Here is a 70,794-nt window from a genome sequence, read left to right on the forward strand (position 1 = left end):
GTCACAACCATAGAATATAAAACTCATAATTATGAGAAAAGTAGCTGGAGTTAGATATATGCCTAACACACACATACATATATATATATATATATATAAAGTCACTCAAAATGAACATTTTTACTTGATATGCAGGAGATCAAACTCTTTCTGAAAATCAAAAAACACAAAGTAGAGTTTTTTTTCAACTCAACTGTGAAGTCATTTGAAAGATTATTTTGTCCTGACATCAGTTGTTCATTAATATACTCAGTTTTTAATTAATTTAGTTTCAAGGACACTGTATGTATTTAAGAGTGAGACAGAAAGAGCCAGAGAGAGAGAGCGAGAGAGAGAGAGGAAGGAAGGAAGGAAGGAAGGAAGGAAGGAAGGAAGGAAGGAAGGAAGGAAGGAAGGAAGGAAGGAATACTTTTTTTTGCTTTCCAAATTGCCGGAGCTTCCTCAGCTTTTAAAAGCTCAAAGCGTTTCGCCATGTACGAGCATGAATAACACAAAAAGCAGTCTGAATCGGAGGGATAAAATAGTGGCATAAAGGGAAGTCAGTGATGTGTTGGCTTTCTTCGAGCCTCTAAGAGGTCTATCTGACATGTTGCTTCTTCTGGGCCTTGATCTCAAAAAAGAGCCGTTCCCTGTCAGCGGTTACAAGGGTGCACAGATCTTCACCCACAGCGATGCACTGTGTGATGTCCGCATGTCAGCAAGTTCATCAAAAGTGTCCCAAGCTGCAGTGAACATAACCCAGTTTGTACGCTTGAAACACTCCCCGAGAGGAGCAGCATGACGCGGTCAGACAGTCCCAGCCAGACGGTAAGCATCAGTCTTTGACATGAAACTCAAGCGTTGTGTTTTGTCCACAGGGGGCATGTCTTCTGTTGCTTGTCGTTAGGCAGCTCAAAAGCCAGATTGGTGTGGTTAATGTTCCCAAAGATGATAACAGCTCTTAGCGTGGGAACCTTCCATTGAGGAGAGGAGCTGAGCCAGCTCACAAAAGAAGGCAGTGGCTTCCAGCAGGACGTAAACATCGGTCACAACAATGGAAATGAACTGTTCACGGAGGGAGAATGGACTGTGTGAGTTTCCAGTGAGGCGAACACAACTGTTAATGGTTGCTACAGTTTGTGGAGATGTGGCACCAGCAGTGCATAACCGTGACGCAAATAACCTCGCCTTTAAATTGAAAGGGTATTTCTGACATCATGAAAAATAGTGTGGGTCCGGAAAGGTTCATTTCAAGCTCCGGTACAGATTAGTGTTTTGGGTTTAAATAGTTTGCAAGAGTTCATTTTATACCTGAATAGTTGGACGACATTGCTGTTTTGGCTCACTCTCACAGAAAACTAAAAGCCAACTGTTCAGCAACTGCTGTCACCACCAAACAGCAGACAGACAGTTAGTGACACGCCGGTAAACTTAGTGGAGCACTTAGCAGCTAAAGAACCAGATATTTCCCACGGGAGTTGGTAGAAACCAAAAGCACAGCTAGGAGAAAGTGATTATTGCACTATTGGAAATTTATAATTATGTTGCTCCATAATTTCTGAAAGTGTGCAGTTTTTCTATAACTTAAAAATGTATGAAATGTCAGAGTTATTTTATGCTGTGTATATATATACTGTATATGTATATATTTCTTTCTTTCTTTTTTTTACACACAAATGTGTTTGGGGTTTTTTTTGCATATAATGTCAATATTCTACATATCTTGTGCATCAACTTTGGGCACTAGAATGTAAAATAGAGTTTTGTGAGTTTTGAACGAGGTTTGGCTCCACAGCGTGAGTTTGTAACGTCGGGTCCACTGGGAGGTCAGCCAGGTTCAAGAGGTCAGAGTTACAGAGAACGTCGGTTGCAGAAGCTAGAAAGATCAAATGTTTAACCTCAGTGTCGATTTCTAGAGTTCTGGGCAACTCGGAGGAAAGTCTAAATCGAATCGAATTCATATCGGAATTTATGTACAAGGTCTTGAATCATAAAAAATGTATGAATATATTTACATATTTACATGATTTTGCGTCTTGTGATCTTTAGTTAGTAGTCTAAATTCATCTGTGCACCAGAACTCCTGCGGTGGACTAGGGGCGATTTGATATGAATTTGTTTTAATGTTTTTTTTTCCGTTTTCAGTTCAAATATGATGCAATGTCTGGTTTAAATCAAGGGTGACTCAGACTCATTTGTTCTCACCACCCTGCTAAATGAGTGCAACCAGCCAAAATCCATATCGCTCAAAGAAGACCAAGAGTAAAAGAGGTATCCCATTGCAGGAAATAATAGCACTGGTGTAAAAGCATGTCGCTGACAGAGAGTTTCCATATGAATTAGTCGGTTACATGTTCCCAATGTCCCGTGAAGTTGGATGGGGGAGGGGCATGTAACATTAGATTTATTGTGTCTGCACCCGCTCAACTCAGCACCTGTCCCTAAAGGCAAATTAATCCAAGACCCAAAACATATCACTCCCCCCCCCCCCCTCTGCGCACAGACATGACACATCTGTCTCAGCCTTTATCCACGGCCTGACATGTTTCTGGGACGTGTCTCACGCCACCTTGATATAAAGGTTACTGCAGCACTCTGCCTGACTGACAGAGACAACAACTGAGTTGTTTTCTTTCTTTTTAAAGAATCTGTCTTCCACTCTTCTCTCCTCATATAACCTCAATCTACACATTTGGTTCATGGTAAAGAATAGACAACAGACATGAGCTCCAAAGGAAGGAGACTTAAGATCGCCTCACAATCAGTATTGAACAGCCTACTTTCCTGCCTCTTGAGGGGATTTATGTATTTTTCAGTTTTCTCAAGTACTGTACTCAACTACAGTACTAACTATACCTCAATATAGTACTTATTTGAATGAAGGACTTTTACTTGAAATGGATTATTTTTACACAGTTGAATTGGTACTTATGTAAAGGATCTGAATATTTTTACTTCATCATGAATCCCACTAAGGCCATGAATACAATCTGGTGCAGACCAGTGCGTGACCGTGTCCCTGTGAAGGCAGTGTGGTGCAGTGCTCAGGTGGTCGCTGACCTGATGAGACATGGCTGTTGGCTGTTCTCAGTCCGACTCAACAACATCACCAACAGCCAATCACAGGGTCCTGCACCGGGCCCTGAAGATCAAAACCACAGGGACGGGCCACGTGTGTCAAGCCGCTGTTTCACGCTTACTTACACAAATGTAACAGATGTACAGAAAATGTTTTTGCTTTAAGGGAGAAATATAGCTGTTTTTGCTTCGAAATATATTTCCTATTGCCTTGAATCTTCGGCTGATATGATTTTCAAGAATAGTTATCTCCCTTAGTCACACCAGTGGAGGCAATATACTCCACCTGTAGCTCTGACTTACAGCTGCAAAGAGAAACAAGAGAAGAAAACAACAAAAAAGTAACAGCATCCAGGCTTCTTTTAGTGAGGATGAGTACACATGTTTTGGTTTGGAGCAGATATCGACCCCGTTTATTTGAACTCAGAACATTCAATCTCTGCCTTTGAAGAGCAGTATTTGTTTTTATTATTGACACACGTTGAGAATCAAAAAGGTGATCTAAAAAGAAACTTTTGTGTGAATCCCCCCCCCCCCCCCCCCCCCAGCAAACCAAAACAACATACTAGGTTAGATAATTATGCATTGTATGTATTTTTCAAACAGCTTTTGACACACACACACACACACACACACACACACACACACACACACACACACACACACACACACACACACACACACACACACACACACACACACACACACACACACACACACACTCACTCAAGCACATTGTTGGCATATTTCCCCTTTCAATTACACAACTGTCTCAAAATTCTGTCTCAGCAGCTCCGTCATGCACTCTACTTCCCCATACCTGAAGGATATATGTGTGTGTGTGTGTGTGGGGGGGGGGATGCTTAAGTGAAGTAATTTAACAACAAAAAAAAAAAATGACATCAGAAATCTGTGTGTGCGTGAGAGAGGGAGAGAGATGAAAACAAAGAAGAGAGGAAGGGCTGAGTGAAAGGCATGGACTATATAAGGCCCGTCTCTGCCCCTCTTTCAACCTGCTCAGTGAGCCATGTGCTCGGCCTTGTAAACTGCTGTGCTACTTGATTACTTTGTCAGTCTTCTAAAGTGGCTTTTTCTCTGTGGAGAAATAGGGAGACATGTCCGACAGAGAGGAGGAAGTGCAGGGAGGCGAGAGGAGACGCTGCATCCAAATGAAGGGGAATTATATTTTGCTGTTTTATGAGAGAATATTGGAGAATCATCAGACGTGTCACGTTTTTCAAACCAAACAACCGCAACCTCAGTATCATGCAGCTTTTCCAACTCTACCTCTGCTGTGTACATATTAAAAAAAAAATATTCTGTCATCCTCATGTTCCCTTCAGGAGACCTGAGGGAGGAGACACAATTATACTTTCTTATTCCAAATTCCAATTTCAGTTCTTTGGATAATTAGTGATTTAATAATGAATTACAATATATTATTTTTACATTTTATTTGTTAAAATAAGGTGCCTTTAATGGAGAGAAGAAGGATGTGGATGGTCAACTTCATTGTCAGGTTTGTAGGATATCAGCACATTATTTTAGCCCAGCACTTTCAAGGGACACACATTATCAAAATTAAACTGAATTTGCTTGAATGATTTGCTCGACACGTTTAAAAGTATTTTTTTTTTTTATATTTTTCAAATTCATATTCATAATGGGTATTTTTTCCACCAGTTAGACAGCGCCACCCCTTGACAATATTAGGTACTCACTTCTTCATACACATCCAAATGTCTGCTCACTGCATGCCTTCTTCTCACTAAAATGTTAACACCTGAATATTGGCACAACAAAGCTGCAAAGTAGATCACCTGCTGTAGAAAAATAACTACAAAGTTATAATTAAACTATTGGCAATTGTGAAGGGTAAGCATTATACATAGTTGTTGCACCACTGATAGAAATGTGATATGAGGATTTATATTCTTAATAACAATGATACTCTGTAAGGTTATGTTCTACAGTCACTGAAGGAGTGCGTCTTAATTACTGGAATGAATAGGACGAACAATACTTATAGAACAAGCCGTCTCTGTGATCAAAGGGCAGTTTGCAGTTGTCATGTGGGTTTTAGTGACAGCTCAGTGGGTGAACACCTGTTGTTCTGCTGTTTCAAGGGCGCATGCTGGTCCCGTGAGCCTTTGAAAGGGTTGGATTTAGAATTTCTTTCACTTACAACTTTTGAACTTTTGCATCAGCTGAAGATTGGTCAGATCTGCCTTTGTGTCATTGAGTTTAAGGTTAAAAACTCCAATGTGCACCTCACTCCATTTTCATTTGATGAGAGTTAATGTTACTTTATCTGATATGTGATGTAAATCATTATGTTGTACCAAGGCAAAAAGTGAGATTTTGAATATACATAAAGAAGCTGTGCTTGTACTTCCTGAAGCCGGCGATTCTGCTGATTATTGACGGAGAAGAACATGATGAGCCATGTCAGCTCTGCACCAGTGAAGCTTGGCCGAGCTTAGAGGCCAGTGACAAGGGCTGGGCAGGCAATCAAATAAGGAACACTATTGGCACAAGAAAGAGTCGTAATATTGCTGTTCCTTCAAAACTCACTACTGAATTAGATATTGATTAAATTAGGAACTGTGTCTATGAGAGCAAATGCAGATTATACTGACAGAACAGAAGCGGGGTTCAGCAGAGCATAAGAGAGTCTTTCTAAAGACGTCAATACAGATAGAGCCCTTTGACAGACGTTAATGTATTGCAGGCTCGCATTATCAGCAAGTTTTTGTTGTACATTCAGAAGGTGGGATAGTTATATAATACTTGAAACAGCATGGTGTATTGGTTGGGGTGGCTGCGGTTCAATAGGAAGGGCGACTCAACCTTTAATGACAAGGTTGGCAGTTCAATCCCCGGCTCCCGACTGTCTGCATGTTAAAGTGTCCTTGAGCGAGACACTGAACCTGAAGTTCCTCCCCAGGCGCTTCACATCAGCCCCATTGGTGAAATGTAGAGATCAAATTTCATGTATGTACCTGTATGTGATTATCAAAATAAAGTTTGTGTGTATATTCTGTTTTGTTTCCGAAGAAATTATTTTAGGAACTGATTAAATGTTATGGCAATGCTTGTAAAATTGATGTCAGTGGATGTCTAAATTACATGTGTCGTAGCATAAATGTCATCGTTCAAATTTAAAGTTCTTATGTAATAGTTTGTACCTCAATGACAATCTCAAAGGCAGACACGTTAGTGGTCCAACTATTCAGCAGCACAAGATCAACAGAGAGTGGAGTGAAAATAGACTGCCGGTTAGGATTTGTGTTACTGTAAATAGTTACGGGGACATTATAGGGGTCTTCAACAAGCATGTGAAAACTGGAAGTCATGCATGAGGAATATACCTACTGAAATCCATATCTTCAGAACAGTTAAAGCTCTCAACTTGGCTCATGGTTTACTGTTGTGTGTGCGCATGGTTTCTATTTGATTGTGTTGATGTTTTTATGTGTACAAATGTATTCTTATATGTATGTTGATTATGCTGATTGTTCTTGTATCTATATTCTTGTATTTTGTCTTTAAATGTACAGTAAAGCACTTTGAGTTTTCATGTATGAAATGTGCTATATATATAAAATTGACATTGGTTACCCTGTAGTAAAATAATAATAATTTGATTGGACAATGAAAATCCTGTTGCTTTGATCTAACTTCCGTTCACATAAGTAATTGTGACCCTGATCTTTTAGGTTCCTCAGAAAGTCAGGGATAACCCTGCTCTGAAGCAGAGTTAAGCACTGGGCTCAGAGTGAGGATATCCCACAATTGAAGTTTTGGGGAGGTGGAAGCCAAAGGCTAAATATAGAGTGAAAAGTCTTTATGATGTTGTGATGTCTTTATCCAGTTTGTGATTGCAGCTGACGAAAACAAAGCAGAACTATTCTTGGTCTAAATGGATACAATCTACTAGATTCAATGACCAGTAATTACTTGCGATATTGCAGCATTTGTCCGAGTGACACAAAACTGTCAGGGAGAGATGAAACTATGATTCATGCACATGTTAGTAAGATGAGGTTTGAGAACTTCACATTCATTTCATGTTATAAAATGTTATTTATGAAGCGGCTGAAGAGATGTAAACTGGTGCATGCCTTAAGGACTTGAATATGCACAACATAATACATATTATATTCTAGTCAGTTATTTTTGTTGTTTTTAGGTGTTGTTGTTTCCATAAAAATCTGAATAACTATGCTGCCTTGATTTTGTACTTCATTCTAGCCTTTGCTTGCTAATGTGTAATGGTTAGGCCTATGAAATAGGCCTATTATGAAAAATAGACAGCTGACGTTTAGTATTATCAGGTTTACAAATGCAGTGCAGTATTTACAGGTAAGCAAAAAAATATGTAATTTTTTTTTGTTGTTTTAAGATGAATAAAACGGTTTAAAAGGTATGGTCAGAATTACAAATTATGTTTTTTTCGCATGTCAAATTACTGACAGTGGTGCTTTTATTTTGGAAGCATTGGGAGAGCAGAAGTGATGTCATTCCTAGTGGGCGGGACTTCCTCGTGCAACTTCCACCAATAGCAGACTTGCTTGGTAAAATATGAAAATGGCGGCTCTCTGTAGTGAGTTTGGGGACCTGGTACAAATCAAGAAACAGCTAATATCGGTGATATCGCTCTGTAAAGAAAGAGGACTTTTACACAGCGGCAAGTGGTGAGACGGACTGTTGCTAACTTGTGATGAACTGCCTGTTATTCTGCTCCGTTAACTTATTAACTTTGCGCTAACGCTAATGTTAGCTAACGTTATGTTAGCAGTGCTGTTTACAAGTCTCATTATAACAAGTTAGCTGAAGCGGATTAATACTAATTATTAGCTAATTATACAACACTATTAATGCCACATTCTAGTTGAGAGCGTCGTTAATGATTACTTGCGTTGAAACAATGAATAGCGCTGTTTTCCAAGTGTCAACTCCAACGTTAACGTTAGCTGCATGATGTGTAACGTTAATGTTATTGCTTATTGTCTGTGTTTACATTTTAGGGCTTCAGAATTGGCTTTTGCCTTGGACCGTCTTCCCAAGGATGAATTACCCCCGTCACCTCCTTTTACTGAGGTTTGTGCACCGCCAGGGCCGAGGATGTTGTGGGTTTAGTTAGTTTTCATTTTATCATTTTAACTACCTAGCGTCCAGTTTCCCCTTAAAGCAGCTTTAGGGTTAAACATCATTATACGTCATGCTGTCTTATCAGTATCACACGTGTACAATCTATTATTTGTCCACTTGTTCCAGCTCTTTATTCAAACCAAAGTATCCATGCTGAGCGACTACATAATCATTCCATCTAATGGAAATATACTAGATTTTCTTTGTGCACTATATTATACACATTTCCTAAAAATTCAACCTAAAGCCCGCCAACCCCATTCGTTCTTACCAATTTAAGTGTTTAGGGAGCAGCGAGTGGGTTTCAGGCTTCACTAAGATGAGCAAAGTCACTTCAGCAGAAAGGACTGACGGCAATCACACACTGGTTTCATCATGACAGTGTATGCAGCCTTTCAGTCATTGCAACCTCAAAGTCCCACAAGTCATGTCTTGGCATTTACAAATATTAAGCAGTGGTGCTGTTTGGACAAACTGTCATTGATTTATGTCCAAATTTGCCCCATGCACATGTTTTGAGGGAGTGGCGCCCCCTTTTAAGCGGTTTCAAAATACATTTTATATATATACAATATGTTTCCACAACATCATGAAACATCCCGCTAGATTTGTATTCATTGGACAAACCTATCCTGCTTTATCGTCTGTTTTGTGTTGTGCCGTGTTAACTTTTGCCATTATGTAGTGCTGCCTAGTGGTCAATTTATATGAACATTTTAGGATATGTTTCAGATACCTGCAAGTTTTGTGATGATAGGCCCAACGGATGTTGAATAATATATCAACAAGCTTTTGATAAGTGTGATCCAATATTTATCCACAGAACATTTGGTAGCAATCAGACGTTTGGTTTAAGGAAGATGTCAAAATTACAGAAGATCTAGTCAGTTGAATTGATATGGTGCTGCGTCTTATGTTTCAAGTGTATTCAACTTGTGGTGTGAGGGGGGTGGCCTTTCCAAAATTGCTTTTATGGGTATAAATTAGAGCAGCAGTCTGAGCCCCATATTTCTTGGAAAGCACTTGCACATCATTTCCAGTTATTTAGCCAAGTTTCATGTTTCCTTTGTTCTTGAACCCTAAATATGTAGTTTAATTTTTCTAAAGGCGAGCCTAATGTATTCCCTAAAACAGCTGTTAGCTGTAGTTGTTTGCAGATGTCACTCAAACAGCAGTAAATAGTGAATTGATTGGAGACTTCAACTATTTTCATTCACAATGTGGGATATCATCAAAATAAACTACAGTGCACCTGTTCATCGTAATAAAGGAACATGTAGAATGGTGTGACCGACTATTGGTGTTTTTTTTGGACAACAGTGACGGTCTGTGGTGCAGAGGAATAAGCTAAATCCGGTTTTGATCTTTTCAGGGGATTTGTATACAACAAGAAAAATAAAGACAAACGAGCAAACACACACTTTTGAGCGTTGAAAAGTTAAAGTCAACTGTAATACACAAGGAGGAAGTAAATGAGATGTGCAGTGTAGCTGCAGCGCTTCATTCTTATGTTTGGTTTGATATTTAATGTTAATCGCTTCTGTCCATCTGTCTGCTAGGGAGAAGTTCTACTGCCCCCTGGTGACAAACCTGTTAGTCATGTGTTCAGAAGTCGCCCCTGCAGTTACCACCATATGTGTGAAAGTGCTTTTGTTTTTAAATGAGATTAATCCTTTTATTTCCTGAATGAATTTGACTTTTCTCTTTTTCATTTTCTTTCACAAATACAGGAAGACGCACAAGACCTGGATGCACTTACACTGGCCAAATCCTACTTTGACCTGAAAGAGTACGACCGCTCTGCTTACTTTCTGAAAGGCTGCTGCAGTCGGAAGGCTTATTTCCTTTATATGTATTCTCGCTATCTGGTAAGAGTCTGTACATTCCTGGCATGCCCACATCCTCCGAGTCTTGATTTAACTTCATGACGAGACTGCTTTCACTATGATTGTGATGCTTGAGAACCATTTTGAAAGTGTTTCCTTCTACGTCTTAAGTCAGGTGAGAAGAAGAAGGACGATGAGACTGTGGACAGCCTGGGTGAGGACTCGTCTGTTTGTAAATTTAAAACAGAACTATGAGTACTTTTATTACCCTTAACACAAAACCTTTTTTTGTGTTTCTCTGTGGTACTAGGTCCTCTGGAGAAGGGTCAGGTGCGCAATGAGGCCCTGCGAGAACTGAGGGTTGAGCTCAGTAAGAAGCACAATGTGGGAGAGTTGGACGGGTTCACCTTGTACCTGTAAGAACCTTTCCTCCCGTGCGTACATGCTTTCCTCAGATCATGCAGAGGAATACAATGGACTGCATACGTGTGTGTGTTTGTGGGTATACAGGTATGGGGTGGTTCTACGGAAGCTTGATCTGCTGAAGGAGGCGGTGGAGGTGTTTGTTGAGGCAATTCACTCACTTCCCCTCCACTGGGGAGCATGGCTGGAGCTGAGTAACCTCGTCACCAACATTGAAATGGTAACTACCTTTGTGTTTACATGTACACAAATTGTAGATAACATGAATTATATGTGCCCAGGTCCACAGCAATCCTCACAACACCCTCCTGACCATTAAACTATACTTTACAAAGACACTTAAAAAAGGCAATTATATGGACGGAAATTATTAAATCTACCTCGATCTCTTGTTTTTTGTCCCCCAGCTGAAGTCACTGTCTCTCCCAGACTGCTGGATTAAGGACTTCTTCATGGCCCACATGTACACCGAGCTGCAGATGATCAAAGAAGCGCTGCAGAAATACCAGAACCTCATTGAGGCCGGCTTCTCTAAGAGCACCTACATCATCTCACAGATTGCTGTCGCCTACCACAACATCCGAGGTTTGTTTCCCACCTTTTCATCAAGACGGTCACCTCTCAGAAGATTGCGATGAGTCTGACGGGCTCTGTTCATTTCAGATATTGACCAGGCCTTGTCTCTCTTCAACGACTTGAGGGAGCAGGATCCGTATCGCATTGACAACATGGACACATTCTCCAACCTCCTCTATGTGAAAGTGAGTTCACCGCTCTATATTATCTTGGGTGTTTTTTATTTGACCCCTGTAAGCCACGTTTTCAGCGTAGGATCTACGCGTTTTTATTTGTTTTTCTGTTCCTTCCACAGAGCATGAAGCCAGAGTTGAGTTACTTGGCCCACAACCTGGTGGAGATCGACAAGTACAGAGTGGAGACGTGTTGTGTTATTGGTAAGCAAGAGACAATCTGATCAACACTAATGGTTTCATTTTTCCAGTGATGGGAGAATTGGTTGATGAATGCTCATAATATATTGTAACTTGTCATATATCGGCTGTAATTCTGTCTGGTTACAGCTTCACAGCTGCATTGATTTGCTCTTTTTACTTTATGTTTGAGATTCGTCCGCCTGTCAGACATGATTTTAAAGTCATTATTCCAAATTACAGCAATTTCTGTAATACGTTATGTCTCCTCCGCAGGTAACTATTATAGTTTACGCTCTCAGCATGAGAAGGCGGCTCTGTACTTCCAGCGGGCCCTCAAACTGAACCCTCGGTGCCTCGGCGCCTGGACCCTCATGGGCCACGAATACATGGAAATGAAGAACACGTCAGCTGCCATCCAGGCCTACAGGTCAGACTGAAGATGTAGTAGAATAGATCTTTATTTTTAATGTGTTCAGAACAATGAACGTTTGGCAGTTCTTAAGCAGTGCGTAACATTAGGAGTAAACCTGAGACGCCGTGGCGACGACTAGTATCATCTCAGTCTCGTAGTGTTTGAGAAGTTGAGGTCCAGGTTGTTGCGGGAACACCACTCAGCCTGTTTCATTATTAGTCAAACTATGGTGGTGTTGGAGAGGTGCAGACCTGGTCCACGGTGGTGTTCTCAGTTGATAAAAAGCTTACGTTTTTGTAGGTCCCTTTTTTAATGTGTAAATTGCCAGACCTTTCACAGCAGTGTGAAGGATTCATGACAACTGTATTGTCGTTGTGTCCATGTATGTTCTTCCTCTCAGGCATGCCATTGAAGTGAACAAGCGGGACTACCGTGCCTGGTATGGCCTCGGTCAGACATATGAGATCCTCAAGATGCCCTTTTACTGTTTGTACTATTATCGAAAGGCTCACCAGCTCAGGTATGGAGTTTGACAACAACAATTATGTTTTATGCACGTGTTACTCAGAATTAAAATATTTGAAAGAAGTTTTTTAAAAAGCATGCTCATAGACCAAATGCTCAATATTAATGTCGTCATACTTTGATGTATTTGTTCAGACCCAATGACTCGCGTATGTTGGTCGCGCTGGGGGAAAGCTACGAAAAACTGTCGCAGCAAGTGGAAGCCAAGAAGGTACGCATGTTACACCCGTCAGTGATCCCTGGTTTGTGTAATGACTTCACTCAGCTTTCTGGCTTGTTTTTGACACATAGTATTTTTGTCTAGTGTTACTGGAGAGCATACTCCGTTGGAGATGTAGAGAAAATGGCTCTACTGAAGTTGGCAAAGTAAGTGTCTTTTACGGTATCCTGACGAAATACAAGTGAAGAGAATATGGTCTTAAAAACTGAGTAGTTTACGTCGCATATTCTTAAACATTAAAGCACAAGTTAAAGATCCGATCAGCCGTTTTTCCCCCGTGGTCGTATCTCAACATGTTTATTCTATCACCCAGAAATAGGAGCTAAATGTGAATCTGCTTATTCCTTCGGCAGGCTCCACGAACAGCTGACTGAGTCGGATGATGCTGCCCAGTGTTACATGCTTTACATACAAGACATTTTCTATTGTGGGGTAAGCATATCAGAATACATAATGCAGATTTATGACGCTCCTGTCCACACACACTTGTGTAGTTTTGATGTGGGGGGCTGTAATCTTATCCTCTTAGTCACAATTAATGACGTATAACAATAAATAAATGAGATGTTTAATAATCCCACCACATGCTTGTATTGTATCCTTGTTGTCACAGGAACAACTGGAGCATGCGGAGGTGAGCACAGCCCTGCGGTACCTGGGTCAGTACTATTTCAAGAACAAGCTCTATGATGAGGCGTCCCTCTGTGCCCAGCGCTGTTGCGACTACAATGATGTAAGTGTGCCTGCACAATGGGGAGCCCTGCGTTCTCGTTCCTGTAGTAGAGTGCAAGTTGAAGTAACACACTAAACTGGTGTCTGTGGTCACTCTGCTCTCAGGCCCGCGAGGAGGGAAAGGCTCTGTTGAGACAGATTTCACAGGTCAGAGATCAGACCGAGACGCCGTCGGCAGATCTGTTCGCTCCGCTCTCAAACAACAACACTCCCGTCAGGAGGGTGTCACCGCTGAACCTCATCTCCTTCACGCCCTGACACGCCGCCCTCCTATTCACTGGCTTTAAAATGGGCAATTTCTGTATCCCAACTATTTGGTGGGTAGTGTTGGAAGGATTTACTTGTTGATGCATAGATTTGTTAATGACATTAAAATAATGTTTGTTTGTAACATTTTTAATCCTGATCATTTTTTGTCCCGGATAAGACGAGTTCTATGCTGCAAATTTAAAACCAATCAAAGCTCTTTCAATGAACGCTTGGGACGGTGAGCCTGAGGTACACAACTCCCAGAACCTAGTAAGGTTTTTTGAGTCTTTTTTTTAAGACGCATGTCGCTTTTGTATAATCTAAAGCTAACTCAATGTAAAAAAAAAAGCACAAAACAAAGGGACATCTTTTTTACTGTGTGTGTGTACACACACAGTAAAAAAGACGGCATCATATTTTGACTTGTCATGTGTTATCACTGCTGTACCTGTAAATAGTTTAAATAAAGCATACCTGTTAGGACAGTCTGTTCTGTTATTTATCTCCTGAAAATGGAAATATTTCTGCTATACTGCTTAGACTACACAAAACAATGGTTATATGGATGATTTTGTTGTTAAACAGTTAATTTCACACATGCACTATTAACATATCTATGAGCCACTGCTGCAGGAAGATCAGTAAAGCTAGCTTCAGCTTTACTGATCAAGAGCACTTCAATCCCCCAAGTTGTGTATTGCAACCCTATTTAAAGCATGTTTGAACAATTCTACTGGCACAACGGCAGCGGCCGGTTCTCAGTCACTTGGTGCAGAAACCTGGTGTGATGGGGGCAGGACAGCCTGGGTCTCTGCTTTCCGCCTCAAGTCAGCATCGGGCCATAACGTATGACAATTGTCTGAAAGTGCCACAGAAGTGTTTCATTAAAAAGTCATAAAAATGGTACCGTAAAGTATGGCATGAGTGTCACGACATACTATGACTTTTCAACATCCTATACCATGACAGTCTACAGTATTACTTATTTCTTAATTAAATTTCTTCATGGCTTACTATTCTGTAACATTTCTACAGCAAACTAAACTGACTTATGGTTGTGTCATGGAACATAAAACATGTTTAATATCCTGCAGTATTGTAAATAAAATGAGTTTTGCTTTAGTGCTAACATCACCATAGACTTTATTGTAGAAACATAACATAGGCCGATTACGTACATGCACTGTTCTTAACATCGTCTACATCCATTAGCCACTAGGATCAAGAGCACCCAATGTCCTTACTTTGTAGTGTACTGAAACCTTATTTAAAGCATGTTTAAACCGTTTTACTGGCATGAACATAACTGTAGTTGGCATGACAAGTGAGTTAACTGCAGTTCAAAATGTGAATATATAAAATATACTGTGAAAAAAATACAACTTTTTTTTGCATAATATCAAAGAGGACACACTCCAGCTGATGCTTCAAAGAGCTCAGTACTTCCCCCTGAGACTACGAGGGGTGGGGGCAGGGCTGCGAGGTGGAGACTGCTGGCGAGACCGCAAGATCCGTGCGTACGGTGTAACGTTTGCTTCTTCGGCAGCACGAGTATTGTATTTACGCGCTGGGGTACATGTCGGGAACAAAGACTGGAAAAGGGGCCTTTTTTGCGGCGGCCGGTTCTCAGTGTCACTTGGTGCAGCGACCCCATAGCCCCTCTTCTTGCAGGAACCTGGCGTGATGGAGGCAGCACAGCCCGAGGAGGGCAGGACGGCCTGGGGCGGGGCCATGGTCTCTGCTTTCCGCCTCAAGTCAGCCTTTACAAGCATTAGGCCATTCTGGAGGTCCAATAGGATTTGGTCCTAAGAAGAAGTCAGTAAATAGGGTTAGACAAGACCACAGAGGGGGAAGTGAAGGATGAGGTTGGGCGGTTAAGAGAGAGAGATAGTAAAGTGAGCCCTTGAACATGCTTTTGCACAGTAATCACCTGGTGCAGAGGTTAGAAACCTAGATTTAGTTTAAAAGCTGGCTGTGCATTAAGATTGTTAGAGAAGAGAGTAGAGGGAGAGAAAAACAAAGTGTTTTAAATTGAGAATTTTCAGCTTGACATTTGTCTAAGCCAAATAAAAATAATAAATGAAACCTGTATTTGATTAAAGTCTGCAGTAACTGAACACTAACAAAATAATGATTGACCCCAGAGCTGCATTATTAAAGTGAGCTTTCTATAGTCTACCATGACATTTATGTTTTGCAGACTTTATGGTTTTGGACTTCTTTCTCTTCTCAGAATACACAGTCGAGCACCCGTACACACGATTTAACAGAATAAGCTCAGTTTATAGAAAAACACAAATGACACAACATTGTACTATACATATCTGTGGTTCTACCTGTTTGGCCAGTGTCTCGTCCGCAGCCGTTAGAGCCTGTCGCAGCCGTTCCCCTCCCGTGTTGCGACAGCAGGCTCGTTCACCGGACTGCAGGTCGGCCCCGAGCCTCTGCAAATCCAGACGCAACTGACGCAGGTTCTGTTGGGAAAAAAAGACTCAGGATTTTAGTTTTTCCTGAGGATAAAGAGACTCACATGCGGCTAAATCAATGGTGCATTGCATACGGCACAGCGGTAACTGACCCGTTGACCGTCCTCCAGCTTGCGGTCAGCAGCATTGGTGACAGTGCAGGATGAACCTGGGACTTCCAGCTGCATCTTCAGCTTTGCCAGCTCTGCACAGGCAAGCAGAACAAGACGGTCAAAACCACCAACAACGTCCAAACACCAACAGGGCAGTGTTTCAGTCACCTTGTGTCCTGGCGAGCAGCTCAGCGCGACACTGCTCCAGCTCAACGTGCAGTCTGCCATATTCTGCCTGATCAGTGAGGCGCTGAGAGCGCCGAGGCCCCTCGGAGTCTCCATGTGGCGCCGACACGTGGACCGGTTCAGCTGCCTTGGTTTTATCAAGGGCCGCAGACAAAGCTTCAATCTCCTGATCACGCTCCTAAAAGAAAGCGTGAAAAGAAAAAAATATCTCAGCACGGACACGACAACAGAATTATTAAAATAACTACATTGCAGATACACGTTGCATTTGGAATGCCTGAAATAAAGGCAACTTAAGGCTGAAGATTGAGCGCTCACCTCCAGCTCCTGGCTGTAGAATTTCCTCAAATGTTTTTGGACGTTGGCTAACTTGTCTTCGTACCTCGCTTCGATTAGAGACCTCTCTGCCTCCAAGGTCTCACTGCGGGGCAAGAAGACAACACAACTTGTTATCTGCATGAATTTCAAAGAGCAGCATTTCAGCTTCCTGTTGTGGGCAATGTCTTTGATGAATAAATACAAGGAATTGAAATGATGGATGCAAATAAAGCACAAGAGAATGACTTGAGTGACTAACCCAATGCATTATTTATAATGAGTAATATCATTAGAGCTAGTTCCCGATAACACACACTCTTTATGTCATTATCTTTTACATGCACTGTGTTCTATGTTAAAAACAGTTGATCTGAAGAAAGCAGACACGCACCTGAAGCCGTCTTGCATCCCAGAAATGACCTCCATCATCTCAGAGACCACCTGCTCTCTCACATTTGCCTCAAGAACATCTTTCTCTTCCCGCTGGCGCTGCACTTCTCTCTTCAGGACATCGATGGCCTGCAGCAAAGACTAAATAAAGCACAGTCAGCGATTAGGAACATTGGACAAGTGGCTGTTTTCAATAATGTGGGTTAAATTTTTTTTTCTTTTTTAAAAGACAACTGTTTTAGTTGATCTTTAAGACATAATGTAGACAAAACAACTGTTGAAAGCCTTGGTGGCAACTTTTTGTGATTGCTTAATAGATTTAGTGATAGAAAGTCTGGTAAAGTAAAGAAAATTGGGTATGGAAGTAGTTGTGTAATAAATATGTAACTATCACATATGATGTCAGGGGCGCTTACCTCAGTATTCAACATGGTGATATCTCCGTCTTCAACATCACTCTCATCCCCTTCGTCTTCCATCACTGTGCTTTCGTTACCATTTGCTGCCGGCTCACGCAGAAGGGACAGGATGTAGGCCACTCGGGTCTTTGTGGACGGGCCGTGGACCAGCTGAAATGATAAGAGGGATCTTTTATTTCTCATTTTCATTTTCTTTTATTTGGTCTTAATCAGTCACAGACGTTGTACAATACAAGATGTGTGTTTTTTTTTTTTACTTGAGTAGCAATAGCGGAGAATTTGAGGGCTTGGAGTGTCTCGTCATAGATGGAGGAACATGGGTTGATGTTGACCACCATGCTGGAAGTTCCTCTGCCACAGAAGAAACCCTGCAGCACCCGGGTCATCTTACTGTCCCTGAAGGGCACCACTTGAGGGGGTCGCGACCTGGGGATGTCAGAGTTGTCACTTTACTCGAGGAGTTATGTACATTTTCATAATTTACTACACCACTAGTAACACATCAAAAAGAGCATTCACCGGTGGTGTACCTTCTTTCCAAGTTATGGTTAAACACGTACTTGTTGTTCTGGTTGTGCCTCAGAGCAGCAATGCAGCGTCCCAGTGTCAAAAGGGACGTGTTGATGTTGTTGGCCTCCTTCATCCGCTCACCGTTACGCTGCTCTTTGCAGCGTTCAGACCCAGCCAGATCACACACCGTCAGTCTAAAGAGGAGAGAGCGCAAGACGCAGCACCGTTTTATTGCTTTTGCAAACTCACAAGCCACTCCAAGCCTCAAACAAAAATACCAAAAATCAACCAAATCACAAATTTGAAGTCTGTAACTAAAGGTGAACTTACTCGCTGATGTGCGTGGCCTGGGCCGAGTCCGTCTCTGGGCGGACGTGCAGGACACGGATGGAGAAAATGCTGTGGCTGAGTAGGTGACACGTTTATTATTAGAACTGCAATGAGCCAGACACATTTGTCAAAAATATGGCAAAAGTTGAACATGCTCCTACCTACGGCTGGAGTTTTGGTTGAGGTGAGTGGTGGCAAAGCTCTGGTTACGACGTCCAGCCCTCAGAATCCGCCAAGCTTCCTCGGCACTGCGGACCTGGATCCAGGCCAGGTCTGAGATAACAAGTGGAAAAAGCAGAAAAATGTAAACTAGAAACGGCAGCAAAAACAAAACCTGTTTTATGTCCTACTGTACAGATTTAGTATAAATGACTACATCAAAAAAAATCAAACATGCCATTTAAGTATTTTATCATCTATGGCAGCGTTTTTTTATATGGTGGTGTTTCAGTTGCACCCAAAGAAGAAGTCCACAGTTTTTATGTAAAAATGTAACATCCATCAGAGGAGAGAAGCTGCATTGAGCTTCAAACTGTATATATCATATTAATTAAACAGTTTCACATTTTAGAAACAGTATTCCATGTGAAGGAGTGAGCGTTACCTTTCACATAAGGGTTGCCATGTCTGTCGTCACTAAGCCGCAGCGTGGCCCTCTTTCTGGGCTGCAGGGACGGCGCAGCATCCAGTAGGTCGTACAGGAACTCATTGTAGATCTCGTAGAAGGCCACCCAGATAGAAAACTGCACCCCGTCCGCCAGATCATCTGCTCCACTGTGTGAAAGGCTGTCGGGCTCCAGACAAACACTGTCGCTGTCTGCAACATCAATGTGTGATGGTCTTTGTTAAAAGAAAAGGCTTTTACAAATGGCAGTAATGATTTGAATGAGAGATGTCAACGGAGAACATTTTTACGTCAATGGCGCACTACAAATGAAATCCAGTTAGGCACGAGTAATACAGCAATCTTGTTGACACTTTTGCGTCGTCTCGTACCATGCCGTCATCTGTAGTTGTTCAACAATACCATACAAAGATTTCCTACACTATCCCCCCCCTCATAACTGCAACTGGTATTGGTGTTACGCTGTTAAACATACCTCCACTCCCAGTAAAAGTACTTGCATTTGCTCAAGAGCATATTTGAAAAATGTGTGACAGACTTTAAAATGTCTCAAATGTGTCTTCATTTGGGACATACTGATGTCCTCCTCACCTTCAAGCTGGGTGGCAATGTTACTTGTAGAGGAGAGTCCTCCAATGCCGCTGTCCCAGACTGTAGTGTTACCACCTCGACGAGAAGTCAGACTCCCATCCTGTAACGAACAAAAAAGGACGTCAGCTCATATCTTTGTGCAAGAAGACATTCTAATAATCAAAAAAAAAAAAAAAAAAAGTTTATACTTAAGACTTTGTATTAAAAGATCAAATCTCTTCCTGTGTCTGATGTGCAACGGTTGCTGAAAGTTGTAAAATGGGAGTTCTTTTCCTTTACTATGACATAACTATTTTGACACTACTTCCTTGGTTGTTCATGTCATTTGCTTTCCAGAGAGGTACGTGGATATATTTGGAGATAGAAAGCTTTTTATATCTGGAGCACATAGTGTGAGTCATGTGATTCTAGCTCTTGAAACAGGTTGGTTGACATTGAACTGGACTGAATTCTAGGATTTCAGGATGAGTAAGATATTGAAAATGACAATTTTTAACATGCTGTATACTTGGCATCGATAAGACACAATGTAGCAAGAAGATGACATTATCAACTTCATACAACCTTTAGAATTTGCTCTTCTGTTTACCTCTCTGAGCAGAGAGTTTCTGCGGATTTCCTCCACCCTGACCTCACCGGAGTCGAGCTGTCTCACATCCTGATACATGACAGGCTTCAGGTCCAAGGCACCATAGAGGCGACCCTGCAGTTTCCTGAACAGAGATGCCAAAGCCCGGGGCAAGAGGCCCGCCTCTCGACCGCTGCCTGCAGGTCAAGGTTTGAGACTTGAGATTCTAGGCATTTAACTGGCCACATGCGCATTGAGAATGCTTGCATCTCCAATCATTCCACACAGCTGCAAACACAACATCACAACCAAACCAGAGCTTTATGCTGATGAAGATTATTGTTTGTTTTACCCTGCACAGTGTAAGTCTTTCCAGAATTGGTGACACCAAAAGTGTAGAGGAGCCTGTTTTCTCCGTGAAGCACATCTTTCACCATCTTCTTCATTGTAGACTCATAAAACTGCTGCTGTGTGGTCTCTGGCCCAAAAATCTATGAAAGATGAGAAAACATCAGTATGTGGCATCTTTTCTTCTTCAAATAGAAAATATTAACAAAAGCAAAATGTTATTGAAATGTGCTTTACTTCAGGATACTCCTTGTTGTTGTTTATTACAGGCATTAGTTGCAGTGTCCATAACTACCAACACATTAGCATTTAACAAAACGCACAAGCACGAGCCTACCTTTGAGAAACTAAACTTGTGCATGCTATGGGTGATGCCCCTCTCTGCAGTCCTCATGTTCTGAGATTCTTTTGGAGCTTTGAGCAGGAGTGTCTCTTCATCTTGGACAGCCACACAACCCTAAAAGAAGAGTGAACCGTGAGCACAAAGTACACGTGTACTAAAGACAATAAATGCACATAATCAGCTCACAGAATCATAGTCTTACCTGTTCTTCTCCCCTCCGACTCTCAGTCTCAGTAAGCGGCCGGATGCGCAGAAAAACCTTCACCCTCTCTTTGTCCCCTTCGTCACAACTACCTTGTCTCACCGCTGCAGCTTTCACTGCTAGTTTCTAGAGACACAAATTAAAGATATCTATATGTTTTGTTGCACATATTGAATATTTTAAAACCTTAAGAAGACGACAGCAAGTCAATTAAAAAAAAATAGGTTTCTAAACATTTAATAAAATGCATTGTAAAGGTTTTTGTTACACCTTAGGGATACTCACTGGTTCTGCAATGGGAGGCCAGGTGTCCAGGCCGGGGGAAATGACAGAGATCTCAGGTAGACCCGGTCTAGACAGGCCCCCTTGCTCTGCTGCCGTAGACTCAAACACAGCCATTTCCTCATCCTCATCAAAGGGACATCCACACGGGGAGGACAACGACAGCGCCATGCTCACCTGTTACAAGAGGACGCATTGTGAGTATGAAGTGTAATTACAACTCATTTCAAACCCTGACCGTGAGCCAGGCAATGCATGTAATGTCCTTGTCAGTATGCAATATAAAGAAATTAATTAATTAATAGATTATAATGCTCAATCAGACCTGTCTCAATTACTCTCACAAACACACAAATGTGAGCGTGCCCCACCCACCTTATTAATTAAAATGAGGGTGCGTCATGAGACAAGCTGAGTAAACACACAGAAACTGGATGAACCCACTTTTTTGCTTCAAAGCCAAACAGCCAAGAAGCAAGCCTAGTCAAACAAGAAAATGGATTCCCAGGAGATCAACCTGTCTTGACAAGTTTAGTATTGAAGCAGCAGAAGAATGACATCATTGGTATCAATTAAAAAAATAAATATTTTGGCTGCACTGGTCTTCTCTGCTGTTTAACCCTTCTTATGAACACCAAAACACATTTGTTTTTTTAATTAACAGTGGCAGTAAACACAACAAAAAGGCCTGCATATGCTGTGTGCGGTCTTCAGAGAACACATGGAGTCTACCAACAGTAACGTTAACCGGGATACACAGAATGGATACGGCTATGTGCTGGATGTCCACCACAGAAACAAACACAGGAGAGCACGTTTCTAACACTATATATTTATTTTACAAAAGTAAACAACGAGTTACATTTAGATACATGGCATTAAACGTAATATTATTATATATATTATGCAAGACATTGCACGATTTGGAGGTAACTTTAACTGGTATGCGTATGTTAACGTTAACCGTACTAGGAACATACTAAATACAGAGAACACTTCACTTAACGTAACCATCCAACCGTTTAACTTACCTCGAATGTTTAAAGTGCGATGAGCGGCTGGATTTCAGTAAGTTATCTAACGTTAAAGGTTCTTAAGACACTAAGTATCTTTATCAAAGCTACGTGAAACTAACCTACTACTTCTTCTTCTCGATACCGAAGCACTCTGAGCCTCAGCTGATGTATTTTACCGGGCTGCGTTTGGTTTTTGAACAATGCGCTTCCCCCACAGAGCGAGTCGCTGATTGGCTAAAGTGAGTGACGTTGCGCTCGGGAGCATTTTACGCAACGCGACGTCGACAAAGCAGAAGTATCGCGATACTTCTGCCTCTCGTCAGCAAAACGTACCGTGACCATTCGTTTTAGAGACGCTCTCTCGTTGGTTTTGAAAACGGGATGTTATTGTCAGTCTGCCTCAGTGTTGAACTAAATAACAGCATGAAAGCAGTCAAATCACTTGTATTCAGACTAATTCTGACTTTCATCATGGTCTCAGATTTAATGCATTAATACAAATGCAATACCACAGGTTTGACCAGCAGGTGTCGCACTTTTTTAACTATGAAATCAAATAAACTTCTTGAAATCAAATGCATCCAAATAGTGGACAATCAGTGATTCAGATAAATTCGTTTTCCAAATTATAAGCTAAGCGTACCACTGAAACTGTCACTTCTTAAAAAAACACCCCTTTCATGAGGTCCTATTACCCGTTGAAAATGTGGCATGTCATTAAAACATATGTGCATGGGTCAACAACGTTATCACAAGTATTGCTTACAGGAAAGAAGCAGAAAAAAGAAAGAGGACATCATTTCGTATGAGTGAGGGAGGAGAAGGTTATTATTTTGAATAGAAAGTGGAAGTAAAGACTTACCCTAAAATTAAAATATCGTGTTTATTTCACATGCATACCACACAAATTGTTAGACTATTTTACATGATTATAGAAGTGATACAAATATGTTTTATGCTTTATTATATATTTTACCATATTTAACTTTCTGAATTCATGAACAAACACCATTCGGACATGAATGCATACTGGCCATTTCTTTTAAATGAATTGAAAGCATTTAGCTTTTCTTGATGATTCACACGTCACATTGTTTAGCCATGAAAGTCGTCTCCTGGTTCAAAGTTTTGCTCCATAGTGGTGGTGATGCTGTGAATACTGACATGTTTGTGTACATTTTGGAGCCTTTGTTTCTGCACACTGTGCTGAACACCGTAACAGAAGTAGATGATTAAACCTGTTTGAAGAAAAAATACATCTCCTATGATCATGTTTGTTATTTCGTTGCCTGTGCACATTTTGCGCAAATGAAAACGTGTATTTTACAGTAATGGTGATTCACTTACCTACTGCCATCCACACTGCATAGCGGATCCATGTGTCCGATCCAAGTTGAACCATAAGATAGACATTGACAAAGGTGCTGAAAACAGGAAGCACTGGCACAAAAGGAAGCTGTACATATGAAAGAGCAGAAACATTAAGACAATAATATAAAATAAAAACTAAACTTCCCTGTTTGGAAGTACGCAGTTTAATATATGAAATGCTACTGGTTGGTTTTTTTCTTTTTTCCAATTGGGACTAATTTCCTACATTTGGTTATCAAAGTTTATGATTTGAGTAATTTTTAATGTAAATCATTAAATGTGCACTTTAGGTTTTGTGAGTCATACCATGAAAGCAGCTTTGGTTGTGTTCTGTGTGTGTCTCCAGATGATCAAAGTAATGAGGATCAGCATCAGTATGATGATAGAGACACAAAGTAAACACCACCACTCGAGGGCCTGCCGGGAGTCCACAGCCCCAGATATGACGAGGCTTAGGATGATAGCTAAAAAGACTGAAGAGAACAATGTCAATTCCCATGATTGTTAACAATGGAAATCATCTATATGCTGTGCAATATTCAAGGATGGTGTTAAGATCACTTACTCATAAAAACAGTTAAAAGAGTCACATTCTTTGATGTCCGTGACGTGGCTTGTGAAGGAGGAAATATGAATCCAGTAACTGTAAAGGGTTCTGGTTTGCTGGAACTTGAATCCTCGCTGAGGTCTGCTTGGTACCTGTGAAAGTAAGAAAATGTAAATAAATGCACTCAAGCATAATTTAATTATATATATTGATAAAGCTGTGACTTAAACGCGGGATCAGTGGCATCAGTTTATTCCTGTTTCTTTGTCTTTCCTGGTTCACACAAATTAAATGAATCCCAGTCTATAATACAGATCAATGTCATCTTATTGAATGATCTTTTGTCATTATCAGTGAATGTAGTTAAATGGAATAAAAAATGCATTCTTAAGGTAGAAGCTGAAAGTATCTGCCAGCTGTTATAAATGACCAACGTGTACTATCAGCTCATTAACCATTTCAACCACTCATAAACATCACAAAACAAACATAGTAACTATTACGATTAGAGTACCGGTAATAATACCACACATGTTATCATGAATCATACCTTAATATGAGGATACATATGGCAACGAGTGTGTAGGCAAAAAGGGTCCCAATTGACATCATGTCAACTCGCGCCTTCAGGTCAAACAATAACGCCATGATAGCTGAAAAGACACGAATAATAATGACAAGAGCAATTCACACAAACTTAAATAATTTCCTCTAATGCTCATTTCAATTAATCATATTTTAGCTATGACTTTATCCTGAGGTTGGTCTACAATCATACATTAACCAACACCAACAGTTTAAAGGGTTCCCTCTGCAGATTTACTCAGCTCTGTACGATACAGCTTTAAAAGGAAAACACTGTCCTCTCACCAAATATTTCCCCTCAAATGAATAAATAAATAAATACATTTATATGTTTAGAATAAGTGTCGTTTACATAAACCTTTTAACTCCAGAGGTCAAAATAGGAGGGTATTTGAAAACAAAACTTTCAGAAACAAACATAGAAAAGCTCTCAAATTATTATGACTTGTGGCAGTTTTACCTGCTACAACCCCTGAAGCCAGGGTCGCTATCACAGGACTTTGTCTGTCACTCATTCTACTGAGAGGTCTGAAGAGAAGTCCATCCCTGGCCATGGCAAAGAGGACACGGGGCATCGGGAACATTGATCCTAAGCTGTGGGAATGTTTATTCATGTTATTTGCTTTTGTTTTAATCCGTAATAGTGATTCCAATTATCTTAATTTACAGGATGTATGTTAGCCAAGTTGAAAGGTCAGCCGAGAATGAAACCATCCAATTAAAATTGAAATTTAAAATAAGGTAAATCCAAGTAATGCTTGATTTGGCTGGTTTATACCTTGTTGACAGAGCACAAAGGGATCCCACAGCCACTAAATACTTTGCAGATCCCCAACCGATGTATGTAAAGGCCACAGGCAACGGGCTGTGAACACTGAGCAAATAGTACGGCATCAGAAGAGTCAGGGCTGCAGACACACCAAAGTAAGCCAGGAAGCAGATGAGGAGGGATGCCACGATGCCGAGTGGGATCGACTTCTGAGGGTTTTGAACCTCCTCTCCTGAAGAAAATAACACATTATTACTGTATAGTAACTTATTGTTCCAACTCACTGCAGGCTCCGCATTTGCCTGCTGAAAATTTGCATTAGTGCAGCCGGCCAATCAGGACATGCCTACCCGAATACGTACAGACCTCAGTGTTAGGGGTCCCAACTACACTTGGGATGATTGGCCTCCTCCGACACGGTGTACACGGACGCATCCCCAACAGGGACGGACCTATCTGACAGCAGTGTATGCTTCGTTATATACTCTGGGGTCCGCACATATTTTAGATGCTTGTGCTGATTTGCCAGCTACGCTTATGGACATTTTAAGTGGGCGAATGCATGGTCGTGATTGGAGAAGATTATTACCCATAGATGCCATTAAGGGACTCTGCCTGTGTTTATGGTTATTTTACAATATTGTAACCTTTGGACTTTTATATCGGACTAAGCCCCTGCATCCCCTCTCAGTCTTGCAGTGTACTACATCAGTGTTAGTTTACCTGTTGTGGCAATGCAGTCAAATCCAACAAATGCATAAAAGCATGTGGCGGCTCCTGCTAATGTTCCCTCGAAGCCAAAAGGGAAAACTCCGCCACTGCCATATCTGCTTGTGTCATTCAGTGATGTGTAGTTACTGCAAAGAGCAGACATGTTGATGCTTGGTCGTGCAACGACAATCAATGAATGATACATATTTCAAACCAAGAAAGGTCAACAATAGGAGCCTGAAAAATACTGTTACTCTACAATACTGTTATTAAACACATAAAAGCACAACATCAGTCCTACTTGAGTCGAGACGTTACATGTTGGTGTGGCACAGTATGGGGTGGAAACACTTATTTTTCTTCATTATATATAAAATACAAGAACCCATACTCATATCCATCCAGGAGAGAATCTTCACCGATGTACCAGTTGTCGATGTCCCCCTTAATGACTGAGATGATAACAAACAGCAACACCAGGATGTTAACTGCTGTAAAAACCTTATTTACAAGAGCAGACTCTTTAACACCAAATGCAAGAATCCCTAGAAAGAAAACAGACAGAAAATATAAACGTTGGTCATGAATACAATGGAACCTTGTTCATAAAACGATACTCAATATGCATTAAAAATATATATTATAAAATGTTATAATCTACTATTATTTCCTTCAGTTTCCACACATAAATTACAATATTAAACTCTTACACTTGGTTACAAACTGAAACTTGCCTGCCAAGAGCATTATGAGGCCAGCTGCAAAGAAGTCTGGGTAGGGAGCCAATCCAGGTAAGTCCATCGCAGCTTGTTTGCCCAGAGAGTTGGCAATTTCCAATGAGATCGTCAAAGGTCCCACTCCATGCTCTGGCAACACTTGACGTCCCTTAAAAACTATTTATTTTAGATTTGAGGCTCATTTGAAAGTTAAAGAGGACAGACATATTGACAAGATACTTGTCCAAGATGACCAATAAACACCCATCACATGCAGTAAATCAGAGAGTGGCACTGTCTTTACCAATGACATAAGACAGCAACAAGTTCCAGCCAGTGATAAAAGCCCATATCTCCCCCACAGTCACATAGCTGTAGAGGTAGGCAGAGCCAGTCTTGGGAACACAAGCTCCAAATTCAGCATAGCAAAGTCCTGCAAAGACGGAGGCCACTGCTGCAATCAGGAAGGAGATTATGACACTCGGCCCAGCCACGGTTCTGGCCACTTCTCCCGACAACACGTACACACCGGCCCCCAGTGTGCTGCCGACCGCCAGGGCCACCAGGTCGACGGTGGTCAGGCATCGCCGGAAGTTGGACACCTCTCCTTCAGGGTCCAGAGGTTTCCCGACGGGACAGGCTCTGCAGAAATAGCAGTATCTTTGCACCAGACATCCTATTAATCAAGACGTCGGGTTTCATTGATCACTCAAGATAAAGCAACATAAAAACGGCTGAAGCATGTACGCTGAATTTAAAAGAGCTTAAAGACAAACAAGACATTAAAAGATAGAATATTACTCAGTACACGGTTGTTTGAAAATAGCACACATTATGATTTTACTGAAACATTTAGTTTACAACTATTCAGAACATAACACACAGATACTCAATTACATTTTCTCTCGAAAATGTCAAATATACGTACGTTTCCAAATAAAATGTGAGACGCTAATAAAACCATTTGTAACTTAAATGTTATCCTAATCTTCAGTATTTGTCTCATTAAAGTCCATTTGATCAGAATTGCAGTGCATAAAAGTTGAGTCCACGTTCAACTATTGATAAAAGCAAATACTGTAATCATTTAAAACTGCAGAATTGTGAGAGACACAGAGGAAAAAGGTATTTCCATGTCCATGATTAAACTGTCACAATTCCATCATATCATTTTACAGTTTGTGCTGTAAAATTGCTGTAACGCAGGAAGTCTTTCAGCTAAGAAATTACGAAGAAAATGAAGACCTTGTACATCACATTCAGTAAGCAGCAAGCACAAACGCACACTAACACCCACCGTAAGTCATTAAAGCTCAGTGTTTATGAAACAGGAAGAAATGAAGGTAGGTAGTCGCTCCAATAATGTACATGTTTTATTTTACTGTTTACATCATGTAACGATTATTAATCACTGGATGAGGAGTGATTTAATAATATTTCATTTCAAAATGATAGCCAATTAGAGCGAGACATATGATGCCGAAGTGTGTGTGACCACGCGCTACTTGTGAGGGTAAATCCATTCACTCTGAACTCTTTGCTGCTCAACATGTTTGACACATTATGTTACTTTTCAGACATACATGCCATTTCTGAAAAATACATGATCACTACTTCAACTCAAGGCTAGAATATTTTTGTGTTTTCAGATAACGTATTTTATTTTATTCTGGGCTCAAAAAACACAATGCTGGTTGAAAACATCCCAAAGTTTAACAGAGCTGATTCAGCGTAATCACACTTGTTTTTCACTCAGTGTTTCAGTTACACTTTCTAATTCAAGATCCTGAAACCTGTTCAGTCTCTCAGCCCTCAGTCCTCTCTCCCCTTGTCCAACTACTCCTTTTGTTGCTTATTTGGACGAAACAACTCTCTTTACTACACTTAAAGACTGACATCATCATCTTTAGAACGTGATTTGTTTCAGTTTGAGTAACTTTACAAAGAAACTACAAAATCTGTAAAACCCTTTCAGTACTTTTTACTGTGCTTTTCTTAATCCAGTTAAACTCTATTACTGATGGAGCGGGTGGATGACTTTCTTCCAATGATTCAAACAAATAAGAAACTATGAGTAACATCAGAGAGCAGACTTTTTATCCCTTGTGCCCAATGTCTCGACGACGCACAGCTTTGGGTCGTGCCACAGATAAGTCAACATGTTGTAAAGTGAAATTGTTTTCCCAGGAGACATCTGCCCAGCAACAAATTGAAGACCCGTTCATCAGAGCATAAGGAGGCAGCTAATTGTTTGAGGAACATAATGGTGCGATCCACTGCTTCCAGGGGTTCCTGGTATCATGCTGCAGCTCTTCTGGCAAAATGCAATACAAGTTTAAACTGGAAAAATGATCACTGGACTGGCAACCCCATGAGGATCAAATCTAAGTGTCGGTGCATGCCAAGAATACTGAGAAACGTGTTAGAAATAAAAATGGCACTGAAGCAATTTGGATGTCTTTTTTTTATTAAAATAAACAAAATAAAATATTTGCTGGAAAAAGAAATGATTATGTTTGTAGTAATACAAACATTCAGTTAGGCCTACAACGTAAAATACACGTTTATGAAGGCCGTAGACAAAGACAACCTTCACCACGTGTCTCTTTCTTCTCATAGTATATGTGTGATTGTATTCCTGTAGTTATGCGGGAGTCGATCATTTCTAAATCTCTCCCACTTTAGGTCGCGATGACTTTAGTTCAGGAGGAGTGAACTGAGTAGACTTCATTAGCTGAAGGAAATGGACTATCCCTCTCCCTGTTAATGATTCATCTGCAGAAAGAGGTTCAGAAGCTCACACTATTGTTCAGTGAATTCATTCAGCACCCTGGATATTTTAGGAAAAAGACCTTAAAATCTGTCCATGCCTGCAGATTAACTTTTTCATTTAATTCACGCAGTCAGGAGTTCAGGTGGTAAGTTTGATTCTGTATCATTTTACATGTTTGATGTTTTTATTGTTTTTATTTTGGAGTTAAAAAGCACTGAATAACTGTTAGAAAGTTAGAATTCAGCCATCGTCAGCTTACTTTTGATTGAGGTTTGATTAAGAATGAATCCGTTTTTTTTTAAACAGATGGTCATATTACAGTCTATTACTATATGCTGACTTAGCTTTGAAAACATTTGTGTGTTTCTATCAATTTTTTTATAAATTCGGAACAGGTAAAAAAAATGTGTGAATTGTTATTTCAGCCTTTTTATCATTGTTATTTAAAAAGATTTGACAATGGATACTTATTTGATTATACTCTATAATCATTTTGTTTAAATTGATAATTTAATGCAAAATATGCTTCCCATCCAAAGTGCTGACATTAAGAAAATGAAATATAATTATAAGGCTGTGCAAAGAACCTCTCCTAATACTGGTAATATGGCAAACATTGGCTCTTACAGCCGTTAGCCACTTCATTATCACAGCTCTGCCCCAGCATTTTTCCAGCAGTATTAGCCAGATGCTGTCGGCTTCTCTCCATGGTGACTGGCTTCACTGGCCACAGCATGAGACCGAGCACTTAAAAGAAGGAGGGTCATTAGAGTGTGACTTCACTCATGTATGTCCACAATCTATTTCAGTTCAGACGGATATTTCAAGCAGCATGACTGCAGCATTACTGAGGTGTGAAATGTTAAAATGAATCTCTTCTTAGAAACATTACCAGAGAAGTCAGCTCTTAAAAAAAAAAACGATTTCCAGACTCTTAAAAAAAACATATGTAACTGCGTAGCCCTGCTAGAGAATAATAGCCTCGGGTCATGTCGGCTTCGAGCACCATTCTTACCTTTTTTCCCTGCTTATAAGCGAGCTCAGTGCGTGGATTCTTTTCCCACACAGAATGAGTTTTCAAGAAAATAAAAAGCATCTCAAACTAAAACAAAGTTTCCTTTTCGACATGCATGTTTATTTTTCAATAGAAATATATTGAACATCAGACTGTAGCCCATTTGACTAAAAAAGCATGATGTGTTTTTCCTTTTTCTTTCCAGTCAGACAATCTCATCAGTGCAAACATGAATAACACAAAACAGCGCAGCAGGCAGATTGATGGGAGAAGATAATACTGAGAAATACCTTCACTCTGGGGAGTTGTAGAGAATAGTCCTACGCATTAGAAAGAAAAGAAAGATGAGATTGGTTCTGTATTACCTGATAGTGTTGGGGTCCAGTTATGTGATTTCAACCTATGGGCCCCATCAGAGAGCACAGATGACTGGTGATATTTTGCTCGGGGGTCTTTTCCCCATACACTTTGGAGTTGCATCCAAAGACCAAGACCTCGCAGCTCGGCCCGAGTCCACACAGTGTGTCAGGTAACATTTTGAGACCGGTTTACATTATTAGACTGCATGAGTGTGCTCAACTTGTCTAAATCCATGCCTTGTTTGCTCTTACAGGTTCAATTTCCGTGGTTTCCGTTGGCTGCAGGCCATGATTTTTGCGATTGATGAGATTAACAACAGCAGTACTCTCCTGCCCAACATCACCCTCGGCTACAGGATCTTTGACACGTGCAACACGGTGTCAAAAGCCCTGGAAGCTACGCTTAGTTTTGTGGCCCAAAATAAGATAGACTCCCTGAATTTAGATGAGTTTTGCAACTGCACTGATCACATCCCAGCAACCATTGCAGTGGTCGGAGCAGCTGGATCCGCAGTCTCCACAGCTGTCGCAAACCTACTGGGTCTTTTTTATATTCCTCAGGTGACTAACTGATTACTGGTCACAAGGCAACACTGTATCCTGAATATTCCGCAAACTATACAGTTTACTTGCAGTGGATTATCCATTTTACAGGAAATGTAATGCATCCTGGATGATGTGTTTTATCAACAAAATGACAAAACCTTTATGTTAAATAATGATTTCCTGAAATCTTTACCATTTCAGATCAGCTATGCCTCTTCTAGTCGCCTTCTGAGCAACAAGAATCAGTACAAGTCCTTCATGAGAACCATGCCTACAGATGAGTACCAGGCCACAGCCATGGCAGACATCATTGGGTACTTTGAGTGGAACTGGGTCATTGCTGTGGCCTCAGATGACGACTATGGACGCCCAGGGATTGAAAAGTTTGAGAAGGAGATGGAGGAGCGAGACATCTGCATTCACCTAAATGAACTTATTTCTCAGTATTTTCAGGATCATGAAATCCAAGCGCTGGCTGACAGGATTGAGAACTCCACAGCTAAAGTCATCGTGGTGTTTGCCAGCGCCCCAGATATCGAGCCTTTAATCAAAGAGATGGCGAGGAGGAACATCACAGATCGTATCTGGTTAGCCAGTGAAGCGTGGGCTAGCTCCTCTCTTATCACTAAACCAGAGTATCTTGGTGTTGTGGCAGGGACTATCGGCTTCGTTCTAAAGGCAGGGAATATTCCTGGCTTAAGAGAGTTCTTGCAGCAAGTGCAACCAAAGAGAGACAGTCACAATGAATTTGTCAGGGAGTTTTGGGAAGAAACCTTCAACTGTTATCTGGAAGACAGCCTGAGACAGCAAGAAAGTGAGAATGGCAGCACAAGTTTCAGGCCTTGTTGTACTGGTGAGGAAGACATCACAAGTGTTGAGACCCCGTACCTGGACTACACACACCTTCGTATCTCCTATAACGTGTATGTTGCAGTTTATTCCATTGCACAGGCCCTACAGGACATACTCATCTGCACTCCTGGACATGGACTCTTTGCCAACAATTCCTGTGCAGATATAAAGAAAATGGAAGCATGGCAGGTAAGCCGTTACACATTAACCCCAAACCAAAGCAATTCATTCCCAAATGATATACCTTCAGCCATGTTTGAAGCATCTAAATGTGTGGTTCTGCCTCGCAGGCCCTGAAGCAGCTCAGACATTTGAACTACACCAACAGCATGGGGGAAAAGATGCACTTTGACGAGAACGCAGACCAGGCAGCAAACTACACCATTATCAACTGGCACAGGTCTGCTGAGGACGGCTCTGTGGTGTTCGAGGAGGTCGGATACTACAACGTGCACTTCAAGAGAGGGGCCAAACTGTTCATTGACAAGACAAAGATTTTGTGGAATGGATACAGTTCTGAGGTCAGTCTAAGAGGATGTCCACATTAATGTATTGTTAGAACACTTACAAATTCCAAAGTGTGCTAAATATCTGAGTTCCATGTGAACGTTTGACATTTGGTGAGTATTTAAACTTGCCACTGCATTCAGCCTGCGAAAACAAAAGACTACCCATCTTGCTCCTGATTTCTTGTTTGTTTTCTCTCGTGACTTCATAGGAAAAGTATAAAATGCTCCTAAAACAGTTCACGCTTTTCCATCTCACTAGTCTTCTTTCAATAAAAATGTTACACCAAATGAGCTTTTTCTCATGTAACTTTTCCGTCTGTTTGCATCCTGTAGGTGCCATTCTCGAATTGCAGTGAGGACTGTGAACCTGGAACAAGAAAGGGGATCATTGACAGTATGCCCACATGCTGCTTTGAATGCACCGAGTGCTCAGATGGAGAGTACAGTAATAATAAAGGTATTGAGACGCCAAACATTCACAATCTCATATCCACTAATGTTACACCTAGTGTTGCACTTATAACACCGATTTTTTTTGTATCTATACAGATGCCAGTGTTTGCATCAAGTGTCCATATAACTCTTGGTCCAATGGGAATCACACATTCTGCTTCCTGAAGGAAATCGAGTTTCTCTCCTGGACAGAACCGTTCGGGATAGCTTTGGCCATATGTGCAGTACTGGGTGTGCTCTTGACAGCCTTTGTGATGGGAGTCTTTGTCAGATTCCGCAACACCCCAATAGTGAAGGCCACAAACCGAGAACTGTCCTACGTTCTCCTGTTCTCACTAATCTGTTGCTTCTCAAGCTCCCTCGTCTTCATCGGAGAGCCACGGGATTGGACGTGCCGTTTACGGCAACCTGCCTTTGGGATCAGTTTTGTTCTCTGTATATCTTGCATCCTTGTGAAAACTAACAGAGTACTTCTGGTATTTGAAGCCAAGATCCCGACAAGTCTCCACCGTAAATGGTGGGGATTAAACCTGCAGTTTCTGTTGGTGTTTCTGTGCACATTTGTTCAAGTTATGATATGTGTGGTATGGCTTTACAATGCCCCTCCTTCCAGCTACAAGAATCACGACATTGATGAGATCATTTTTATCACCTGCAATGAGGGATCTGTGATGGCTCTTGGGTTTCTTATTGGCTACACATGCCTCCTGGCAGCTATATGTTTCTTTTTTGCATTCAAGTCACGGAATCTTCCAGAAAACTTTACAGAGGCCAAGTTTATCACCTTCAGCATGCTCATATTCTTTATTGTTTGGATCTCTTTTATCCCTGCGTACTTTAGTACTTATGGCAAGTTTGTTTCAGCTGTGGAGGTCATTGCTATACTGGCATCCAGCTTTGGGATGCTGGCCTGTATCTTCTTGAACAAGGTCTACATCATCCTCTTCAAACCCTTCAGGAACACCATCGAGGAAGTCCGATGCAGCACCGCAGCCCACTCTTTTAAAGTGGCTGCAAAAGCGACGCTGAAACATAATACAGCTGCGAGAAAAAAGTCCGGCAGCATCGGTGGATCTTCTGCCTCGACTCCGTCCTCATCCGTCAGCCTCAAGACCAACGGCAATGACTGCGACGCGACTTCGGGAAAGCACAAGCCAAGGGTGAGCTTTGGCAGTGGAACAGTTACTCTGTCCTTGAGCTTTGAGGAGTCGAGGAGGAGCTCTCTGATGTGATAGTATGTGTAAAAACATCAGCTTCATCTAACCCATTAATGGGGTGGGTTTTGGGACTTTATTTTTTAAATGCACTTACATATAGACCTTTTCATCTTCCCATGTTCTTAACAATTTGTCTGAAAGATGACCAGTCAAAATAATATTCTGTAGTATACCTGCATCCTGTGACTCCTGTGACAACTATTTTGTACTGTTAAAAAACATGACATTAAATCTTTAAGTTGTTGTTTTTTCTTTGGAGACTTTATATCATATTTGCTTTAGTGAACTTTTAGTTTATCTGTCTGTCTGTCTGTCTGTCTGTCTGTCCATCTATCTAACATCTTAAGTACACTGACAAGACAACCCTCCATGGTCAGCACAAAGACATGCCTGGTGTGCCAATATTTGATCAGAGGACAACCCAGGCTCTTTAAGCGAGACAGGAGGCTGTATGAGTCACACTGTAAATACACAATTACAGGATGTCGACACAACGTTCCATACTTCTATTCTATTGTGGTGAATGACAAGGCAACAAAAGATACGGATGTAAAGTCCGTCGACATTGCCAAATCTATGCCACTTCATTTAGGGTGTATTTGGGTAGAACAAAGTGTGATATAAATTAGACATATTTGTTTGGTTTAATAAAAGAAGCGTCACTGCTGTCATCACAGTCAGACTAAACCACAATGTCTAAAGTGTCCCTATTCCGATTTAGACTCTTTCGTAATCTATCATTTGGGATTTATTTGGGATATTCGGTATTTCTCGGTTTCCCTCCAGACAAAGTCTCCTTTCTGCATTCTGTCTCATGTTTAAAAATGACAACTGTTGTATTACAGCTCACACACCTGAAAGTACTTGAATTAGTTTGAAGTACAATCTAACAACCAACATGCTTTTATAAATAACTCAAATTCTCTCAGAAATATAGATCTGAACAAAAGAAAAAAACCTGATCCAAACAAAACAATGAACATGCTGATGGAGGTGGATGGGACATTTTGGTGGAGATCTCTCAAAGAACATTCGCTGCTTGAAATGATCACAAGTCTCTGACAACTGCAAACAGTACAGGTCTATCTCACATGTTAATGTCATTCTCGCAATAGGACTCCACCACACAGTCATGGCCTCACAGTTTGGAGGAGGTATAGAGAAGAGGGAGGAGCGGCTTGGGGAAGGCACTGTTTATTCTGATCCACTCAGAACTCAGTTACTATAAGCTGTAACTATTTCCTGAGTAGAAAAAGACTCTTGGCCTATGAAGTAATAATAGAACAATAAAGTAACGTTAACGTATACGTTAAGTATATTTTGATTTATAAATTAAGTTCTAATTTTAAACACAACTCTTACTTATGTATATTTTCCCTTTTACTTATTGTAAGAAAAGGATTTGAGTGCTTATTTTTCACACAATTACCAAGTGAAGGCTCCTGTAATGTGAGCTGAGCTGTTTGTCCATGCTCCTAAAATATTCCCTAAAGTCTTTGGGAACTTGTATGGTTAAATGTATAAGTGTGACTCATTTATAGCTCGACGATGCCACCCTAGGAATTGCACCCAAGGAAATATTCATTAAGAAAAATCCACAAGATGCAAGACAAGATACTAATAATCAAATGAACTCAATAAAGGGTGATATAATGTTAACAGGGCAAAACAACAGCAATTAATAGTAAGATACTGTAAATGCATCCCACTGTTTCTGTTTTACTATTTACACACAATAAAAAGTATGTGAAAAGGCGTTTGAGGACTGCAGGACCTCACACATCGCTCAACGGGAGGATGACATGCTGAGACATCCAGTGTCATATTGCTGACCTGAAACAGGCTGAGGAGCAGCTGGACAACCACCTCCTCTGTTGGCAGGAGGACAAGACATTTATCCTCAAAGCCGGTGCAGCCCAGAGAGACCAGCTGTTGTCTGTGTTTGATCTGCAGGATGGGTATTGCATGATGGGAATGTTTGTCACAGTCGTAGTCCTGGGCACAAGAGGAGCTTGTATAATTTATCCATATACAAATTGCTGAAGTCAGATCAGAATATACATGGCTTTATTTGTGCTACAAATAGTAATATTAAAATTAAATAGTTATGCAGTTGAAAAGTAGCATGGACCAATATATATATATATATATATATATATTTATGAAACAAAGGTTGAAAAATAGCATGTAAATCAAAGTTAGAGCATTTGTCACTAGGAGCGAAGAGCTTTTACTTTGAAAACCACTTAACGGAAGTGTCAATAAAAAACATGCATGAACATTATGCATCAAGCCACCTAAAGACAGCAATGACTTCCTTTTTGTTGATGCTGCCTTCAAAATGCTGTGTGTTAATCTTGTTTCAGTAGCATAATAAAACACACAGATATATTGAGGTATCTGCTGAATACATTGTTAAATAAGTTGCTTTTTGCTGAAAACCTTTTTTTTTTTTTTTATCAATATTTTTCGCAGTTTTAATGCGAAAGCTTTTAGTATGAAATACACCCAGCAGAAGTATCGTGTACTTATATTGACTTGACACACTGCAGGGTTGTAACATGGAATAATGTGAGCTCGTTTCAAAGGTAAGATGTGTCAACCAAACCAGTAGCCGTTATCTGAAGCGTTACATCAGCGGTGATAACGGAAAACAAGGTGTGTTCAAGCTCCGCACCGTTAACTTTTACAGCACTTTACAGTAACATCCGTATTCGTCAGCTGGCAAGCAGCTAACGTTACGCTAACTCTGCTCAGAGAGCTCACCTTTGCGCAGCTGCATGTTGCGGAATATATTTGAGCTTTCACTGTTTAAAAAAAACACGGACCGTAGCGTTTAATGAGGAGACGACGGAGCTTTAACGTTATATCAATAACTGTATGTTTCTCAGAAGTGTTTGTTTGGCAACGCTCTACAGCGTAACACCCGCATTCCTGTCTCTCCATTCATGTTGTTGTATTTGATATGGTGTTGAAATTCATGGCCTACAGTTTAATGTAGTTTTATCACTGTAAACTGAATATATTGCTTTTTGAGCTACCGGTTAGACAAAACGAGTGAATTGACGAGGTCAACATTTTATCTGGCATTTTCACTCATGATTTTCAATCATAGAACAATGATTAATCAATCTGTCAATTAATTAATCGAGAGATTAATCAATATTTAAAACTCGTTGGATATTTGATATGTTAACATGTTCAAGTGAGGAGAAAAGTGAGACTGCAATGTAATACTAAACGTTGTGAAGGGGAAAAGACAAAAGACAGGTATATAGCATAGGTGTGTAGTTACTGGTGTGAAGTTACCATTCAGAAAGCTTTTTCAGTGGTGTGTAACAGAATAAATGGGAGCAATAAGGAACTGGAACACTTTGTCTGTATTTGTTTTATAAGATAACATGCAAAGTAATGCTGATATCTCTTTAAAACGAGAACCTGCCTTGTCAGGGTGCAGTTTTACATGATATCATGTGGTAGTAACAGACTGATTGTGACGCACATAGGACCATTCATGGCAGTAACTTCATGTCTCTCACTATCAATCAACAGCTGTCGGAGAACTGAAGTCCTTGGCCTCACCTCCTGGAACTGGATTTTGAGGGTTCAGCGATGGATTTTCACCAATAACTTTTGCCTTAATTCACAGTGATCATATATATTTGATTCACTGTTTACTTCGGCATCATGTTTCATCGCCATGGGATGACCGGTTAGTGAACCTGTGGTTGTCGGTATTCTTGCCTAAATGTCCTGCACAGAGGAAATATCCTAAAGTAGAACCACCAGCATCTACAGTTTGCCATCTTTACTGTTCCACATCAGTGCAGTCACACAGCTATGGGCTTCTATTCGCCTGTGTGCAAGACTTTACGGCGGGGGAAATACTTTCTCCTGCTCTTCGTCTCGCTGTCGGTGCTGGCATGGATCGCAACCTTTTCAGGCGAAACGGTGAAATCCGGTCAGGTCTTCTCAGCCTCACCACAAACTCTCGTCAAAGCCGACATGATGGAGAAACCCAACACTTGGACGGCGGCACCCAATCGATTAAAAACTCCACCGACAAAAATCGAATGCCCTCAGAAGTCACCATTGCTACGTACGTATTATATTTGGAATTGAAATCTATCTGCTTATGGTGTCCTCTTGTTTGTTTCTATAAGTTATCCACCTTTTTAAAGTGGCAACATGACAATGTAGCTAACTTACTATAATAAACTAGATGTGATGTCACCTTGAACAGAACGACTACAGCAGAGTGCGTAGTTTCTCAAAACAAAATGAACGGTTGATTGTGCTGTGCATGATAGAAGATTTTAGATTTTGGATTGTAAGTACATGTTTCTCAAAATTCTTGTACACAAATTTACACTTCAGGGATTATTCCTCCCGTGTTCATCAGCTTGTAAACACGTTTGTAGAGGCTACATGTTGTCCGTCCAGTACAGGTTCGAAAGGGAAGCAAAATAAGTCGATTAAATGTGATAATTACTGCTCTATGAATCACCTATAACGGTATAATCCCAGAGACTCAGATCTGTGGTTGAATTTGCTGACCTCCACAGAGGGAGCTGTGAAGCTGTCCTTTGAATCCTCCCTGACGCTGACAGACGTGGAGAGTAAAAACAAAGGAGTGACTGAAGGCGAGTACGAGCCCCCGGACTGCACGGCGAGGCAGAGCGTGGCGGTGCTCATCCCTCATCGCAGCAGAGAGAGACACCTCCTCTACCTCTTGAACCACCTGCACCCCTTTCTGCAGAGGCAGCAGCTGCACTACGCCATATATGTCATCCAGCAGGTATGCAGGCTCCACACCACGCACAGTTTTAAAACCCATTCATGTGTAGGTGTCGTGCTCCTAGAACTGAGAGTATTGATTTCTGATTTTGGGGGAACTGCACTGAGGTTGTACAAATGATTGTTAATCAATCAGCATGAAGCACATTTAACTCTTTCATGTAAGTATATTGTAATAAGTATATTGTATTTAATAACTGGCACACACAAGTGTGTTCTGAGCTGCGGCTGCTCTGTAGTTGACTCGACACTCCGACCCTCCTACCGATTAAGAATCTTATTTTTAATTGATAAAGCACAATGACGCATCAGATACAGACATCTACACTGAACTTTAAACTATTTATTGTGTTTTCTGTTCTTTTAAAGGCTGGTGATGCAACTTTTAACCGTGCCAAGTTACTCAATGTCGGGTATTTGGAAGCACTGAAGGACTACAGTTGGGATTGCTTTATCTTCCATGATGTGGACCTGGTTCCTGAAAATGATCACAATTTATACGTCTGTGACAAGCAGCCCAAACACCTGGTGGTCGGCAGGAACGCCACGGGATACAAGTAAGTGTATGATTAAGAGTCAAACTTTACATCACCCATGTGAATAAACTACACAATGTTAACGGCTGGCGAGCTCCTCAGGCCTGATATTATCTTGAAAGCTCGGATATAAAATCCAAACAAAGAACAGTAATGTTCCTTCGTATTCTTCCTCTCTCAGGCTGCGTTACAAAGGCTACTTCGGAGGAGTCACGGCTATGACCAAAGACCAGTTCCATCAAGTGAATGGATTCTCAAACACTTACTGGGGCTGGGGCGGAGAAGATGACGACCTTCGTATCAGGTGAGACAGAAACAAGAGAAGACCGGATTCATCGTTCTTTTCATCACATCTGGAGCAGATGTAGTGCTCTCCTCCATTGATTCATGTGTGGCTCTGCTGTCTGCAGGGTTGAGCTGCAGAGAATGAAGATTGTGCGGCCGCCCGCCGAGATCGCTCGCTACACCATGGTGTTCCACAAACGGGACAGTGGCAACGAAATAAACAAAGACAGGTCAGTAAATGTAGAGATGGGCATAATATGCTTGCCTCAGCACATTATTACTAATCAATTAAATGTGATCTCTTCATTGATTTTTTTTTTTTCCTAGGATGAGGTTGTTAGGACGAACACCTCTGGTTTGGAAAAAGGACGGACTGAACAGCTGCTCATATAAGACGATGCTGCTCGAGAGGCAGCCTCTTTATGTCAACGTTACTGTGGACATTGGTAAGCCACAGAATTGAGGTTACGACCTGGAAGCTTTACTGTGACCAAAAAATAGTTGATGGCACACGTCTTTCAAGACTGAGCAATATTACTGACTATAGTGACACGTTTAAAGAGTTTACTTGAACCACTCCGCTTCTTGTATTCATAAGCTTTATTATAACTACAGGTTGCTCCACATGTCACACTGTTGAACTGAACAACTGTTCTTAAGTCGACAGAATGCTGCAGCTGCTGGGAAGCTCTTGAGTTAGAGTGACATTGTTTTTAGATGTAGATTTTGTACAAGATGTTGGTGGTCGGTCTGTTCCTTTCATGGTCACATTCCATACGTGTATGATTGTTTTGGGGTTGATTTTCTCTTTTCACTTTTACATGTAAAACTATTTTTAAACGACAACTTCTCAATAAGATTCAGTAAAAATGTCACAACCACGAAAATGGTGGTAATATTGTAGCATCAAACGTTTCACTGACATTTTCTATTTTAATTTGAATATGAATCAATTACTTTTGAATGTTTGCGTGTTGATTTGTCATGTTTTGTATGTGTTGATGGAACCCAGATCATCACCTCGAATCTGATTGTTTTCTCTTTAGAACACATGTATAATAAATAGTATTTTCTTATGAATTGTCTTCTGGTTTTTACTTTATTCGACAAGATGTGCACTTGAGTTTATAGCGATGTATATATTGATGATTGGATATGGATGATTTTTTAAGGATAAAACAAACTCCCTCTAAAAAGCTTCTCCCTGGATATTTGGAATACCATAACTAATTGTATTACTACTATTTTATGGAATTAAGGTTACAGTATGATTGTATATAATTGGCACCAAGACGGTAACAACCTGCAGTACGTGGATCCGACCAGTAGGGGGCCTTGAGAGCACAAAATCCACCATTGGAAAAGTCTCTCGAGTGAGGTCTCTGCTCCTTGTTAACTATGAAAAGAGTGCTTTTATTGCCTGGCAATTTGCACAGCAGTAGCCTTAATTCATCATGGTAACAAAATAACAACCAATTTAAGTCTAGTTTGGTTGATATGTGGGAAGACGTCACACAGCACAAGCGTGGACCATATGTGTGAACTAAAGAAGGCAGATTTTGGCAACTGGAATCAGTTTTACAATTGAATTTTCATCTTCACATCAACAAAAGGAATGTGTTGTGATTTCTAAACTACGCTGCAGACATATCACAGCACTGCATCCCTCTGAGGACATAAAGGACATGTACTAAAAGTAAGGACAAGAATAACCCCTTTACTATTCAGATACAATGAACTGTCGTCTCAGCATAGACAGCGCAGCTTCTTTTCTTTTTTTTACCAGTGCGAAGAAAGAGCGGGGTGTCTGACGCTTTGTATGGACAGAATGATGTCATCTCCTCTTCCTATAGTGCAGAAAGAAAGCTTTGTCTTGTTGAGGCCAAGCCTGGTCATCTAGATCACATGTGACTTTCACAAAACACTTCTAGCACACAAAATATCAACTCTGCAAGTCAGAGCACTGCAAACTAGTCCATTCAGATATGTTAACATGCCAGTGGTGCCTGGAATGTGTACTTTGTCGTTCCTGCTTGTAAATATACTGCAGTAAACATGTACGAGTGTAGAATGTAGAGTGAGGTGTTCGTATCTTTATGTTTGAATAGCGAGGAGAGCAATCATTTGTGGAAAAGCAATGCAGCTGTGCTTTAGATTGAATGGAAACTTCTTGGTTTGGTTCACGCTTTCTCAAAAGAGTATTATTTGATGGAAAAGTAAGCAATAAATTAAATCATGAAAATCATGTTTTTGCTCTGTTAGCTCATTGTTTTGGTTTTCAGGACTGCAACTTCGCCATTTTGGTTCAGCGCTCTCATCAGTGTCGTTTTTTGGCCTCATCAGGCAGCTGTTTTTGGCAAAATATCTCTGATAAACCCACTTTACACTACCTGGCCAACATTAAACATCAGGCAGCCAATTTTAGCGAGCTGGTGAACATAGTCGAGCATTTTGCAGCTAAAGAGACAGATATTTCCCTCAGGAATGGTGGAGACCAAAAACAAAGCGAAAAGAAAGTGAATATTGGACTTACATTCATCAGGTGGCAAGAAACATGATTTCAAATGAAGTTACTTTTGTCTGCTGGATGTCTAAATGGGCAACTGTTGCAAATACGTTTGCCATATCAACTTGAAAGGTGATCATTTGTCGGTGTTGTTTCACAGCTTGTTTTCACAGCCACCAAGTTATTGCAGTTAAGCTTTCATATGCTTTTAAGGCAGAAATGTGACTTGGAAACCATAATTGTTGCGCCGTTATGAGGCTAGTAATATGAGACTGTATGCCAACAAATCAAACCAAGTTTACAAACATAGAGCATCTTTTCGGCCTCCAGTTCTTGTGTCAAATTTGAATTTGATAAGTGGTTTGACAGTGGACCAACAGGGGTTAACATAGATTTACTGCAATTAGTGATTTGCTTTTTAAATATCACCACAGGGAAAGTTACAGCTAAAACAATTCAGACCTCAATTTATGGAATTTATGTTTTAGGATCTGTAATCTTTCGTGTGAAACTGTTAAAAAGCTACAAATATGAGGAATATGTTATCACTACCCAGGGAGCTTTTCATGAATTGTCTCAGGTTAGTTTGGGGATGTAATTGAATTACATTTAGTGAAGACAGGAAGTAATAAAGACACTGCGGTAAAAGATGTACGTTTAATGCAATCCTTGATTACGTCTTTGTGATAACGTTGCAGTCTGGTTTGAAAAAGAAAATCACAACATGCAGAGCAGTTAGTAAAGAGAACCATGTGTGTCGTCCATCTCCTCCCCCCCCCCCCCCCCCCCCCCCCCCCCCCCCCCCATTTCCCATCTGTGCCCTTCAGGCCCTCACTTCAGTCACCTCCCACTTCCCTCTTCCTTCAGGACCCGTCTGTTTTTGTTTTCGAGCCCGGGCTCTTTGCACAGGAAATTGTACACATTGGGAGCATTCAGGAAGGCAGAGAGCAGCTTTCCCGTCAGCTCCAAGTTTGGACACATGAAAAAAAAATGGATAGAGGAGGTCAGTAATTCCTAAACCAGGAGAGAAACAGAAGTCAGCTGTTCTCCTCCCCTCACTTGACTTCCCTCCTCTTTACACAGTCTCAACATTTCATAAATCGCTGCCACGAGTCCATCTCTAAATATAGAAATCTCAAAGTGGAAATCTGATTTCAAATGAAAACCAATGCTCCTGAGGGGATTTGCCTCTGTTCATATGCTTCCTGGGCTACAGAGGAGCTAGTGAAAAGGGGAGACTGTGGAATGAAGGAAAAGAGGAGGAGATAAAAAGGAGCAGAGAGAGACTGGCTGGGGGTAAAAGAAAAAACAACAGGAAACCGACCGATTCCAATGCTGTTTCTGCAAAATCCTTCAGAGATAAAGCAACAGACTGCCACGTCCCAGCCGAGCAGCAGCTACACCAGGAATTTTCATTGATCATCACTTCAAGTTGTGACAATCTAAAGGACTTAAAGTTCAAAATGTGACGTCACTTCTGCTCTCAGCCTCCAACAGTGTGGTTAATCAGAATGTGAGCGGATGCAGAGTTTTCGGAGCCGTTCGCTGGGATTTCTACGCGGCTGCTTTTCTGACCTACTAACTCAACCTCTGTCGGGGTCATATGGATCGATCGCTGCGCTCCCAAGGATCTGTTTGTTTTAATCATCGGGACTACTAACTGGAGCCACATGAAGAATAAAGGGACTAAGCAGAAGTCCAAAAAGAAAGGAAGTGAAAATGTGTTCGGCTGTGACCTGATAGAACATCTCCAGAACTCTGCACAAGATGGTAAACTATTTATTTAGCTTTCTTTTACAACCAGCACTCCTTTACAAACAGCTATCATCAAACTACACACAATTTCTGTCATTTATTACTTGACTCATATGTAGAGGATAATATTTATACTGACAATTAAGGTTTGTTAGTCATTTTCTGGATTATTATAGCTATAATAACCTTTTACATACACATCATGTGGCTAAATTAGGACAGGAAAGACAAAACAAAAAGTATATTCATGTAACAAATACAGGCTTTGTTCAAAGAGTATATATAGGAATAGTAGGTCTACGTGTGTTCTACATTTACTGTAGCAAGGCCATTCATTCACACATTGGCTGTATTAAATGGTCATTTGTGACTTTGGGTGTGGCTCTTGCATTTTTTGTGTCAATTTAAGGTGACTATAGTTCCTATGGCTGGTTTTATGTCTGACAAACGACTGGGCGGTGCTGCTGACTGTGGATGAGAGAAAATCATGAGTTGTGATAAAAACAGAAGAGAAACTAAATGCATCATTAAATATCAAAATAAGTATTCAGTTTGGGAGAATATGTCATTTGATCGTATGTTCCTTTGTTACAACCATCATCTGTGATTTATTTTTTGGGAGGGGGGGGGACCATGATATGTCCAAAATAGAGAAGTATCCCACGTGCAGAGGCATATGAATAGCGGTGTTGAGGGTAACTTTAAGGAAGACCAGTAAGAGTGAGGCGGTGCATTGAGTGCAGGAAGTGAGGGAGGAGGTTCGTGTCGTACCTCTCCGTCATGGATGTCCAGCAGACATATTGTGTTTTTAGATTGGGTACTGCATTAGTTTGTTCCTGCTTTTGAATATTACTGCAAGCTCCTGACAAACTAACAGACACAAAGTAGATTAAGAAGTAGTGACCGTCAACAACGATTCCACGTTTAGATATATCTGTGAGCAGTTAAAGTGTACCCGATGCCCACGTGTTCCCTGCGTAGCTCTACTTTTGTGTTTAAAGTTAAGTGTTGAAATAGATCACATTTATGCATCTCAACTGCACAGAAAGTTGATGTTAACTTTTCTTTTCATGCCCCACTTGTACAAATGACAATGCAAAGTTGCACACTTACAATCACAATCTCTCGGTATTTGTGAGAGAAGTCTTTAAAGAGAGAAAATACGATTGACCGTTCATGTTTATATGATTAAACATTGAAATGTGTCAAATAATAATGAGTAATAGAGAATGATCAATAAACAAATCTGTGTTGGATGAAAAAAACAGTGTTTCCTGTCTCACACAGAGAAAAGTAAACATGATTATGTTCAGTTGTTTGTTGTTTATTTCATGTCATTGTAAAACTACAATAAATTCAGACTCTACAAAGCAAACTTTAAATCATCAGATATACAAACATGAATCATCGGGAGGAGGAAATGCACATATTTCATCTTTTCACTTCGCCAGTGTGACAAGGTACATGTTAATCTGGTCCTGCACCTTTAAGTTCAATGTTAACATAAAATACGTTCATAAAACCCGACCAAAAGAAAGACTCCAGGGCTGTCACGTGTTGTTGTAAAGCCAACCACGGAGTGGCAGCTGCAGTTTCAACGTTTAATGGAACGTTTAAGATTATTGTGTGAACAAACAAGTTGCATCTGTGGACTCTGTGTTGAGATTGAGTCCAATTGTAACCTAAAGTTTACCTCTTAACACACCATGAAATGATTTGATTTCATGCATGATCATAAAGTACCTTTAGAAATCTGTCCAAACTGTACTTTTGTTGCCAGTCGACAAGAAGCAGAGATCTTCCCTCAGTGCAGCGACTGAGAGGCGCTAAATGAAGGCTGCAGAAGTAAATTTGACCACAGGCATGTCGCTGAAAGTCCAATTAAATCAAATAGATGAGAACGTCAATGACAGATTCTTGGTGTCTGCGGCAATGTCTGAGAAATGAACCATTTCCAAAACTGGATGGATTTAGTTTGTTTTTCATTCAACAACAAGAGACATGGGAATAAGAGTGTAGTTCAAATGGAAAAGTCTACAAAAGAATAACTAAGTACTAGGACATAATGGAATAAAATAGCATTCATTCATTTTGCCAAAAGCATTAGACGTGTAAGGCGGCATATGGAACTAAAACTCTCAAAAGACCTGAAAATGTCTGTTTTAATATACAATAATTTTTCTGTGAAAGAACATTAAGCCATATTAACTATTGATGTTCAAATGTAAATACAACGTATCTTCTTTAAACCTGCACCGACACATAATTCATTACTCATTACCTAAAACCTCACACTGCTTAGAGGTAAAACATGTGTTGGTCCATGTCAGACTTTGAAAAACCCCAAAACCAAATTGAAAGCTGTTCTTTATATCTGAGAAGAGTTGCACATGTACATGTGATTTCGCTGTAAAGCCACAGTTACGGTGATGTACTGTAGTTGATAAAGCTGTGTAGGTCAGTGGTAACATTTCAAAAGCCGTTTTCTATTAGAGGAAATGTCGTAAGTAATACCAGCTAAAAGGACTGGGTGTGTCAACCTTCCTCTGAAACAAACAAACCATTTTTAACTTCCTGTCAAAGTCCACCTACAATCAGCGGCCCTAAGGAATAGAAAACAGACCTAGTGGAACAAACCCATATACCATGAAGTCAACCGTATGTGCATTGTTCCTGCCGAAACATTCGATTTACAGTTCCTTCTCCTGCTTTTAAGACGTGTGCGTGCCCATCAAGGCCGGTATATGACTAAAAGTACATATTAATAACAGTTTCTTAACTTCAGTTCCTCAGGTCCTTAAGAAATGTGCAGAGTTTATTGAGGAGCATGGGATTGTGGACGGGATCTACAGACTGTCGGGGATCACCTCAAATATCCAGCGTCTCAGGTACTCATGCAACATGTACGGTAATGCTTTCGAGGCAACACAAACCTCAAGTCATAAAAAACATGAGGCATTAGTTGATAAGAATTATGATTTCAATATAAAGCAGCAGTGGTTTAATCTTACATTCTCTATAATTACTTGTGTATACATCCTGGTAATTAAGGAAAATTGTGCTCTCCTACATCAAATACGTTTTTAGTCACGTGGGCTGAATATATGATTCTCATTCATTTCCACAATATTGTTTTCTCAGATTAGTATTGAGAGCATTTAGCATTGCTTGTTTTTTTTTCCCACAACGTTAGTCGACTGAATAGACCTCAATCTATTATGCCACATACTGCAACAGTTAGCAGGGGTAGGAACAATCAAAGCATTCAGCCAACTGTGTGTGTGTGTGTGTGTGTGTGCGTGTGTGTGTGTGTGTGTGCAGGCAGGAATTCTGCTCCGAGGCGTGCCCTGACCTTACAAAGGAAGTGTACCTCCAGGACATCCACTGTGTGGGTTCCTTATGTAAGCTGTTCTTCAGGGAGCTACCCAATCCTCTGCTCACGTACGAGCTGTACAGCAGATTCACCGTGAGTACATTCACGTTTACAGTTTTGCTGAAGTGAAAAAACAAATCCTGCGTGGCCTGTAGGCGTGGTTTCACGGCAGATTCATGCTTTACAAACGGTAATTAGTATCAGATAGTCCCAGAGTTGTGGCAACACGATGAAGACATTATTTATTACAATTTTTCATGAATGTGGCTTCTTGTCTTTGGCTCACTATTGATCAGCTGGTTTCATCTCTTCCCTGGAGAATACAGTATCATTAGCAGATGTCAACTGAACTGAATGCAAAGAGCAGACTGTACTAAGTAATGAAGTATGATTTAATATCATTCTTCATCTTTGTTATTAAAAGTAGTCGGTTTGCTGCTTATGATCATAAAAAGATGTCCCTGCATATACTGTATAAAAAACTCATTGTAAGAGACTGAATTATTGTCTGTTTTATCTTTTATGTGTGTTTTTGTGGGCAACACTGTTGCCAAGAAGTTCTGGCAAGTAACAATGTATTAACAATGCACTATTCAAAGGTTAAAACATGTTGTTGCTGTCCCTTTTGGATCTCAGGGGGGTTTAAGGTTCAAATTTGAATTTCCAAATGTATCTGGTAACCTGTGGGGCCAACATCGGCGAGACACAATATCTACATTTAGCATTTTCTGGATGAACTGCAGATGTGAAAGAGACGTTAGAGAGGAGCAGGAGGGAAGGAATCCCTGACTGTAAGACCTGGTTCATGCTCTCTGTGAAGCGTTCTGTGTTCCCTGACGGGCCATTAGCATACCTTGGCATTAATACATCTGGTGCTGCGTGTGCTTGAAAACTCCAGTACTGCAGTGTTTTAGGAAAAGTTAGTTCCTCACAAGGCGTAATATATTTTAAAAAAAACACCAAAACCGAGTTTCGGTTTTCTAGCCAAGTTGTCCTGGAAGGAATGAACTCTTAACAACATAGTCATTGAGCAGGATGTGTACAGTATAGTGTATTATTGATTATTTCACCTATTTGACCTGGCATCATGTTTACTCATGCATAATGTCAGTTTAAAGTGAATCTTTCTTTCGGTGAATTCTTTTGACATCTTTCTGTTTTGCATGCAGGAAGTGGTCTCGGTCCAAGGGGATCATGAGAGACTCTTACACATTCAGGGGGTCATCAAAGAACTGCCGACCCCTCACTTCAGGTAAACTTTGGCCCCTTTACACTCATTTCACAGCAGTGAAGACAATTGCCCAACTGACTCCAGATTTTACGAATTCTGTTGTAATAAATGCGACAAGAAGTGTTTGTCAACTCTCCTCAGGACTCTGGAGTACCTTACGAAACACTTGGCCCACCTCGCCACCTTAAGCACCCAGACAAACATGCATACACGTAACCTGGCCCTGGTTTGGGCTCCAAATCTATTACGGTGAGTTTAGCTTCACAGATGTGCTTCAAACACTTGACTCATAAAAAAAATAAAAATAAAAAAAACTTCAATGAAGACGGTAATGTCGAAATACTTTCCAGTTTAAAAGATTTGTACTTTTTTGCTCCTTTCATTTTTTCTTCAAAGGATTCTAATATTTATTCCTTTCATTTTCTTAGATCTAAAGATATTGAGGCGTCCTGTAATAATGGAGACATGGCTTTCCAGGAGGTGCGGATACAACAGTCAGTGGTTGAGTATATTCTAAACCACACAGAGGAGATCTTCAGTGATTCTGTGCAATTCAAACCCAAAGAAGGTATTCAAAAAATACATATCAACTCCTTTGTGGGGGATTTGTTGGGCTTATGGATTTGCTAATTCCCCATTTAAAAAAACCAAACGATTTATTATACTTCTCCAGGACCGAGTTTGATGTGTGGGGAGAAGTATGCCACGCTCCCGATCAGCGGCCAGTGTGTGCCGATGAAACTGATGAGCCTGGAAGAAGCTCAGGCCCGTTCCTTAAGTCCAAACCATCCTGTGCACAAAGAACGTCAGCGAGAGAACAGTCTGCCTGACACCAGCACTGCCACGCTCTACCACACCGTCATAGACATATCAGACAGCAAGTATGACAGATTTGGATTCAGTCCATTGAAAGTGTTTGATTCATGCACAATTACTGTATTTATGAATGACTGTCAGGGCGCTGTTTGATAGCACTGGACTTAATAATCTCTGTTGGTCTGTTAGGAGAAAGTTTTCTGGGAAATCAAAGAAGTGGAAGTCCATCTTCAACCTGGGACGGTCTGTGGACTCGAAGGGAAAACTCAGCCGGAACGGCAGTGTGTTCATAAGAACACAAGGGACAGGTAAAATGTCCAAAGGGAGAGTTAACAATGATCTAACCATGTCAACAAACGATACACATTTTTTAAATACATTTTCAAACTGTTTTTTAAACATTTTTACAGCTTCCCGACACTTAAAATATTGTTGTCAAAGTGTGATAATGTGTTTTCAAACAGAAAAGGCAGCTCTTCGTCCATCCAGGAGCATGGAGTCGTTGTGCTCCTTACCAACAGGTGGGGCTAAAACCTGGACCCTTTAATCTAAACACAGGGCAAAATGAATATGATGGTGTAACACTTATTTCTACCACACAGATGATGACAGAACAGGAAACAAAAGTCAAGCCAGTGGATCCGGCAGCATTTCTGTTCCGGATGTAAAGTCCAGAACGCTGGGATCTGACTCGCTCTTTGATCTGAGTGAACAAGATGCAAACTGGGAGTTTAAAGGGACGAAAACTGGAGGGGCAACAGGTGGCTGGAGCTCTAGCATGGACCAAAAAGGGGCACCAGGTGCCTCTGCACCCCCTCAAAAAACACTGCCTGAGCAACTGAAGGTGTTCAAAGGTGATGACCTCAGCGGCTACAAGCCCACCTCTCCGAAAAGCAGGAGGATGTTGTACTCGGGCTCCTCGCACAACAGCTCCTCTCGGCCCTCCTTCCCAGGAAGCTTCTTCCCGCTGGAGTCCTCACCGAGGCATCAGCGCAGAGCTGTCAACATATCCGAGCCTTTTGCCGTGTCCGTACCCCTGCGTGTGTCAGCCGTTATTAGCTCCAACAGCACGCCGTGCAGGGTGCACGTCAAGGACAAAGCTGCTGCCCTGAAGCCTTGCAAAGAGAGCTCAGAGCAGAGCGTCAACAGTGGAAAGAGCAACACTTTCCCCCAACTGGAGCCCAAGAAGCAGGAAGGAGCAGAGAGGAAAAACACAGAGGAGCCGACCCCGAGAGTCCTGCCAGAGGGTGAGGACACGTGATCACATGCTAAAGTTAGGTTTCTTGTGAAAGTACATACATGTGTTATAAGATGTCATTGAAAAACCTGTTTTTTTTTATTCAGAAGCAAGCAAAGAAATATTGCAAGAAGGTCAAGGAGGGGTGAATACTTTGCAGCTGGAACCAGCGTCCAATGATAATGCAAGAGAAGGCAAAGATGCGGCGCCATCTCCTGGGAAAGAACTGCACAACCGGCAGATAACTATGCAACCGGTAAATCATGTTAGTTGTGCGTCCGCTTGAGCAGAATTACAGATGCTGTGTTTGATTGGGGCTTAAGTTTTCCGTGTGTATTTTAACATCAAATTCAGTTGAAGTTTTTTGACTATAAAAGGTTTCAAATATTTTAATAAAAAGCAACAGTAAATCGAACACCACATGGTATCGGTATTGTTAATTGTTGGTGACCTCGGATTAAATCGCTGGTCCAGCCAATTCTCAGAAGTTAGTCAAATTAACAACTGGGATTTGTGAATACTTCTCAGATATATAAGAATAATTATGTTTGCTTGGTTTATAAATGAGTGGTGGAATCATTGATTGTATGTAATCTTTTCTAAATGTTTTCTTATTCATACTTTCTCAGGACAAGGGATCGTCTACTGGGAAAGAACTATGGTCTGACCTCCACCAAGAGCTGAAGATAACTGAACCTGAAATCGACCTGCTGGATGAGACTTTCAAACCCGTTTTCAACTCCAAGAGCCCCTGTGAGGGCATGAAGTTAACAATGGATGTTAAGTCGAAACGGAGCCGCAGCTCTCCGTCTCTGTCGTTGTTATTTCGGGATCAGCCTTCGTACACCTCTCTGAGTGACCGCGCAATGCCCACTGGATCAGACTCTGCAAAGAAACAGCCCTCAGAGTCTGACATCTTATTTTCTCTTCACAATAACACAGAAGGCATTCGCGCTGATATGGTGGGCGCAAAAAAAGAGAAGAAGCTGCATCTAAAAATCAAACCCTTAAACAAAGATGACACAAAACAGAGCCAGCTTGCCTTAAAAGAAACCTGTTTGGATAAAGCCGTGAAGCCTTTGACGAGAGAGGATACTCCAACTGGTGTAGGCTTCTCAGGAGCAGATGATACCGACAAAAGATCTGAGAAACTTGAAATCCCCCAAGGAGACAAAAACGACTCCGGTGACGCCGCAAAGAAGAATGGGGTTTCTGCGTCGGAGGTTATTCAGAGGCTGTCGGTGTGTTTGGAGGAGAGACGTCACGCCTTGGAGCTGCCAAACCTCTACAACGACGAAGGATGTGGAGCAAACCCAGAGGAGCTGGACTTGGTGGAGCCCTGGGAGGATTTCAGCTCCACCAAGCAGTGGGTTACCAGTCCGCTCCACTCACCTGACATAGAGGAGTTGTTTCAGCAGCTGTCACCCTTCGGCACTCGTGGGGAAACGCAGATTTCATCACCTTCAGTTGATGACAACAAACAGTGTCTCGTTAAGAGCACTGAACACTTCTCAGGAAACGTTCCTCAGGCTACCAGTAGCAAACCAGAGACTAAATGGACGCATTTGCCGTCAGGGATCAGTGTGAGCAGCAGTAACACAGCACAACCTCACACAGGGAAATGCAGCACAACAAAACAGAAGAATACAGCATCATCTCAGAAGTTTTACCGGCAGATGTCTTATGAGGCAGAGAAAAGAGAGGAAAATTGCTTTTCTAAACACAGACCGTATTCACTTAATTTAGACCTGGGGCATCGATGCATCAGAGACATTTCCAATCAGCAGAACCGTAATTCATCAGCGTTTTCCTCCGGTCAGGAAGGATTACTGACCTCCTCTGAGTCTGTGAACAACAGGCTTCCCTCAGAGTTGGAGTTGTTTCTGAGTGATCGGCAGGCGCCTCTACGCCGAAATTCAGCCCCGGTCAGCGTGTCCTCGGTGCGAACAGCCTTCATGATAAAAACATGCCAGGCCAAAGCTGTGCCAGTCGTCCCTCCGAAGGTGCAGTACAGCCAGATACCTCCCTCCAGACTCGAGAAGGATTTCGATGCAGCGAAGGAACACGAAAAGGAACATCCTAAAACCACTGCAGAGAAAAGCAATGCCGCACCTCCAGTGATGTCAGATCTAAAGGAGGAGCTGGAGAATAAAGAGCCTGAACCCAAACACCAAAAACACCCACATGTTGCTGAGTCTGTGAAGACCACATCTACTCCAGAGCTGCCAGTCATCACGAGGAGACACGCGCCCAGTCTGGAAGTGTTTGTAGATTGTCCCAGACCCAACAGAGGGAACGTCTTACAAAGACCGTCCTTCAGGAACAGACAGAGACCTCAAAGTCTCATCCTGCTCAGCCCTCCTTTTCCCATCATGGACTATCCTCCGTCAGGAGATGACGGCAAGCTCCTTTCGTCCATCAAGAGCCTGAACGACGCCTCGGCAGCGAATGTCTTTTCTAAAGAGATGGCGGACAATTTAAGGACGCCGGAGGGGATCGCCCTTCAAAACAAAATGACCATTCCAAAAAGTGGACAGAGACTGGAAACGTCAACCAGCTGCTTCTACCAGCCGCAGAGGAGGTCGATGATCTTTGACAGCAGGAGCCACAGACAGATCGAGTGACTGCTGTAACTAACTGTGGGACTGGCTGTGTGTGTAAAGATACAGAATACCAGGAAAGCCTTTATAAAATGTCAGTATTTGAGAAAGTTTTGAGGAAGCCGTGATATATGTGAAAGCCATTTAAGCTTGACTGAGATCTAGAGCTGCAGCTAAAGATTTTTTTTATTTTGCTGACTATTTTCCCGGTTAGTCGATTAAATGTTTGGTCTTTAAAATATCAGAAAGTAGTGATTTCCCAGCGCCCAACTTATGTTTTAAAATGGTTACAAAAACGGAAAGATATTCCGTTTATTATCACAGAAGACTTTAAAAACAAGTAAAAAGTAGTTCAACAAAAAGGAGGATTAACTCAAGGTCCTCTTACTTGCTTTTTCAAGAGGTTTCAACCGCATCTCTCGGTCTTTGTCAGATGATGGAGTCTATTCAGTTGTCATGGAGATAGCTCACTGAGCCATCCACTGATGAAGACATGCGGCTGAAACCTCCACAAAAAGCTCGTAAGAGGAACATAAGTTGTTGTTTTTGTCGAATGAAAAAGGATTCGTTTTTAAAATATATATCTCTTTCCTCCTCCCTCATTCTAAAATATGCTTTTGTCCTGAAATAAACAGGTCACCAGGTTTCTAGTGAGCACCAAACAGTTTGTGGTCGTCACTGGAAAAGTGGACAAAAAGTTGCTCGTGTCAATTCAGGGGCTTCATATCTTTTCATGTCTGGATTCTACTACAAAAAGCCTCCGTTTTAGAAGAATCTGACTAAAAACAAATACATGCCATCAGTGTCCATGATGTTATGATGTAGAGTTGGATTATTTGAATTTACTGACAGCCAGAGTTCATTCTGTCTCAGACCTTTATATTAATATATATATATATATATATTAATATTAATATGCTGAGCTGAATTTATCTTTGGACATTAAGGGCTCTGAATACAGGGAGTAAAGTAAACTGAAGAACTGACAAAGAAACAGTTAAACAATCACACATTTGATCACATCGACAAAGATGTGTTTATTTATTCCTTTATTAAGCTACACATGATATGAAGTAAACGTGATATCTATATGCTGTATGTATTAATTGGCTCCGTGATAAGCTGATGTCAATGTGATTTGTTTTAAACTAATATTTAAAAGGAAATTTATTTTTCTGATTTCAATACTAGATTGATAGTATTTACCCACAGAGGAACTTTAATTCATGTGTATCTTTGTTTTCCGTAATTGTTTGCTATTTTATGTCCATTTTTTGTTGTTTGTTTTTTGACAACAATGAGAACCGTCATTGTAGAAAAGAGTAAAGAGTATGTGATGTTATCAAAAGTGAAACCCTGGAGCTGCTCCGCTGACAGTGAACTGGAGGTTGACTTTGTGCACGCTGACTGTATTTCATGTGTTTGAGTCAAAGTCAGATGATGGTATCTCCAGGTTTTTGTCTATTTTCTTTGCATTTAAACGAACAAAGGTTCTGATGTATTTAGCTTTACCACCCATGAACATAACATAGTTGGGATGGGAGTCGACCGTGTATTTTCTAAAGGTGCGGATGTTATTAAGGTGACAGTATTTGTTTTACTGAAGTTTGGGTGGACTGGATGAATGACTGCAGTGTTTTATTCAACCAAAAAAAAAAAATGTTTGAAAAAGGAGAATTGTTTTTTAAATTTGTTTTGTAACTTTTGTATACTTGTTGATACTGAAAATGATTGACTGAAGCCTCTGTATTCAAAGGAAAAACAACTGAGCTGAGAGTTTTGCTTTAAGTATCTGATGGCGGCACCTGAAGTAATGTAAAAAAGATACTTGATGAGTTTTGTTAAAACAGAAAGTTATGAGAATAAAAAGTTCTGAAAATCACACAGGTCACTGGTTCACGTGGCTTTCATTGAAACATGCAAAGCAGTGAAATTCTAACAACCTGGTAAACACCTGTTAAAAGGAGCTTTTATAAATGTTACTTGAGGTCTCAAGCAGATGTTTAGCAGTTGTTTTAACTTCTCTGTGTATTTGTTGAATGTCATCTGAGAGAACATGGACTGGGTGTCAATCATTACAACAACAGGTAAAATGTGTCTTAACATTATACTCGTGACATCTCAAAATGAATGAAAGATTACAGTGTTCTATAAAACTATACACACAGATTATTCAACTATCACATCAAATACGAGCTTTGTTATTGACTGCAGTGTTTTTGCCATTGAAGCACACTTTTAGCATTTTTGTAAAACAGGCTTCATACTGTAAAGGACTCAAGGTTTTAACTTTCCTCCGGACTTGTTGTCTTTTCGTCCTCCTTCATCCCCCTCTATTCCTCTCTGCTTACACAATTAGTTATGAAGCTTTGCTTCTCTCTCTCTCTTTTTGAAGTATTTTAGCCAATCAGACAATTGTCAGACGCTCACAGATGTTGTCGAATTAGTGCCTACGTCACGTGACTGTCTGGTTTGTTCATCCACATGTCAATAACTGTCTAACAATGTATAATATCAGATGCTAAATTTCACATCATAATTTGAAATGCCTCTATTGCTTCAAGTGAACTTCATAACTTTCATACAATCCCACTGGCAGCTTCTCAGAGGAGCAATATGAAAGAGGTCACGGTGCTGCTGTGAGAATGAGGAGTATTCAGGTCCCCCACGTGGTCTGGGGCCCTTTGGAGATCAGATGTGATTCTGCAGTCTGTTACATGTGATATGGTTGGGACCTATAGAATATTGTGTGTTCCTATCGTTTACTATTCCGAAATAACAATGCAGGCTACAGTGAAATTGTTGAACTGTGCATAAAAATATATGTTTTATTTTGTCAAAATTCTCCAAAGTATGGTTGTGCAGCTCCATGTTCTTCAGCTAACTCTGGTCTTTGCCACCAGATGACGCTCCTGCTCCACACTGCCTTTCTGAAGGAGCCACTAAACTGCGGGATAAACAGAGAGTCACACTGTGACAGTCCGCGTGCTTCAGTGCATTACGCGCTACAACTATCAACATATACTGTGGCCGAGAAAGGACCATTATCCTGTCTTTACAGATGAAAACACCGTCGCCCTTTGAACCCTGCCCCAGTTTGCGTCTGTGTGTTTACGCGTGTACGCGTGGGTTGTGCGCGCGGAGGGCGTGCGTTCAGCTTCCATTCACCAAAGGACCTGCACTTGCCTCTCTGTCGTCCTTTCAAACAACAAATTGTCACTTTTAACTGCTAACTACCGAAAAACCACTAAAAAAATCCAAAGTGTTAAATGCAGAGTAGTACTCAAGTGATGATACATAACAAGTGTTTTAAATAACACAGACCATTAGAGATGAAGACATGGTGCAATAAATAATAATTGTATGGTTTGTTTTTATCACATACCTAATATTTTAACTGGCTAAAGTCACAATAAATGTATTTTAAATGTTGTTTTTATACCTCATTGACCAGGTAGGCCTCTCATTTTCCAGTTGTCTCGGCTCGTGTTCATGTTTACACGTGGACTGTGAAAAAAAAGTCCACTGTAATATTTGATCCAAATGTCAAATCAAATATTTTGCCCAAAAACCCCATTCAGCATGCATAATTCAGTTTGGAGCAGCGGTTGCGCCTGCAGAGGTCACTTCCATGTCTGCGCAGTTCATTATTTGTCGACCTTTGACACTGCTTGTGTATGGACCGAGAATTAGAAAGGCGCATTCTCAAGCTCACTGAAAAAGGCAGAGCACGGTGCGCGCGTTGAATATTCAATTAGAGGGGGGAAGTAAGGGAAAGGGACGCTGCGTGCCAGTCCTTCATCTTACGTTACTGATTAGCTGTTAAACAGATTATACACAGCTGAATGGGTTCAAATGTTGCTGCAGAAAACAGTCGGAGTTCAATGCAATGCGGTTTCCTTCCCTGCCACTTCAGCGGGATGAACACACTTTGTCACCACTAACAGCTCCACAATGAAACATGTAGCTGTTTAATTTTTACCACTTTAACCACAGTTGTTTAAAAAAAATAAAAGCAAAAAAAGATCGAGAGCAACTGGAAATGCAGGTTGAGTTGTTCGTATGAAGCTGTACCAAAATATATATATCAAAACCTTTTATACAGACTATGAACACAATTCATGTTAAGCTGAATTCCCAATGTTAATTCAAAGGTAATACCTTTGCCAATTCACAGACAAAATCACTCATATTTCGATATCAGCAGTTTATTGTCCTCCAATGTATTGAGGAAACAGCTGCACACCAACTAAAAAACGCCACCAAACGCCTTGAAGTACTTATATGAAGATAAAGGTGCATTGAACCATTAAATACTTGTTTTTGAAAAACATCCTCTTGAAAATAGCCTCCCCTCAGCCAACAATGACCCAGTTCTCTACATTCACAAGGGAGGCTGGAAGCCTGGAGCAGCAGGCGTTTTTCTTTAAAAAATGAGTAAACACACACGTTTTACATGTCCAAAGTGTTAAAAAGTTTATAAACTATTTTGTTAAAGTTTGTATGTTAACATGTTAGATTTAGTATAAACATTTACCAAGCTGGATAAGTTTAAAGTAGTTGAATGTGCAGTGCCACAGCAAGCCACGCGGGTCCAAAGGAGCTCTCATTGAGAAGCCACGTGTCCGTTTCCAAAGCCTCTCCAACTTAACCACCTCCTTTGTACGACTAACCCACATCGGCAGCGTCCCTCCACATAAAGGGATTTGCAATTTCAAGATATTTCAGCTTAAATGTTTTTGACAGTTCCCTCGCTTTTACTTCGGCTTGGTTATTTTAACTGTGCCAAATGGGTCACCTTGGGTTGCTGTCTGCGCGCAAAGGGCTTTTGCGCGCATTCAGTCTGAATTTTTTCCAACTTTCCTTGACGGGGAAACCAGCTGCTGGTCGTGAAAAGACGGCTTATTAATTGTCCTTTGTCATGCAGAATTGCTTGATTTCTAAAGAAACGTACAAAGGCTCTTTTTCAGGATTCAAGTATTTTGTTTCGTGCGTATTTTCAAACCATCGAATCAGCTGCAGCGCCGCGCCGTCTACCAGACTCTCAGGTACTGACTGCCTGCTCCCTTTGTCCCCTTTTAATGCTGTTGTAAATCGTGCAGACTGATTTGTTACAAGCTGTTCTTTTAATCTGATAGATAAGAGACATGTCAAAGAAAAGCCGTAAATAAAAAATTAGCCAGAATAAAGACAAGGGCGAGTCTGCTAGATGGGCGCCTGTTGACTCAAGCGGCTCTCCAGCGTCAGGGGAGCCCTCTCCTCAGCTCCGTCAAGGTTACGTCCACAATTCCCTTTTCTTCTTTTTAAAAAGACACCGTAGTCCTTTTTGCTTCAATGAATTGATCGGCACAAAATTAAGAAGAAATAAATTGAGCATTTGGAGCACCGAGCGTATAAGCTCCCCCAGGGCGCATACCCCCGGGCTATTGAATGGATAAAGGGCGCTTTACAGAGGACGTTGTGAGCAAAATGGGGCTCTATGGTGCAATTAACAAAATAGTCTAATCCCATATCTTAACAAATGCAAATATTTGAGTTTTGTTAAAATGGTTAAGTGAACAATTAAATGAAAGTTTACAAGTGAAAATTCACATCCAAAAAGGCAGACTGATGCAGATAATGTGCTGTACGCCATTTATAAAAGTATAGAGATACGTTCCCAGTAAAGCAAATATATATATTAAGCCTATTCAACATAGTAAATGTAATTTTGAGAACCAAAGCTTCAGTCAGAGAGCAGCTGTAGTGGTGCGTAAAATAGGCGAACAAAACTGGAACAACTCCTGGTTTGGTCTTTATGGCGATGTTTTGGTGATCAGATGACATATTTTTTTAACTTGAAATAATAACAAATACATATCTACTCTTTTTAGACCTATTTTACCAGAATAGCCAACATAAGTATTTTGCCTTCAAGACTGAATTCATGTTTGAGGACGCTGCGTATTATTTTACTTGGCACATTATTTCATTTTGTGGATTTAGTGATTTGCCATTAAAATAGCTTCATACAACTAACGATTATGTTTTTGTTTTGTTTAAACATGATGTTGGTTGAGCCGAAGAGGCTTATATTAAGTCTTAATATAACACACCTGGAGCTCATAAAACCGACAATAAACTGGACCACACTGGTGCGTAAGAACAATAAGAATAATGTGGGTCATGGACACCAAACTGTCTTTTCCTCATTCATTTTCATGTTAGATCTATATCTTAAGATATGCAAACTCCTGATGCACTATTATACACCCACGGTGATTATTAACTCAGTCACACGAGAGGGATCATTTCAGCTGGGACTAAACTTGAAAGAAGCTCCAAAGGGCCAGGCAGTGATATTTGCGTTGAGTGTCCCCCAGGGAAAGCAAATAAAAGGACCCCATAACAACGTATTTATCACCTCTTAGTGATAAAGATTATTGAGCATTTGATTTACTCCTTCAGGGTGGAGTTCAGCTCATGTTGCCTAATGAGCTTCTTCTAGATACACAAGTACACTTTGCTTGTCCGTAGTGCACGCTGGGACTACTTTTGTCCTCCCCAATTTATTTTTGGCATTTTGACAGACATTTTGAACATTGTCAATCACCGTTTTAGTCGTCTTCTCATACACCAAACACCCCTCACGCACATTAGCTGTACCTACATGTAAGATGGGATGAAAATATATATTTAAAATTGCAAAAAAAATGGGTCTGGCGTCTAAATGGATGCACTGCACATGTTAGCGCAGCCAGGACGAGATTAAATGTGTGTATGTAATTCATGTTACCATTTTGACCAAAGACTATCACACAGTATTTTATATTGATTGTCTTCTCACAGCGTCTTTTTTAGTATAATTTAATGGCCAAAGTGCTGATATCAACCAGAGGTTACGTGCGCCACTGTGCGCACTCAGTGGTGCGCAAAGACCAAAATATTTAACTCACACCACAACATCGTCTTCCGCTCAGAAATATTTTTATTTAAGTATCAACATTTTTAAATAAATAAATATTTTTCAATTACACTGAAGATATAATTTCAGAGTCATTTCAACAATGTGACATTGAGGGAATTTATCTCCAACTTTCCACATTTGAAGTCACAGTTCCATCCACAGAATGAATCTAACCAGTAGTCACCATGTATACAAAATACTGTCTGCCCCAAAATACTAATAAACAATGTTGCTATTGTTTTTTGGGGGTTTGTTTTTACAAATATGTCTCATACTCATCGGATTGGCAACAACAAAAGGACCGTTTTCAGAAAAAAACTACATACAAAACGTACAACATGTATACAGCTATACAATAATTCAGGACAAACCCCTGATTAAATATTCTCTTTCTATGTACAGACGACTGAACACAAGTGGAACAGTCTGTTTTTTTTGGCTGTATTCAAAATCAAGAGGACCAAAATGTTTTAGAGGGGAGTAAGCGGGAGAGTTCAGGGGGAGACGGAGAGGTCGACGTCTTCCTTTTCGGACGAGGAGGGAGATATGGGAATGTCATCCTCCTCTTCCTCCGAGCATCTCGCGGTTGACAGGGACGAGCATTTGCAGTTGTGTGATCCAGTCCTTTGGCCGCTGCTCTTGCCCTCTTTTTTGTGCTTCACTCTGCGGTTCTGGAACCAGATTTTCACCTGTTTCTCGGACAAGTTCAGGTATGTGGCGATCTCGATGCGCCTCAGTCTGGAGAGGTACATGTTGGAGGTGAACTCTCGTTCCAGCTCCAAAAGTTGTGTGCTGGTGAAGGCCGTGCGCATGCGCTTACTGCTTTGAAGTTTGCTGTTGCTGTTTTCTGTGAACAAATAAAGAGAGGTAGATCGTCAGCCACAGCGATATTATGACAACAGGTGAAATGTGGCTTTGCCCACGCAATGAAAGGTTACACGAGTCCTTTACTCACCGATGGAGATGCAGTGGAACTGTCGCGGGTCTGGGACTGAGTACGCAGCTTGGTATATCCCCGGTCCGTGGCTGAGGTTGGATGAAGCGTGTTGCCTCGACAGAGCCGAGTGGCAGTACTGTGAGCTGAAGGGAGAAAAGGACGCCTTCAGAAGCGGTAGAGTCGGTGGAGACGGGTGGAGCTGGGTAGCAGTCATGCACAGCGGACAGAAGCACAGCAGCCCGGCTTTCCTGGAGTGGCAGGAGCCCGGCAGCCCGTGAGGGTGGTGCGGCGAGTGCACGGCGTACGGGAATAACGGCGGGTGGTTCTCGTTCCCCTTATCGTTGGCCTCCCGTAAAATCAAGGAATCCACGAGAAAAGACCTCGGCATGTTTGCAAACGTGTTGCTGTGCAGCGTGGTTGAAAAGTTGAAGCCGGCGAGCGGTCGTGTCAGCGTGCTCTCCTCAGGACGGTGGACAGCGAAGTGGTGCTGAAGGCGCAGCGCCACTCCTTAAATAGCCGCCGTGGACTCGGTTCGGCCATGTGACGGTTACGCCGTAAGCGGCCAAGAGCTCTCAATAGGGTTTTGTGCCTTTCTCTCGGCATTCCCACTGCACGCTTCCCCATTATTTCACTTGTTAACTAAATGAACTGCATAATGTAGTCTATTCTTGTCAGCCCCACCCACGCCGCAAGAGGCGGCACTGCCCATTCTCCCTTTTATCATCACTCTCATTTTATCATAGAGCACAGCTTAAATGTGCGAGAGAAAACGTCCCTGTCACATTTGGAAAGCCGGTATATGTATTCAACTTTTGTCTTCGACATTGAGCAGCCTATTAGGTATGTATGTAGTTTTAATTATGTCTGTATAACCAGGGTGAGAAGGGGAAACTTTCAGAAATATTCTGCTGATGTACATTGAGCTTATTAACAGTAGTTAAATGACAGAATCATTTCCCATCATTTCTTTAAGATTAATTTAAGGATCCCTGTATCTCTTGAGATTATGAGAATGTATTTATCATCAGCTGTATTTGCCTGTATCTACTTTTCGCCACGTTGTTTTTCTGAATAAACGCAAACCATTCTTGCATTCATTTTTGTAAGTTTTAGTCGTTAATTATTTGTGTGACAGATCTTCTGCACTTGTGTGGCTACCTGACTGAGTGTTGAGCGCAAACATAAATGCAACAGCTGAATGTAAAGTTTATGCATATCCATTTTAAGGTTAATGTGTCATTTCTGGGCACAAAAAAGGGACAAGTCATTGCCTGAAGGCAGTGCTGTTAAAGAGCAGTGATTAATTCCTTTGCTCGGGCCCCTGCCGAGTCGGGGGAAAGAATATGTAAAAATAACCAGGTTTTCACTCTGCGGCCCTTATTGAATGTCATTGTGGAGGGGTTTCAATGAGAGAGAAAGAGAGTCGAATTAAAGTGTGTGACAGCGGCGGATAGACGCAACAAAGGCGACTCTGTCATAGAGGAGCCCAATGCGCGGCGCGTGAAGCCCCCGCCTCGCGCACTGATTGAATTAAGTAATAGGAAAACATTTTCTTTCACTTTAAGGCTCTCTGAACAAGACCTTCAAAGGGACGGGACCCGTAATGTGTGAGTAAATAGTGGAATGTGCTTTCTCTTCCTCCGAGTAAACAGTTTGTTGATATCTTAAATTAAAGATTAATGTGAGATCATAAACAGAGCCAGTTAGCCGCAATGCCCCGCGACGTCATGTTTGATGGAGGGGGCAATGATAATGTCAAATACATTTAAGTTATTGCATCGCTACGTCCTAGAGTTTAACCTGCTTTATTATTCGTTCTCTCTGAGTAGAAGAGGTTCGCCTATTTAATTATTTTGATATTGTCGTCAATTAGGTTTATATGTTGTCTGATTTACGCATATTTCCCATAAATTGTCACGTCCAGCGTATTACCTCTTCAGCTCCAAAACATGCCCACATGAGGGTGTGATGCTCTCTGTTTTCTCCTCATTAAAGAGGCCTAATGCGCCCAGCTTCACACCGATAATCTTCCATAAAGGCTGGACCTGTAATTAGGCTGCGCCATTAAAGTAGGTAGAAATTAGGAGCAGTTAAACCCTTTAGTGACACAAAATATCTGTCCGAATGACTGTTGTATCTGCGAGAGCCATTTCCATTTTTCTATTAGTCTGTCCTTTCATTTCCTGACAGGAATCAGCCATTAACTAGTCTGTCAATCTTGTTGCACTCTATGAAACCTGTAAATACAAATCTATCGCTTTTATTCCGATTCTTAATGAGGTAATACATGAATGACATGTTTTCATCATTAAAAGCATCATTATTCTCATCAAGAGTGTGCCAGATTATGTGCTCAAGCACAAAATTAAATAGGCAAAATGTGTATTTTGTTCCAGCCCCATGGGCTAAACACTGCGGATTTAAAAACTATCGTGTCTCGAATTCAGCTTTTTGCAGCGGCAGATAGGCTGCATGTGGTGGCAGCTTGATGTAGTGCTTAACATAAAGATGTTATCAAAGGCCCTAATTTTCAAATTATGTACAGCAGTCACCCCGTGGATAGGAATAGAGGTTTCATGGGTCGTCACGCAGGGAGGCTCATCCTAATTTGCAAACCCAACTGGAGACTGACAAATAGTTTTGACCTCCCTCTGGAGGCGCGGGCCAGAAGTGCAAAGAATCTCATTCTCCATAATCACTTGTTATTGAGATAAATAATCGAGAGGAAATAGCCCACTCGCATTATTTCAACTCTATTACATTTTTTTTTCCTCTCATCCCAAGCTAAAATATAAAATATATATATATATATATCCATTTATAGCCACTTATGATAAGATTGATGCATCATCACATCCATATCTGTGTTTTCCCCCACAAACCGGTGAGCTCCATGTGTTCAGTGACTAGCATACAGCTGTGGGTTGGTAAATCTTCTTAACGTTTATGTTTGATAGAGGGAAAGCAATGCCCCTGAAATAGTAAATTATTTATGAGATATTAAGTTGGAACAATTGCCATCACTCAAGTTCATCCCTGATGATAACACTGACCAGTGCCCGCTGTGCCGTTGGAGAAGCACATTTTCAGGGGCTTTTATGCAATTATACCCAAAGATCTCGTGCCTGATGACATAAAGAGAGCAGTCTGTTTATGGAGATGTAGTCAATATCTCCTTTTCTTTTTGGTATGAATAATTCATAGTTTAAGACACTATCCCCCCTCACTTAATATGTACACACACTTAAACACCCACACATCACTAATACAAACGATGGTTTTAGCTGACAGTGTAACAGGATTTAAGGTCCCAGTGGGGTTTGGCCCAGCCGTGGATGGGCGCTGTGACTGTCGACGTGACACAGAGGGCCGGCTGCCCCTCCTAATCTCCCCCTGAGGCAACATCACAGACTGCGGATCCTGCTGCACCTCTATGGACGCACAAAGGCCTGATTATCATTCATATGCTCACCAGAAACACCAGTCCAATAGATAACAGATGACACATAAGTACCAGCTGAATGGTCCAATATGTTGAGGCTGCTGGAGTCTATAGGGACTAATGAATCCTTAAGAGAGAGGGAGACCGACAAAGAGATGCAGTCATTTGAGGTACCATGATGTGTCAGATATAAGGCTCTACAGGTGAACATGGACTTGAGTGAAACTGAGGAAACTAACTGCTTAACATTTTGTTATTTGCAGTTGTAAGGAATAAATAACTATCTGAACTGGATTTATAATGCTGAACAGTGTTTGATCATATTTAGAAAGTCGAGTCGTTTCAGTGATTATTTTAGGATGATGATGATATTCAAAATAATAAATGAAAAAGTACTGCTTTATTCGGCATTGCCTCACAATTAAACACATCAAATCACATTTTCACTTCAACTTAAGTTAGGAGAAACATCCAGCAAATCAACATTGGACTTTAAATAGTTTTTAGATGCTTAGTTTTGATTTTTTTTATCGTTATTTTAAGTATTTTGCTTGAAAATGTGTTTTTTATTTGCTCAAAAATGTTTGCTGTCAGAAACCTTTCTTTCACATTTCCCTTCTTCACTAAATTGTTAAACTGAACAAGAAGCAGTCCAAATGTGAGCCTGGAGAGGGATTTGCAGTGTACTGTGTTGGCTGACATCAGAATCAGAATCAGAACCAGAACCGTTTATTGCCAAGTATACCTTACACATACGAGGAATTTGACTTGGTGAATGAATGGTGCATAACAATAAACAATAAACACTGTGCAATAATCAAGACATTTAAAAATATATTCAAATTCACAATACAATATGGTAGACAAACAAACAGATGACAGTAAAACAAGTGTATTGTAAAAGACATCTGGTTGATCCTTCACTTTACTTTGACAAACATCGTTTGAAACCACAAAGCGTCACAATTCTAGCTCGATGAACTTTTATACAATCCCAATTTCGCTGCCACAAAAGTCACATATTTTGTAGGAGTGCATACAGGACAGAACAATACAATGAGGTGAGTAAAGCCTAAAATGCTGCATTTGTGCCCCTGTAAATATGGCTGACTTACTATGAGACAGATTCTGAGTAAATAATAAAATAAAAAAATAATAAAATGCTACAGCATAATATGAAGAACATTTAATTTGTATTTCTGACAACACAACTAGACACCGAGTCTCCCCGGTTCCTCGACAAGTGTCGATCAAATTCAAATTCAAAGATATCGAGAAAGCAAAACGTCGATACATCTTATAGATTATAACACAACTTTCACACAGCTCTCTGTCCCTTCCTTCATATTTTCTTTCTGTGTTTATTTATGGTCTTTCTGATGATTTGAAATTTCTACTTACAAGCTGCAAAGAGAGCACCATTAATAAGACAAAGCCACCCAATAACAGCGTCTATCAGTGACCTGAGCAGTATCATCATCTTTACACATTTGATATTAAAAGTCCATATCTTAAAATACTACAAGATACAAGACTAGATTCTGCCACAAACACTATGCCTCTTTGCCGCCTCAGTGTTTTGTGTTTATATATCACTTGTATAGGCTTCAGCACATTTCATATGTTAAGTTACAAATATACAAACTGATACACCACTGAAAAGCAAGAGGCAACGCCGCACACAGACACATCTCCACATGTGTGAATATGACAAATGACGCACCATATGTCATGCTGACAAAAGTCTGAGCTGCGGTTCATTGAGGAGCTTCGTAAAAATCTCCTAGCAACCCTCCGTCATGGAGGTCCATTAGAGAGTTACTATAATCAAAGTCAAACAATGTAGGAGGATCATAGTCGTGTTTACCAAAAGTCACTCCTGCAATCAGCAGCATTGGGAAAGTCACCTTTAACAAAATGGAAAGACAAACAACATACTAATTATTTGTGCGACTAGACGTGTGTTATCTATTTGATTGAGTTGTGTGAATTATCCCAAATTATTTTAATCAAGGTATCATGTCATTTGGTCTCCGTCAATGTAGTCACATCCCTTTGCACAAACGTCAGCATTGTAGTCGTCTGCCAAGCTGTAATAAATTGACTTTTTGTCTGATTTTAAGCCACGTTTTTTTCAATACATTTTTTAGATCTTTGTCTTTTTTATCTGTACATTTGAACCAGATGAAAGATTTGAATCATCGGACATCAGATTGGATCTTAATTGATCAGAGAAACAAGCTGAGCAAAGGTTAGCAGCAGCTCGGCCCGCAGCCCCTCCTGTATAACGAACGGCATCGGAGGAGGAGGAGGAGGAGGAGGAGGAGGAGGAGGAGGAGAAGGAGAAGGAGAAGGAGAAGGAGGAGGAGGAGGAGAAGAAGAAGAAGAAGAAGAAGAAGAAGAAGAAGAAGAAGAAGAAGAAGAAGAAGAAGAAGAAGAAGAAGAAGAAGAAGAAGAAGAAGAAGAAGAAGAAGAAGAAGAAGAAGAAGAAGAAGAAACATTCCTTTATTAGTCCCACAGTGGGGAAATTATTCTCTGCATTTGACCTGTCCCTGTATATATAGGGAGCAGTGGGCTGCCAATGACAGGCGCCCGGGGAGCCCGGGGGTACAGTGTCTCGCTCAGGGACACTTCGACACAGGACACGGTGCAGCTCTGCGAATAGTGAATCCTGCAATCAAATCAAATCAAACGTTGAAATTTATAAACAACCGCCGTTGACCAAAGTGCTTAACAAAATACAAATTAATACAAAGCAAACAACATGAACAGAGGAAAAACAATAAACATATTTGTGCACATAATAGTATTACAATCTGCAAAAGTGCTGCACAACAGAAGATGAGGTCAAGCTCAAATGAATCAAAGGCCAAGGAGACATGACGGTAATCGTGGCAACGACTCCCGTGATCTCATGCTACTTCACAAGATCACAAAACTTCATCTTTTGTTATTGTTTTGATGATGAGACCCCTACCGGCAGACAATTACATACTGTGCCTTTAAAGTTGGCGTTTCAAATGAAAATAAAAACAGTTGCTTAATTTATGCCTCAGCCTGATGTGTTTGAGTCCAGGTCGAGTGCTGTTGCTCGGTGCGTCCTCAGAGCGATGGCTGCCTCTACACGGCTGGCCACACTGACTGAATAACTGAACATAGTTAATGAATAACTAATACACACAATTAAACAGCTATCTGACAAAGAGCTACATTGTTGATGGAGGACCAATCAGTGATGTTGAACATGACTACTCTCAGATGCTTTTCAAGATAGTGCCAAGCTTGTTTGGTGCTGGTTGTTATACCACAAACCCTCTGAGTTTAGTTCGGTAGTTTTATCAAAGCTTCTTTTTTTCTTCACCATTCTTTGTTGAAGCAAAATGTAGCAAAGTACTCAATGTTGGGAGCTACCATGCAGATATCATGCAGTTCTGAGTTTTCTGGTGTGTGCTCTCACTGCAACATCTACAAACCAAGTTTTAAGTGCTTAACAATCAAGGTCACCGTCAAAACCAAACATGTTTACGTTGTAAAACATATTACCGGTCCCCAAGATTCTGCTGTAGTTGGTAAAGCTTCAAAATATCTGAAGCATTTCTTGTTCAACGCTAACTCTGCCTAGTTTTTGGTCATAATGACTGTCAGAATTTGGAATGGCTGGCATTTTAACATAAACATAAACACCAGTACGGTATAAATAATAATATAAATGGTGTGTTTCAATATTTATAGAGAAAGTTACAAAGTGCTCGGGTTATTTAACTGAGATGCATCATTGTGTGTCTTCCCTTGGGTCGTGCCTTGGCGTAGCATCCACTACTGATGTGTTGACTTTCTGTTACGTAAATCCCAAAAGATCATGGCGCAGTCTGGTGTAACTGTGCCAAAATGGAAAAAATAGCAAAAACCCAAAGTGAACTCACTGTCTACAGCCTGAAAACATTCATGGGCACAACAAAGAACCAAGTACGAGATAAAAAACTAAAAACATATCAGTCTGATGCTGCTTTCACATGGAATCAGGCATTCGGTAGGCAGCGGAAGGCAGCATGGGAAAAAAACAGACATTGTTTACAAAGAATGGAATAAAATATATAAAATTAAATAATTTTGTGACTATTATTTATGAGCTATTCTGGTAATGCATAAAAGCAGCTTTCTCTATTTTATGTTGCAAAGTTAAAAAAAAGTTTGTGAGCTACGTAACAACCACTTCCACATCCAGCACCAGCAAAGGTTGATGGATAAAAAATGTACTGAAAAATATATGAAAAGAAAAATATATTTTGGACAATTTGTACATGATTGTCATCCATTTTGGCACTTTTTTTGTACAAGAACAGAGAGCGGTTTGAAATCATTTTTTATTCATACTCAGCAGGAAAACGCATGCTGTGGGCATGTGAGCTGTGGCCATGGCCTGTTTTTGACGAGAATTAATGGGAAATAGATGCAAACCTGACAGTCTGGCCTCTCTAATGAGCCCATTTACATCTAAATGTGATGCTTTTCTGGGAACTGAAACGGTCAAAGATATCTTCCATGAACTTTTTCAACTTCAGAATAAAACAAATGGTACAAAGCAATGCCGTTCGCCATCCAATGTCCGTCATACTAAGACACAAAGCATTTGGTAACAATTGAATTGTCCAACTGTGTCTTCTGACATGTGAGACTCATCAATCCTCACACTTTCCTCATCAATGAAAAAATAATTAGAAATTGGGTTTTGCTAAAAAAAAAAAAACAGTCAGAAAAACTCCACAGAGCCATTAGAGGTCTAAATATCTTCGGATGATTTCAGAATCCCTTTTGATGTAAATCCATTGGTTCTGCTATAGATATGTCTCAAACTTCCCCTTTGACCCCATTCATATAAAAGCCTTGAAATGCTCTTCAAAAGGGTTTGTTACCCTGCAGAGGTCAGTAGGCTATTACGTATGGCTGACTCACATTTTTCCAAATCAGCCGACTTTTGGCCAAGAAATAACAGGTCAAACCAATGAATTTAATGAACTCTCCCAGACACAATGAATGCCTCTTGCCATTTGAACCCCAATAAAGGGATATGGGGCAGGTCAGCCAGCCCTTTCAAGGGTTTTGTACACAAATGTGACAGAATGCAGTTGCTTCAGTGTCTGCGCTGACAAGTTGTTCAAAGTGCTGGGGATGTCAGTGATAGTGCCTCCGTCCACACTGCCCCCTTTGTTCCCCATTTTGTGTCTGTTGCTCTTTCATCAACAGTCCCACAAGTACAAAAGCGAAAGAATGCAAAGCGTCTTTTGCGATGTTCAATGTTTGCCTCATTTCTCTATGCCGAATTTTATGCTGTAGGCCGACACGCAGGAGACTTTATTGTCGGGAAAACAAAGCCGAATTACCGCGCAGAACAACTTCTGATGGTGACTCGCTACTCCTCCCTCCTTTTCACCACTTTATTTCTCGGGTCCTCCCCTCTTGCCTCCCCTCATTCACTTTCTCCTTCATTCATTGTCTTTTTTTCTTTTTGACTTTTCATTTTTTGATGCTCTGATGTTTCCAGTAGGTTTAATTCAGAAAATCAAAGGATGAGAGAACGGAAAAACAAAAGGAAGATAGCTAAATGTCCGACTATTTCAACTTCTATCTTAAACTTTAGCAAAAGTATCAGCATCAAATATGTTTAATTGATGCA

The 70,794-nt window shown here is 40.8% G+C and overlaps 7 protein-coding genes across 9 annotated transcripts; 4 read left to right on the forward strand and 3 right to left on the reverse strand.

Annotated features, from left to right (window-relative positions):
- Positions 1-7,641: 7,641 nt before the first annotated feature.
- Positions 7,642-13,975, forward strand: cdc23 (CDC23 (cell division cycle 23, yeast, homolog); the record flags this gene model as incomplete). Its single annotated transcript, XM_079282986.1, has 16 exons — positions 7,642-7,754; positions 8,088-8,160; positions 9,942-10,079; positions 10,209-10,251; positions 10,348-10,453; positions 10,548-10,680; positions 10,868-11,045; positions 11,124-11,221; positions 11,332-11,413; positions 11,666-11,819; positions 12,205-12,324; positions 12,465-12,540; positions 12,634-12,695; positions 12,903-12,981; positions 13,163-13,282; positions 13,387-13,975. The coding sequence occupies 16 exons, from the start codon at positions 7,642-7,644 to the stop codon at positions 13,537-13,539; spliced, it is 1,728 nt and encodes a 575-aa protein (XP_079139112.1). The 3' UTR covers positions 13,540-13,975.
- Positions 13,976-14,656: 681 nt separating this feature from the next.
- kif20a (kinesin family member 20A) lies at positions 14,657-22,404 on the reverse strand. 2 transcript variants are annotated; one of them, XM_079283694.1, is made up of 20 exons: positions 22,252-22,404; positions 21,224-21,397; positions 20,939-21,064; positions 20,731-20,850; positions 20,398-20,536; positions 20,067-20,242; positions 19,478-19,577; positions 18,866-19,078; positions 18,423-18,534; positions 18,262-18,336; positions 17,982-18,125; positions 17,679-17,847; positions 17,419-17,571; positions 17,004-17,143; positions 16,613-16,715; positions 16,277-16,472; positions 16,109-16,200; positions 15,867-16,004; positions 15,461-15,502; positions 15,207-15,335 (listed from the first exon to the last, which is right to left on the reverse strand). In XM_079283694.1, the coding sequence occupies exons 2-19, from the start codon at positions 21,389-21,391 to the stop codon at positions 15,473-15,475; spliced, it is 2,394 nt and encodes a 797-aa protein (XP_079139820.1). In that variant the 5' UTR covers positions 21,392-21,397; positions 22,252-22,404; the 3' UTR covers positions 15,207-15,335; positions 15,461-15,472. The 2 variants fall into 2 exon arrangements, with proteins under 2 accessions (XP_079139819.1, XP_079139820.1); XM_079283693.1 differs by lacking the exon at positions 15,461-15,502 and having other exon boundaries at positions 14,657-15,335.
- Positions 22,405-23,331: 927 nt separating this feature from the next.
- Positions 23,332-27,610, reverse strand: LOC306787986 (cationic amino acid transporter 2; the record flags this gene model as incomplete). Its single annotated transcript, XM_079283315.1, is given in 13 exon segments — positions 23,332-23,474; positions 23,584-23,692; positions 23,914-24,080; positions 24,173-24,306; positions 24,705-24,807; positions 25,200-25,333; positions 25,518-25,740; positions 26,232-26,365; positions 26,611-26,764; positions 26,954-27,048; positions 27,050-27,104; positions 27,240-27,561; positions 27,563-27,610. Coding segments are annotated over 13 exon segments (1,821 nt in total).
- Positions 27,611-31,067: 3,457 nt separating this feature from the next.
- casr (calcium-sensing receptor) lies at positions 31,068-34,674 on the forward strand (the record flags this gene model as incomplete). The annotated part of the gene is made up of 6 exons (XM_079283187.1): positions 31,068-31,252; positions 31,337-31,643; positions 31,830-32,669; positions 32,771-33,001; positions 33,323-33,446; positions 33,539-34,674. 6 exons carry the CDS (start codon positions 31,068-31,070, stop codon positions 34,672-34,674), a joined length of 2,823 nt encoding a protein of 940 aa, XP_079139313.1.
- Positions 34,675-37,193: 2,519 nt separating this feature from the next.
- b4galt4 (UDP-Gal:betaGlcNAc beta 1,4- galactosyltransferase, polypeptide 4) lies at positions 37,194-41,357 on the forward strand. 2 transcript variants are annotated; one of them, XM_079283587.1, is made up of 7 exons: positions 37,194-37,317; positions 38,212-38,758; positions 39,225-39,457; positions 39,826-40,013; positions 40,174-40,296; positions 40,403-40,507; positions 40,605-41,357. In XM_079283587.1, exons 2-7 carry the CDS (start codon positions 38,500-38,502, stop codon positions 40,738-40,740), a joined length of 1,044 nt encoding a protein of 347 aa, XP_079139713.1. In that variant the 5' UTR covers positions 37,194-37,317; positions 38,212-38,499; the 3' UTR covers positions 40,741-41,357. The 2 variants fall into 2 exon arrangements, with proteins under 2 accessions (XP_079139713.1, XP_079139714.1); XM_079283588.1 differs by having other exon boundaries at positions 37,200-37,247.
- A 2,754-nt stretch (positions 41,358-44,111) lies between these two features.
- Positions 44,112-55,671, forward strand: arhgap31 (Rho GTPase activating protein 31). Its single transcript, XM_079283691.1, has 12 exons — positions 44,112-44,553; positions 47,324-47,426; positions 47,860-48,004; positions 49,081-49,163; positions 49,284-49,391; positions 49,571-49,710; positions 49,816-50,023; positions 50,148-50,266; positions 50,423-50,479; positions 50,561-51,205; positions 51,303-51,451; positions 51,825-55,671. The coding sequence occupies exons 1-12, from the start codon at positions 44,454-44,456 to the stop codon at positions 53,817-53,819; spliced, it is 3,852 nt and encodes a 1,283-aa protein (XP_079139817.1). The 5' UTR covers positions 44,112-44,453; the 3' UTR covers positions 53,820-55,671.
- A 5,564-nt stretch (positions 55,672-61,235) lies between these two features.
- gsx1 (GS homeobox 1) lies at positions 61,236-62,218 on the reverse strand (the record flags this gene model as incomplete). Its single annotated transcript, XM_079284224.1, is given in 3 exon segments — positions 61,236-61,588; positions 61,697-62,131; positions 62,134-62,218. Coding segments are annotated over 3 exon segments (873 nt in total).
- Between the last annotated feature and the right edge of the window lie 8,576 nt (positions 62,219-70,794).

This window comes from Melanostigma gelatinosum (assembly GCF_949748355.1).
Source record: "Melanostigma gelatinosum genome assembly, chromosome: 14".
Taxonomy (NCBI): Eukaryota; Metazoa; Chordata; class Actinopteri; order Perciformes; family Zoarcidae; genus Melanostigma; species Melanostigma gelatinosum.

Bases quoted from the DNA above. Each gene is read 5' to 3' on its own strand.
- kif20a (XM_079283693.1), bottom strand. From the start codon at position 21,391: ATGGCGCTGTCGTTGTCCTCCCCGTGTGGATGTCCCTTTGATGAGGAT. The intron at 19,578-20,066 runs GTAAACAGAAGA...TGTTCGTTACAG, and splicing joins GAAACTCTCTGCTCAGAGAG to GATGGGAGTCTGACTTCTCG. The intron at 16,005-16,108 runs GTCAGTTACCGC...TTTTCCCAACAG, and splicing joins AGCTGGAGGACGGTCAACGG to AACCTGCGTCAGTTGCGTCT.
- b4galt4 (XM_079283587.1), top strand. From the start codon at position 38,500: ATGGGCTTCTATTCGCCTGTGTGCAAGACTTTACGGCGGGGGAAATAC. The intron at 38,759-39,224 runs GTACGTATTATA...TGACCTCCACAG, and splicing joins TCAGAAGTCACCATTGCTAC to AGGGAGCTGTGAAGCTGTCC. The intron at 40,014-40,173 runs GTAAGTGTATGA...TTCCTCTCTCAG, and splicing joins AGGAACGCCACGGGATACAA to GCTGCGTTACAAAGGCTACT.
- arhgap31 (XM_079283691.1), top strand. From the start codon at position 44,454: ATGAAGAATAAAGGGACTAAGCAGAAGTCCAAAAAGAAAGGAAGTGAA. The intron at 49,711-49,815 runs GTATTCAAAAAA...ATACTTCTCCAG, and splicing joins GCAATTCAAACCCAAAGAAG to GACCGAGTTTGATGTGTGGG. The intron at 50,267-50,422 runs GTAAAATGTCCA...GTTTTCAAACAG, and splicing joins CATAAGAACACAAGGGACAG to AAAAGGCAGCTCTTCGTCCA.